The sequence below is a fragment of the Diadema setosum genome, chromosome 14 (assembly GCF_964275005.1).
Source record: "Diadema setosum chromosome 14, eeDiaSeto1, whole genome shotgun sequence".
Taxonomy (NCBI): Eukaryota; Metazoa; Echinodermata; class Echinoidea; order Diadematoida; family Diadematidae; genus Diadema; species Diadema setosum.
This window is the reverse complement of record NC_092698.1, coordinates 13936514-14008602: the sequence shown is the minus strand read 5'-3', so window position 1 is coordinate 14008602 and position 72089 is coordinate 13936514. Positions and strand designations below refer to the sequence as shown.

At 38.9% G+C, this 72089-nt stretch overlaps 4 protein-coding genes and 1 non-coding gene across 5 annotated transcripts in view; 1 reads left to right on the top strand and 4 right to left on the bottom strand.

Moving 5' to 3' along the window:
* The window catches only part of LOC140238086 (cathepsin L-like), a 9816-nt gene extending 6865 nt beyond the window's left edge, over positions 1–2951 (bottom strand). Inside the window, exons 1-2 of the mRNA XM_072318012.1 lie at positions 2777–2951; positions 1024–1303 (exon numbers count right to left, since the gene is read on the bottom strand). Of these exons, the coding sequence (XP_072174113.1) occupies positions 1024–1284 (261 nt within the window). The 5' untranslated portion in view covers positions 1285–1303; positions 2777–2951. The remainder of the gene's footprint in view (positions 1–1023; positions 1304–2776) is intronic.
* An 18542-nt stretch (positions 2952–21493) lies between these two features.
* LOC140238026 (uncharacterized protein HI_0077-like) lies at positions 21494–34845 on the bottom strand. The gene is made up of 12 exons (XM_072317953.1): positions 34721–34845; positions 31963–32051; positions 30708–30823; positions 29749–29866; positions 28656–28771; positions 28068–28217; positions 26511–26678; positions 25414–25483; positions 24628–24706; positions 23310–23513; positions 22624–22684; positions 21494–21833 (listed from the first exon to the last, which is right to left on the bottom strand). Exons 1-12 carry the CDS (start codon positions 34843–34845, stop codon positions 21783–21785), a joined length of 1347 nt encoding a protein of 448 aa, XP_072174054.1. The 3' UTR covers positions 21494–21782.
* Positions 34846–35080: 235 nt separating this feature from the next.
* LOC140238123 (STE20-related kinase adapter protein alpha-like) lies at positions 35081–49284 on the top strand. The gene is made up of 10 exons (XM_072318057.1): positions 35081–35149; positions 37543–37603; positions 38304–38422; positions 39751–39859; positions 40355–40478; positions 41402–41576; positions 42597–42701; positions 44176–44393; positions 45680–45813; positions 47162–49284. Exons 2-10 carry the CDS (start codon positions 37546–37548, stop codon positions 47242–47244), a joined length of 1125 nt encoding a protein of 374 aa, XP_072174158.1. The 5' UTR covers positions 35081–35149; positions 37543–37545; the 3' UTR covers positions 47245–49284.
* Positions 49285–52629: 3345 nt separating this feature from the next.
* LOC140237949 (uncharacterized) lies at positions 52630–70804 on the bottom strand. Its single transcript, XM_072317879.1, has 17 exons — positions 70375–70804; positions 68832–68993; positions 68049–68273; positions 66927–67121; positions 66342–66587; positions 65667–65799; positions 64428–64791; positions 63108–63320; positions 61609–61861; positions 60893–61083; positions 60077–60232; positions 59192–59427; positions 57939–58114; positions 56702–56859; positions 54938–55044; positions 53646–53856; positions 52630–52893 (listed from the first exon to the last, which is right to left on the bottom strand). The coding sequence occupies exons 1-17, from the start codon at positions 70802–70804 to the stop codon at positions 52630–52632; spliced, it is 3720 nt and encodes a 1239-aa protein (XP_072173980.1).
* On the bottom strand, positions 58352–58424 carry Trnat-ugu (transfer RNA threonine (anticodon UGU)). Its single transcript has one exon. It is a non-coding gene; the product is annotated as a tRNA-Thr (tRNA).
* Positions 70805–72089: the final 1285 nt, after the last annotated feature.

Below are 72089 nucleotides of genomic sequence, written 5' to 3'. Positions count from 1 at the left end.
CATTGTATTTCCACCCACCTTTGTTAGCACAAAGGGTGTGTACAGCTGTACCAGATGAATTACTCACCACTGGTAAGAATGTAAAGTTCAAGAGAAATAATGCTGGTAGTGTTCAAAGGTTCAGTCATGCTTAAAAAAAACAAACAAACAAACAAACCCAAATTTTGTTCTTGAATCTCGTAACAGTCTACATGTGACAAAACATGATATGGAAACTTACAGCTTGTATACTCTCTGCACATATCTATGCACTGTGCACTAGTAGTACATCACTGAGCAGGATGTTCACATCCAAGTTTACAAAATCATGTCCATGGTGATGATCAAACTTCAGTTTTATCAAACTGTCAATATCTAACCTTGCACAGACACAGTTCCCCTGTTTTCACCTTTTCTGAAGAGACAAGGCTGTTAGAGTCCAACAATTTTTTCTTGACTTTTGTATCAGGACTATTAAACCCACTGGCACATCAGAGAGGAAAAAAGAGACTCATCCATGACTGCACTTGTATTTCTAATTATGACCATTGCTACTGGCAACATTCTTTTGAATTTCTAGTCAAAGTCTCAGTTTCACCCCCTCTAAAAAGAAAAAACAAAAGGACACAAAATGGGACATAAAGTCAGCCTTCGACCTCCCATACATTGAATAATCGCCCAAGTCGAAGGTCTTTTAAAGTCCTCTTCTCTTTATATTCTATTGATTTTAATCCCTCATAAGTCAAATTTTTTCCAAGTCAAAGCTATTTTTTTCAGTCCAAATACGCCCGCCACACACTATACAACTTTCGGTAGCACAACCAAATTAAGCGACTTTATATCTGAAATAAACAAGCATGTTTATTCTGGAACTATCAGGATTGTGATTTGATCTCGGATCCAAAGTCTGTCAGTCATGTGACCGAAAGTTGTATAGTGTGTGGTGGCCTTTAGGCAAGGTTAGAGTAGGTTGATGTAATTGTATGAAGAAAATTATAAACAAAAACATTTAGGGCCTATTAGTGGCTGATATGATCCACTCACCAAGTCTCCATATTTGTTCATGCCGAGGGTGAAGCTTCGCTTTCCAATACTGTGGTCAAGGTTATGGAAGGTGATTTTCTTGATATTTTCTTCCCACACAAGCCGCCTCTCCAGCTCATGTGCACTATCTGTGTATACCTTCTTGTGTGCTGCTTTCCACTCTTCCCATTTCGGATCGAGCTCAACTCTGGTTGGCATGACAATGGCAGCGCTAGCAATGGCAGCCAGGCCAAGGGTGATCAGAATGGCCAGTCTTGACATCTTTGGCTGATAATGATATCTAGGGGTGGAAAGACAATGAGTACATACAAAGGGTATACATACATTCAAAATCATTTTGCAATAACAGCATAGGCTAGAGATCACCCAACAATACACAGATTCTAGTTTCAGTTTGGAAATTGTATACTGTACGAGCTGAAATTTTCGCGTACAGATATTTTCGCGAATTGCTACTCGGAGGACATTTTCGCGTGTTGTTAATTTCGCGGTTGCGAGGGTCTAACTGAACTTAGTTATTTGCGCGTTGTTATTTTCACGTGTTGTTATTTTCGCGTTTCAAAGGCGATTCGCGAAATTCGCGAAAATAAAACCACTGTCCACTGTCCACTTTCGAGCAATACTGTAACTTCAGTTTACGCTTTAAAGACAGATAGGGTCTAGCACAGGTAGGCTAATGCTCGAATCCAAAAAGTGGGTCCAGTACAAACTAAAGTAAATTTATTAGAAGTAAATGTTTTCCTTGCATGAGGTAAGTGGTATGCAGAAGCCTGTCTCGTGGCATAATTATGAATTTGATTATTTTTCGTAAATAATTTGGCCAAAGCCATACGTTAGGCAGAACACCTGAATTAAGATTGTTAGACTCAATGAACCCAATTGCACATAATAAACGTCTTCTGATTTTAAGATTTGTCATAAAAAAAGAGGATTGGTATGAGCGCGAAAATTTGTATTAAATTTTACATATTATTCTTATGACTCTTTTTTGAACCACAATTTGCCCAGTTGAGTTTTATGAGATTTGCCCCATGCAAGATAGGGCCTAAGGCTAAGGCAAAATTAAAGTTGAGTAACGTTAAAGGGTGTGTACAGTTCTGGTCGAGGTGAAGATTTAGCTTTTAACGTTTTGTGAGATATTCAGAAGCCACTGTATGAGATGTCAAAGAGCATGCAGTTCTAAGGGGTATCAAAAGTTTATTCGATGAAAATCGGTTTTGAAATGGCTGAGATATCCAAAAACAAGGTGAAACAAAGAGATACTAATAAAGTTGGGGCATGTCGCCTTTTATTATTAGGGCCTAGCACTTTTTTGGATATCTTCTCAGCCATTTGAAAACCAATTTTCATCAATTAAACGTTGAATCCTCCTTAAAATTACATGCTCTTTCATATTTCATTAGAGGCTTTTCATTATCTCACTTCGGAATGTTCAAAACATGAATCCCTACCTCAACGAGTACTGTACAGTCCCTTTATGGCCCTAACGTTATAACCAAGATAAAATAAATAGGCATACGCTTTGAGGTAAAACCGATTTACGATTTTAACTTACGGATAACACCAGTATTCTTTGCTAACAATTAATACTACTACTTAGTAATACTAGACCAGACAATTATAGTCTAGGCCCCTATATCAGTAGTATACTATAGAATTTGTGAATAGATCCCGTCCATCTAGAAAATATTTAAAGAGTAGCCTAACCCGTTAGAATCTAAGTCCGAAACTGCTGAGATACAAATTAACTCACCAACGTGGTGCTTCTGCTGAGCTGAAGAGCGGATCTAAGTTACAATGTCTTCACCGAAAACGTTTCTATCGTCAACTACAACTAGCCGCTGGGCAGCTTGTCGTTTATATACAGGCAAAACACAAGGTTAGATAGTCTCGTGACACCACAAGCGACAAGTTCCTGGTATTTAGATCGTAATTGTACGGAAATCGGCGACGCAAATCATGCAGGTGCTCACACTAAACAAGTTTGATAGGCTACACACAACAACAGTCAGTGTCAATACGTTGGGATTGGCCCACCACCACCCGCGCGTTCCTCAGACAATCAGTCGATCTCGTGACTTCGTAAAAGCATGTGATCAAAAGGTGACGTCATCCGACTGACACATGTGATGCAATGAGAATGCTATACTAGTCTTGTAAGCAAACGTGCTTATTCACTGTACTAGTATGTCGTCAAAGCACCCTTGTTCTTCTCAAAAAGTGGCTAAAATGTAGTGATCATTGTGTATATATGTCTTTGTATGAAAGAAGAAGGGGGGGGGGGATTTCCATGATCTTGTCATTGCATTTTGTAGGCAACGAATCCCGATCCCCTCTCCCTCTCTCCCTATCTCTCTCAGTGCTGTGCTATATGCATTGCCTATTCAGCCTATCCGACATCCTGTTGCAATATGCAAAAAGGCCTCTAATGTGTTTACTGAGTACTGTAGTAGTACCTACTCAGTACCTGTTTTGCCTTATAAATGTTATGAATTTATGCTAACATAATGTTCCGGGAGGTGTTTTTATTTGTGATGAAAATGTCAACTTCACATAAATGAAATACAGCGGGATGCATGTAAAGCACGATCTGTAACCTAGTTGATTCAAAATGATGGTAGGCTTGTTGAAAATTCAAGCCTGCTGTCCAGACTATTCCTAACACTTGCAAGTGGTTATACGTAAAAAGTTCACTGATGGGTATATAAATTTTTGAGGGCAACATGACTGGATATGGGTTTTACAACGAGTTGATGGGTTACCAGATTTTAACTTGGTAACTCAGGGATATCCACGCAGTTATGATAATCATTATCAAGTACAGTCGATCTTCAAGGTTAAAAGAATGTGCGACTGTATTTTTGCGCATGCAGCTGAAATGTATTGAGTTTTTACTCCACACTAATAATGTCATACAAGTCCAGTTTAATCGTATAAAAATATGAACAAAAGGAAGTACGTTGCACTTTCCACTTGTTTCGTTATCATCCCTTTGTGTTATAATCGAAATGACTCGATGCCAATATTTGGTTTACAAAGCTACATCCTTTTCATTGTGTGACATCAAAGTCATGTGCAATGTTCAGATGTAGATCTTTTGTGCTAGCGTGCAATATTGAAATGTACAAAGAAAATCTTGTCAATGCTATATAAGAAAAAAAAAAGTTTGTCTTCCTTCAAGAATGGAAATTATTTTAGTTTGTCACTCATTGTTTATAGACAATGATTTTGTGAATCTGAATGAGAAAGGAAAAAGACACATTCGGTAGAATTCGACAGATGGCATATCATGGAAAACATCGATGAGAAAAACAACTAATGCCGGAGAATGTTATCTTTATCTGTCTGTTGACCATACGAAGCTTGTTAAGAGTAACCTGGTTTTATTTTAATGATGACTCAGTTGAAATCACTCTACTCTGCAGCTAGTAACACAAAACACAATCATGCACTCTAAAAACGCAAATGTGAATCAACATGTAAACGGGCCGAGGAGTGACAGCATTTTTTGAAGTGTTGCATCCAACTTTTAAAATAACATTTTATATGTTGAATCTAGCAGGAAAACCAACACTTTCAAAATGTTGTCACTCCTCGGCCCTTTTAAATGCTAATTCAACATTTGTGTTTTTAGAGTGTGACTGAGCTGCATGCTTTTACATGATAAAAAAAAAAATGCTTTCTCTTGGTATCCACAAATAAGCTACGGCCTATACAGAGACATACGGTCATGACGGTTGAAAGAGATAACACCTCTAAGTTCCGCACAATAAGACCTCCCTTTCCTTTGTAAGAATTAGAGAGTTTTTCACACACCATGCCCTGCTTCTCTAGAAGGATGTCCTGTTCATCAGTGTCACAGGCCTATATTGGAACATACCGAATATATAAAGCACTCTTGAGCATACGTCTATTTTTATAGATGCCCAACACTGGATATTGACTTTCCGCATGTTTTCATTATCTTTTTAATTTGAATGTTTCTCCTCCTCCCTCCTCCTCCTTCTTCTAATACTGCTACTACTACTAATTACTTCTTTATCTTATTTTTTTCCGGTTTATATCAGACAATGAAGTGGCCTGCATGTTTATATTCTTCCACTATATACACCCTTACCATTGAAAAACAAATTAATGTGGTATGTTGCGTTATAGCCTTCTTATCCAGTTTGACGTCACATGGATTGAACCAACACTGTAAACATTCTTAACTCTTGACCAATTGTCCGATCTTTCTACATCTGCACTGATCAATGTGTCTTACATAGAAGGATTCCTTCATGAGGGGGAATCCACATGGGGGATTTGGGTTATTTCCCTTTCAACCCGCTATAGGACACAGTCATGTGACTGATGCCGATAAACAAACTATGTCTGTGATCGTGTTGTTAAAACAACAAAAATGTCGTCCAGGCCTTTACCACTGTTGTCTTTAAATAGTTATACTTTGTCTCTAGCCTCTGATACATAATGTCACGATATAATTATGTTTTGCTTTCAGTCGGACATTAATTTGTTTGACAAGAATCGGGACTGAGGTGGGTAAGCTTGATTTGTCATGGAGATGCATCTGGGCCGATTCTGGGGGATATTATACATGCGATCTTAATTCACAATTAAAATGCATAACATCAATAGTGTCACAGTGCCAAGTGAGAAACCTATCACTGCATGCCTTTTGTTACATCGGATTTGATGGGTTTATCAGGTTACAGGAACTGACTGCACCAACAAGCTCACATCCTGGTTGAGATAACTTTCACTTCGTCCATCGGGACCACGAATAATTCTGTCAGCTGTCGTGACCATTATCTGACCGTACCTTCTTTCGGACGAGGTATATGATGGAAGTGTATCGAGGTGACCTTGGATACCAGTGTCTATACTGATTTTGATCAGGATCAAACGGCTACATGTATATGATTCTTCATATGCCTATTGGTAATGAACAACTTCAACGAATTATAGCTACATGACTATTACAAAATACTGTCCCCTCGATCGCTGCTGGTATATACGTGATTACACAACATTTTTAATATGAATTCAGTAAGGATATTATGTAAAAAATCAACTGAGGCATGTAAGACCATATAACAGTCGTCACAATATTCACATTACATATAGCAATACAACTATTTCGTAATTATGAACTATAAAATTCCGTAACTTTTTCATGATAATATTCCTTATTCTGTTCCGATGACTTTTGTTAGAGCCAAGTCGGACGTACGTGTATATGCACTGTATAAAAGGCATCGTACTGTTGTCATAGTACAAGCTTTTGTCATGACTACAGTGTATTCATCCTCATCTCTCAACAGACTTGAAATAATAACTCATACATGGGCATATTAAAAAAAATCTTATTTTCAAAGAATAAGAGCAATACATGAATACTACATCAACATGCAAGAATTCAACCATGTGCATCTTCTCTCACAGTCTCAGCCCGAGTACATTGGCATTTAGTGTTAGATGTATCAGTTTAGCTCGCCTCCCCATAAACAAAGCCGTTTTATTTGATCAAATAAAAGGTTAATCATGTTCAAGATATTTTAAGGTAACAATATATATATATATATATATATATATATATATATATATATATATATATATATATAAAACAAAATACAGAAATGAAACGTACACTTTGATACGAACCAACTATTCGTTGTGTGTAAATTGTATATCAGAAGGCACGTTGAATTCAGAGTCCACATCACGTGGTGAAGAGTGATATCTTTGTGTCAACAACGTGGACGCAAACACTCATCAACAAATACACTTTTAAAGGCTACTGTGTATACATTTGAGCTGCATAATCTTATAGTGGGAATGTAAAAGGGTCATAATACTAAAAATACCTACACTCGACAGCCATTGCAAGGCCACCATGCCCTGCAGGGGCATGGCAGGTGCAATCTTATACGAACCTACAAGAGAATCAAAGATGATACCAGACAACCAAGTTAATATCAGTCTGGAAGACAACAATTAAGGAAAGAGACATGAGAGAACAAAATGATGATGAGAGGTATTGTGAGTTATCATGGGATTAAGAGACTTTTCTTTTTCTTTTTAATCTGATTTATGATTTTGCCATCTATGTGAAAGAATCATTTACTATGCGCAATTTCATGGTCTTAATGATGTGTAAGAGATGCATAGACAATCCAAATATCAAAGATTGACCAAACGCACTGCAGCTCAGTCGTGACTACATGATGGTCTCTGGAAACGTCACAATGATCGAAACACACACAGGAACAACAAACAATAAATATTGCTTTGAAGAGTATCTTTTTTTGTATGTATACCACCCTCACATTGCGGAGGATGAGCTTCTTCTTTTTTCTTTTTTTTTTCTTTTTTTATTGGTGGTGGGGGGGGGGGGGGGTGACACGACTCTGCTCCTGCGACTTATTGCTCCGGTCTCATTTTCTCCAAGGACTAAAAGGGTTTGGATTAGGAATGTGGTACAGTTTCAAGTTTACTTTGATGTGAGGATTAGGGTTAGGGTTGTGTTTGTGGGTAGAATTTATGTTTGTGTGCAGAAGATGTTTACTGGGAGCACTAAGTAGTCGCACAGGAGCAAATGTCGTGGAAACATTTTGGGGGTGGGGGTGAGGAGGCTCTCTCTCTCTCTCTCTCTCTCTCTCCATCTCTTCCCCCCTCTCTCTCTCTCTCTCTCAACAACAACGACGACGGTAACAACAGCAACAAAAGAATTTCAAAATTGGTAGGTGTAAGTTGGAATAAACCTCAACGTAGCATTCGTTTAGGATGAGACTGCATTTGTGCACAACCACAATATACTGTTGCCAAGATCTGTAATTATTGATATTACTATCACTTCCCGTTTCACTGCGAGGTCATTAAAGGGGCATTCCAGATTATCTTCGTACTATTCATAAATCGACAGCTCCATATATCGATTTGTGAAATTTCTTGTGGTCCTTGCGCAGAGAAACCAATCCTCTGAAAATCTGAAACAAATTACACTGGATGTGTAATGTGTTGTGTTGATGTGTGCTGATGACATATAGGAGCCTCACATTTTTTAATTATTTCAGAAATGTAGCAGTGTACTTATACCGCTTGCTTAACAAATTCACCTGTATGAAATCTATGTGCATGTCTTCTTCTTTCGTTCTGCTTCCTTGAGCCCCCACTTATATGCATTCTTATATGGTGAGGCTGCCATGTCATCATCCTTGTTCATTGCAATTCGTTATAAATTTTGATAACATTCAGTTATTCCTCACCGCAATCACTATAAATTCTAAAAATCTGTACTCGGTAGAACTAATTTATTGTTCAAATGTAAAAGTCTGAATATCACCCGGAGGTCTCCTTTTATATTGCTTGTTCGTCCTGTTTTCACTGTACAGGGAATGTTAACTTGTACTCAATGCGATGCCATTTATTCGAGTCACATGGTGTGTGTTAGGTGTCGTTTTCACTTTTTTCTGTTATCAAAACTCACGAGAAACGAGGGATTCTTTTTCTGCCTGGTATAGCCTGGCAGCATGGCCCTGATGTTTCCTTTCAACAATGTTCAAGTTCCTGTCGAATACAATAGCCTGTCCGCGGCTTACCGCATAATATTATGAGAATGAAACCCCATGCGTGTGTGTGTGTGTGTGTGTGTGTGTGTGTGTGTGTGTGTGTGTGTGTGTGTGTTTGTGTGTTCTTGTTGTTGTTTAATGTACAAAATCAGGTTTCAACACTAAACGATATGCCATCTATAACCTGATCACATGAGAACAGAATAACAATGTGACATACACGTAATATTGACATTATCTGACAAAAGACAAGGTAGGAGTAATAATTATGGTTAGCGCTCGTGACACTGTGTTACTGACTAATACGTAATGTCCAAACACCCCATTGTTATAGGGCCTCGACGAAGTTATCAGTTTTATGACATCGAAGTGATAATTCTTGATAACATTCACTTTATAAATATATCTTCTTGAAGTGGGTTTGAGCACAGTCACGTGTAAGTGCATTCGCGGGGGTGTTATGTTTCCAAGGGGTGCGTATGGTTGGTGTGTGTGTGTGTGGGGGGGGGGGAGGGTTGGATGAGATGTGATGAGATGGGTGTGGAGGGGAAAAGAATGGGTTGACTTATGTTGCCGACTGAAATATCATTAATATTCAGTACTTTGTCCGTGAATTTATGGTAAAGTTTTAGCGTATTTCGGTGTTCATTGAATCACATCCTACGAGACTAACTGTTGTATAGTGTATTGTGTACTGAGTAACATGCATGTACCAGGTGCAAATCAAATACAACTGGCATCATCATTAACGCCCTATACTCCCTCCCCCTCACTCTCTCTCCGACACCCACACACACTGACACACACACACACACACACACACACACACACACACACACACACACACACACACAAACACAAACTCACACACACGCACACACACACACAAACAAGCACACAAAGATGCCCCCGGAGTAAAAAAAAAAATTAATAATAATAATAATAATAATAATAATAATAATAATAATAATAATAATAATAATAATAATAATAATAATAATAATAATAATAATAATAATAATAATAATAATAATAACCACGATAATACACTTCTGAAAACTGGTATAATTATGTTATCCTTACAGCTAGGCTATAAGAAAGAAAGGCGTGATTCAGACTTGTAGTTAGTAAGTCCTATAAGAATTTAAAACTAAAAAAACAACAAAAACAACAACAACAACAACAACAAAACAAATTAAAGGCTACTCCCGGCCGTTATAAAAAAAGTCCTCGGGACCGGCAATTTTCTTTCGTTAATATCGAAATTTCGCATTTGCCGAAAGATTATTATACAAATGATGATATTGGAACATGAATTTTGCTTCATTGTAACGAGTATTTCGTTATAATGGAATGCACTATAATTGCTGCTTGAAGAAAGATAGACTATCGCGTCTCCTCGATCCTTTAATGCCAGCTACAACAACAACAACAACTACCACTACTACTACTACTATACTACTAGTACTACTACTACTACTACTACTACTACTACTACTACTACTACTACTACTACTACTACTACTACTACCACTACTATTATAATTGAAGGGAAAACATGGCTTCATTGTTTCGTAAATTAAGTGCCTGGTGACATTTAAGTACACTTTATGTTGTATATAAATACACTCCTCCCACGTTTAGAGAATGATCTGCAAAATGTCCAATTTATATGGCGCACACAATATCAGCGTGGTAACGGGTTGAATGTCGCTGAATGATTTTACTTTACTTTCCTGTAAGAAGTATCTTGCCATCTTTCAATGTCCTCGTAACGGATTTATCAAAGGCAAATGTGTTTTCTCCAATTTTTAGGCGTGGAAGCTGACTCTTTCATTTCAAGTTATACTATTTCATACATCTATAGACAATCACATCGATTATTTTCTGTGGCAAATTCTGCTGGATCTAAACGTTTTCAAAAGGAGAGAGAGAAAAAAGATATGAAAAGAAAGAAGAGAAGAAGAAGAGATAGGAGGCGGAGAAGGAGAGAACAAGAAAAAGAAGGAGGAGGAGGCGATGGCGGTCGGGATGACGAAAGACGAAGGAAATTAAATGTTGTCATAACCATTATTGTTGTTGAAGGGTTGAAGTATCACCTAGTACATCGCGAGCAGGCAAAGTGAAGGAGCACGTTCAATAACACTGGCCGGTTCTTGAACAAGAGATGGCGCTCTGTTGTTTCAGCAGATGTCACTTTCCTGAATCCTGGACAGTTCAATGTACAGCACAGCACGTACCTGAAAAGTGAGTCCTATTATAAATATACTAAGTACATTGATACACGATAATGAACGTGTTGTGATAATGCTTGTTTAATTAATTCTGTGCCAGGGACTTTGGACAGTGTTTACAGCGCTGTAGGGTTTTCTGCGTCAATGCAGTTTTCCTGTACAACATAGGGCCTATACTTTAATATAATAATTATATACAGCATGAAATATTCATAATCATAATTATACAGCATCAAAGCGAAACATTACGATTTCCCAATAAATCAGTGTCACATAATTTCTAGTTATTTATTTGTTTAAAACCGCACTTGGCTATACGTACAAAGAAAATAATTACTCTTAAACGTATGGTATGTTATGTCGGATTTTGAGCATAATCATCATGTTTCAGAGCTGCTTTAGCAATGACCTCTCTTATACACATTGGATTATTCCTTGATGCAATCAGGTCCATGATGCAATAGAGATGTTATTGTGAATCAAACCGCCGAAAAAGCATGAACCTTCTGGTCTTACTAAAAAAATGGCACAGTACAAAGAGTGCTCAAGACATCATTACATCTTTGTTCCGCTCCTGGCGAACAACTATCTTTATAATTTATTATGTAGGTCCTTTGCATAAATCTCTCGCCTGTATGATCTTAATGTAGTGTTGAACCATACTAACATCACTGACAGTAAATCGATCCCATAAATTCATTAAAATGATAATCACTATGAGTGGTTTGTGTGTATGTGTGTGTGTTTTGTGTGTAAGTGTCTCAGATATCACTTTACAGCCTTGCCTTAACCCCTATATTACACATTGCTAAACAAGGTAAGTGCCAGAATGTGTCTCGCCCATTCGCATAGAAGAAATTAATGTTTTTCTAAATCCTGGAAGTTCATTGACCCCGCCTATGACCTTTGACCTTGAGGTGACCTTCAATTCCCCAAGGGACATTTACCAGCCAAGTTTGGTCACAAACGGACATTTACATCAAAAGTTATGAGCCATATTAATCGAAACGCACCGTAAAAACTTAGCATTGGGCCCTTAAAAGTTCGTTGACCCCTGTCTGTGACCTTTGACCTTGTGGTACCTTCAACTCCTTAAGGGACATCTACCATCCAAGTTTGGTAACAAACTGATACATACATCTAAAGTTAATGAGCCATAATCGAAACGCGCCGTAGAAACTTAACATTGGGCCCTAAAGTTCATTGACCCCTGCCTATGACCTTTGACCTTGAGATGACCTTCATGCTTGGTAAAATGTGTAACGTTGTATAACCACTCTTCCCTCCAAGTTTGATAGCAATCAAAGTCCTCAGTGGAGAGTTATTCAAGTTTTTGTAGCGTTACGGACAGACGCCGCAGGCGATCCCTTTAGCCTCCCCGCACCTCCGGTTGGCTCGACAAAAATTCTTTGATGAGATGTTGTGACTCAGTGGATAAGACTACGGACCATCAATCACAAGGTCCCGGATTCGAGTCTCATGACTCGGCGGTTGTGCCCCTATAGATTAAGGTTATCCTCATTGCCTGATGCTTCGATCGTGGGGATCTTCGGTATACCGCGGTTACTTGCTTATAAACATTAATTGCTTCCTCAGGGGTAACGGAAAACAATGCAAAAACTCAAAATATCAAAATAAACTAAACCTGACCTACAGAGTAGATCTCTCCGTAGAACCATGTTTGCAAACATCTATTGTGTGTCCATGGAAATCACCATGATGAGTCCAATCGGCATTTCGTGCGCTTTATAAATTTCACGCGTGCAGATGCAGTGGCGGGTTGGGGGGGGGGCGCACCGGCCCCCTTTGATTTTGTGGAAAATAAAAGAAATAAAAAGAAATAAACCGCAAGGGGCACGTAAGCCCCTCTTTGATTTTTTATTTTTTATTTATTTATTTTTTTTTTAAGACCGTAAGTGAGGAAAAATTGCACGGCGACCTTTTTTTTTTTCTTCTTGTCAACTGATTAAAACCCGGAAGTGGAACCAGAAATATTTTTGCGCCCCTCTCCCCTTTACGGAATTCCTGGATCCGCCACTGAGATGTTACAGCATTTTGTAAGATATTACGTTATCATTATACTTATTTTCTCATCCTACGTGAAATCGACTGAAAATTGCCCGGACGGTGTAATTATCAGTCATAGTAATCTATTGTTTATCATTATTGTAGATATTGTGGCTATTAGCAGTTTCATTACAATGCTAGTAGGCCCTTCATAATAATCATCGTCATCATCTACAGAGGGAGCACAGTGAAGAAGATGCGTGATTTTTCAGCTTTCTAGCCAGGTGTATAAATGGGCCCCATGCAACGTTGTAGTGTAATAACAATAAAACGGTCCTAAGGCAGCAGTATACAAGGAAAAGTCTACCCTGGATAAATAAGACCATATCATTACTATTATCAAGACCGTGTGCATCCGTTATTGCTTTTACCATGACCAGTATGATAATCTATATCATTTTTCCTTGATACAATCACATTTATCACCACCATCATTACTGCTTTATAAAATCAACGACTACTCCTACTCCCTGCATCGTTTTGCTTCTTTAATCAAAAGCTCAAGAACCCTTCGATGCTTAACATATATAGTCAAATTTGCCTTTGGAAAGTATATAGAATAGATCTAATCATTATATGCGTTATTTCTTGAAGATTTCAGCAACATTAATTGTGTCATGTTCGCCTCTTTGCCTAAGGTAGTGACATTTTGTCAGGTCCTTGGAAAGCAGGGAAAGGTCAATAGCCTTTGCCTCGGTTTTCCACGGGTAATTCCTGTTAGCTTGCTTGTCGACACCAGTACCTGAGCTGGACATATCACCTTTACCTCCATGGCTCTCTGCGTCCCCATCGCTCGTGCCAGCCTGGTCTGTTCGACGGAGACTCGCATGATGACTTTGATCAGAGCGGTCTTTCGCCTGCCAGGCTGGTCTTCGCGGTCGTAATCGGAGTACGCGTCCGCCCGGCAGATGATAACGACCGGTCAGTGGGTTTGGCGATTGTACACCCATAGCGTTTGTCCACGCTTTCGACGCGGAAGATTCTTCCGGTGGCTTGGGGTTCTTGCCATTATTCATCGATATTATTCCTGTTGCTGCAACTTTGAATGATGGTTTATACACAGCTTTTCCGATGGATACTTGAGATACTTTGATTTCTGTTGCTGCTGGGATCACCCCTCTGGACTTATGGCCGGTGTTTGGCCTGGATATTGTTCTTGTTGACGACTGCGGACGGCCATTTCCCTGACGACCATTACGTGGAGTAGAGCGTCCACTGAGCCGACTTGATGAGCGCGAAGATTCCATTATCATGCTACTCATTGAGTGAAACTCTTGAAGGGATTTCGGCTGCAAAAGGTAGTCCATTTCATCGTCGGTCAGCTCCTTCAACTGAGTCGTGCTCCGCGGTGTCCGTTGCGGAATGGTGAGGCGAAGGTGTTCCGGCGAAAGAGTGACTATTGCGCTTCTGTGTGCAGAAAGTTGCGACTTAGCCCGTCCGCGTGGCAAGGCAAGTTCTTCAATCCGACTGAGACTTCCGGAACGCCCTGGTCTCGATTTCTCACTCCTGGGCCTCTTCGCTTCGCGATTCACACTAGGAACGTTGGAACATGACTTAGACCGTTCTCTCTCCACAACCGCGAGAGGTAGAATTTCAACGTCAAGGTTTGACTCGTTTCCCTTATCACAGTCCGATTCATCTTCATCCTTCGCTGAAAAATTATATTTCTTTCTTAGGGCTATCACCTTGTCTTGGAGACGAAGCTTCTCTCTCTTGATCAATTCTTGAGCGAGGGAATTGTCAAGGAAACGGACCCGTTTAGTCTTTTTGCCGAGACTGGCACTCCCGCTGCCGTCGTCCATTGACAATCGTCGTGTTTTTACCATTATCGAGTTCATTTTGTTGAAGTCACCATTGTTACAACCGTTCAAACGAGCCATGATTAGCACGCTGGTGGAAATGTAGTTATTATTTTGGTTTAAAACCACAGCTCGTGGCAGGCCCCATGCACGGCAGATGATATGCCTTGAGCAAAATATCGGAATCAGAACAACTTACACCATATCTGATTGTCCACAGTTCTGATCACATTTCCGCAGCATGTCCATGAGCTTGTATATAAGCAAAATGCCAATGCTCGGAAGAAATAACATAATTCTCACATTTGGTACAAGCAGAATTTCTCCCCTCACATTATCATTTGCTCATATATCGCAGAAGTATATGAAGTATATCACTGGATGTCTCCATACCGAAATTTTGAACAGGTAACCTGAACTCCTAAGGATGTGAAAAAACCGCTTTACACAACCGTTTGATCGCATGATTCGGATGTTTCGCTGGTACAGCAGTCCTTCTCTAGAATTGTTTGAACAAATGTAAATATTCTACATGGGACTGCCCCACGCCACTCTGACACGAAGTCTAAACCAACTCTGTCATGGTATCAGAAATGCTGAAGTCCAAAGTGTGAAACTCGTGGCAAATGAAGATTATGATTGGGAGGGGGTTGATTACGTGCCCCCAAACATGTAAGTGCGTCCTGGATTACCTTTCCACAATTCAAGGCATCCCTCTCCGATTGGACATTGTGTCTTTTGATGCTCTATTGAAAGATCTTATCAGTCCATCCAAATTAAAATACAAAGTCCTACATCACGATCCAAGTTGCACCCAATTAGATGACTATTCAGATATTCTCACTGCATGAATCACGGATAACGGTCGGCGTTATTTCCGAAGTTCCACATCCGTCGAAGCTCCTGCCATCTTATCCGTTTCGAGATCCCATACAGTGATAAATTTAAAGTCACAAACTCAAATCCTTCATCTGCGCTAACATTGTTGTTGTTGTTGGGTTTTTTATCGGAGCCATGGACAATATCCTTCATCTTCTTCCTCTTCTTTCTTCCCTCTTAGTATTCTCGCGCTCCATGAGTGAGATAAATAATCCGTTGGCACTGTTAATAACACACATCTTGCCCACCGATTAAAGCCTCCCTTTGCAAGATGCATATCTTACAAGCACGCACGAGACGTTTCGCCTTAGGCAACATTCATTTGCCAAATCCTTCCGTAAGTCAGCATCTGTTTTGCCCACAGAACGTCTTCTTTTTGTAGCGATGGTAGTTATTGTTATCGAGGAACAAACAAACTCCAAAGTCTACACTGTAGACGATGTTTTTTTTTACATGTTTCTCAGGATGTTCACAAACTGCACATGGGATTTTCCAAGGTTATCATGTCTAAAGTCGGCAGCTACACCTAATCTAGGATGTTGGTTTCATGAGGTTGCCCGCGCTCTAGAGGTGCTAACTTCCTTGGTAAGATCAGGTCCAATCACATGGAGATCAAGACCATCTTGACATGGCAACATGGAGCAGTGTCGAGTAGATTATATCAGCATCAGATGCACAACATTCAGATCGCAAGCCACACTTCTTGACTAATTATAATCGGAAGTCATATCCGTGCCGTGCGTCCGTTTCAAGCTGAATCTTATTATAGTGGTGTCTATTCTTGAGAAGACATGAAATTACATGGTGTCAGTCTATTGCTGATGTGGTTTAGAATGGTACAAATCAGGCGTACTAAAATCTCGCCTTGTGACTCGATGTACTGAAAATCCAACGTGAAAAAGTTTTGTTCCTATTCTTTATTTCGTTCGCTCCATCTCTTTCTCTCACACACACACACACACATCTATTTACTCTGTTCTTTCTTTCCAAAATCTCTCTCTCCCTCTCTCTCTCTCTCTCTCTATTTGTTTCTCAGGCTTCTTTCACGATAGTTTTTGTAAATGAACATGTCGCTGCAAGCATCTTCGTCGCAATAAAGCCCAAATGTACACAACCCATCTCATTTGTGAAAGCGTCGGTATTACGGGTATGACGCGGTAAATAGTGAAATCCTCCACTATATTAGCTTCATGGCAAGATATAATGGCAGTCTTGTGGGGCCACCTTAGCCGGTAAATCAAACATGATTGATTCTGTTTGCAAACAGCTCTCACCTGGCGACCAGTAGGGCAACCGGCAATGTAGTGAGTGGATTCGATGAAGGAATTAGCGGTTCAATCCTAAGACGTTTGCAATGAGTCTAAATCCTTACGAACGCAGCCTCGCCCGAGAAATCGATTAATCATGATGTTGTTTAAGGAATCAGTCTGCTCTTGCACTGAAAAAAAACAAGACAAAAGCAAAAACAGAAAGATAATGTGGGAAAGCACTGTGTAGGTGCTCTTTTTGAATTTGAAAGAGATACAGTACTATCAGAGCTATCCCCAAGCAGTACAATAGTGACATTACTGTCATTGTCATTCTTGATAATTGATGTTGCTCATCCAAATTTTGATGGAAACGAAACTTAGATACATCAACGCCATCATTTATTAGACAGCCCCAACCTCATCCTTGACATCCTTGTAAAAACCACACTATACACTATATATCATGTTTCCATTTTCATTTCATCATTAAAAAAAGGAGACGCATGGTAGTACATGTAGATTCAATCAGTGAAGCGCTTAAGTGGTTATAATCCTAACACGAAGATACAATACTTTGAGTGATCAATGCATACAGTCTCCTACAACAGATGCTGTGCAGTTCACATCTCCGCCACGAAGGGGAGGTTAGACACTCCTGTCTAAGCCGGTGTTTTTTGTTTGTTTATTCGTTTATCAGGAAATTTATGTAAAAAACAAACAAACAAACAAGCAAACAAACAAACAAAACAATATAAAACAGAAAACCAGGAGAGGATCTGAACCATATTTGCAGGAAAGTTAAAAAAATGAACCAAAACAAAAATTGTTTTCTGGCTGTGGTCAAATCCCGGTCTATATCGAGGATTTAAAAAAAAAAAACCCAAAAACACACACACTGTGAGATGGAAGATGTTTCAATATAAACCAACATCCCCCCAACAAAAAAAGAATACCTGGGATACTTGATGGAAATTGCTATTCTATTTGATGGGATCTCGCACATAAATGTGCTCACTGCACACACAGGGGTTTAGAATGCAAAGCTACAAGACAGAGCAAGCACCAACTACAAGTTATGTTATCAGGGCCTGTTGTATACCAGGGCCCTGTTGCATAAAAAAGAAGGTGCAATCAAACATAAGTCAAAAAATCAAACACAAGTCAGGTATCAGCCAATCAGAACTGAGTATTCAGAGATCTATGTTTGATTTTCTGACTTACGTTTGATCTGAACTTTAATGCAACATGGCCCAGGTATGCCAACCTCGTAAATAGCATTGCAGAATATTCTGAAGGCCTAAACGATCATCTTGTATGTGTGTGTGTGTGTGTGTTTTTTTGTTTGTTTGTTTGTTTTTGGTTTTTACAACAACAAAAGACATTTTCACCTTTCCTGCAAGAGACATGAATAGTACAATATAATACAAAACAGTACAAAATACAGCCCCCCCCCAAAAAAAAAAAAAAAAAAAAAAAACACACACACCACACATTGGCATCTCTGTTTACCAATCATACACTGACTACAGGTATAACTGAGCTACAATGTATATCTTACAACAAATCAAGGATGTTCAAATTAAAGAATTCTGGCATTTAGCTGTCTTTATTGCAATTGATTGGCAAACTGCTCTACACTGATGTAAATAAGCACCGATTACTCAGTGTTTTAGCAGTAGTCATGATAAAATCATGGGCATACATACTCAGGTTGGACTCGAACCAACAATTTCCTGATGACCTGACAGGCATTGCATCTGCTAGACTACCAAGCTTTCTCCAGACAGCTAGTGATGGTTCTTATCCTTTATACCAACTAATACTGTGTATCTGCTTAAATTAATGGATTCTTGTGTCATTTTTTTTCTTTTTTTTTAGCAACATGTTGACAAGTTTCGCTATAGACATAAATAAACATCCATTATTCAGTAAGGCAGTCAGAATTCATTAACTCATAAATTGATTCATACACATGCTATCAAGTGCCCAATATTGGTAATAAGAATGTAACTGACTTTCTACAAAATTCAGCAGTACTGTTTCATCTTATTTATGTTGCTTTATTTCATTCCCCCCCCCCTTTTTTTTTTTCCAAATGCTTGCACACAATAAATGTGAGTAACTTCACACCCTCAAAAACTAAATAACTTTAATCAAAGGCCAATTTATATGCTGGTGAAAATATTTCTGTCTGCCCCCTTCACTAATGCAGGATTAATGTCAACCAAAACAGCATGAATGCTTATCACAGTTCAATAAGATTTGCATTCATCCATATTTATGGCAGTGGTGTTGTGCAAGTACAAGTGGCAGCTTCAAAATCATTCCTTTTCTACCGGAGGACCCCACCATTACTATCCATGGCATTTCCATGTAACCATACACTCCTGGTTCAAGAGGGACGCAGTGGCTAAACCCTGTTTTTCAAGTATGTATACATTGAGCAAGATTTGAACCAATGACCTCTTCTTTCAGAGTCTAGACCCTCATGCACTATACTACAGTAACCAAAAAAAGATGATGACAAGCACATACATTTCTGGGGTGCATTACATTGTCTTGAACTCTGCATGCAACATACTTTTTATTTTTCCTTAAAAAAAAAAGATCAATATGTAACATCATTTCAAAGCCTACCTTGCAAGGCTACATCAAAGTGATATAAGACTTCATCCTATGCACTGTGAGATGCATTGAGTAGAGACTGGAGAGAAGCTTTATGTGAAGCAACTCTAACTAATAAGTCAAAATGACAGTGAGTAAAAACACTAAAAATAACTGAACAAAATTTGACAGTCCTTTCACTTCTCTTCTCTTGAAATGGAATAAATATGTGAAATGTGTTACAATGCATGACACAATAAACATTAAAGTAATTACAACACTCAAACCTAAAGCAAGAACATTAACAGAAACATCTGAATGTAAAGTATGACTATTACTGACCTATAGTCAGGAACCAGAGGTTTGTAGCATAGGCCTACTAGTAAAGTACTGAACCACACAAAACTCATAACTCAGTCAAGAGGTACTAAGCATAAAACAAAACAAATCCTGTCATAACCATTCCTGTCTGATTAATTTCTTTTTCTTTTAAAGTTTAACACTTTTTTTTCTGCGGTTTGGCAGCAAACTCATGCAAAGTAACATCAAGCAGTATCAGGAAATCTTCTTTGCTCAATAAAGCCTATCTTTAATATATACTTATATACTCAAGTACACCATAGTGGAAAATCATCAGATTGCACAGGTATATGGTAAGCTGCAACAACTTAGCAATAATGACTTGTCAAAGGAGACATAGTATTTCTACAAGGGCCAGTGGATTAAAAGAATTATTTAATATTATTCACTGGTAAAAAATTTTAAAACAGTAAAAGAAGAGTTGTGTAACAATGACATTGCCTTCACATATGTAACTGTTAACAACATCAAGTTTATGAAAACACTGAAATTCAAATTCCATAACTTCCTTGTACTTTGTGCAATATGACTGAATCTGTTTTGTATACTTGACTATACTCTTTTTATTACTGTCCACCTCAACACACACACACACAAAAAGGGTTTCCCTTTACACTGTACTCATGTAGATCTTGCTGAAGACAGACACCTGCCAATTTTCCTGTTAAAGGAAGTCCCTGAGACCATGACGTACAGGAAGGATACTAATAACTTTGATAAGTGAGAGTGATTCTTTTTTTCTTTTTTTTTATGGCTAGCACTGGACCTGATCATGACAGATTCATCACAAGCAGGACTGACTCAATTGAAGTCTAAACATAATGCATATACCAGGCATAAGAGGTTCTGGTTAAAACTATGTGCATGAGGTGACTTCAATAGCACAATTTTCTGAGGGGTACGGCTCCAAAGAAAATAGTGTTATTGAAGTCACTGAAGGCATATAGTTTAAGAAGAACCTCCAAAAATGGCTTGGTATATTTGCTTTATATCCCTGTGATGTCTCATACACTAAAATACGTACTTGTGACAAGGATGGTGCACATGTCCTCGGCAAATATTCCCTTGGCAGCAGGATGTACATTTTTTTTAATGATTTCGACAGGGAAATAGTTGAATCAGGATATTCATAGTGGAAATATGGTTTGTCACTTTCATTGCACTTGACAAATCAAGAACAAGAAATGATTTGTGAGGGATATAATAATAAACACTGGTTCACGACAATGGAGTTTCTCTGACACATTGCAGGAATGGGATGGTTCCTCTGGGAAATACAGTGTACTCCCATTGTAACGAACACAGTTACAACAAAATTCCGGTTACAATGAAATAAAAATTCAGGCCGCAACATTATCCTCTCTTTGCTTTTTTCATTGTTTATTTGTTTGGCTATAACAAAATTTCAATATAAGGAAAGAAAACTGCCAGTCCCGAGGACTTTGTTATAACGGGAATCCACTGTATGCAGTGGTTGATCCAGGTGGGGGCGCACCGGGCGTGTGCCCCCCTTTATTCTTTTTGTTGAAACAAAAGAAATAAAAAGAAAAAATGGTGGGGGGCATGCGCCCTCCCTCCTTCTAATTTTGTTACGGCGCCTCCCCTTTATGAAATTCCTGGATACGCCCCTGGTATGATATATGCACATCTCCAAATCACTGACAAGTACTGGCACAATGCATCCATTTTGTCAAGAAAAGGATGAGCTGCTGAGACTATGCCGGATGTCCATTTTCTCACCAAAAACCTGTCAAACAGACTCAAATATCTTACATAAGATAGTGCCTGGATACATCCTCTATCATCACGCACAGATGTCATGACCACAAGAAAAGTCTGCTGACCACATTTTACTACAGCACTAATATTGCACATGTCCAGTGTAGATTTTCATCATGACGTCTCTTCCTAAATGTGCTATACAATGTACTGAAGGCAGGCAAGTCCACGAGGATTCTAATTTATGCGAGAAAGTGAAAACTGGCCTGTTCATCATCAAGTCATGGTATTACTGTCAGTTCTTGATTTAACCAGAGGCAGATACCACTGTAAATGAAGATGGAAGAGATCAAAATGAAAACCATCAATATTAGACAAATGTCTACCACAACCCCCCCCCAAAAAAAAAACAATAACGTAACAAAAGAAATACTCCCCTCAATATATCATTCAAATGCTACGTGCCTCATATAATTATTAATTCATATTTATTGCATATCACTGTACAGTATGTGTGCACACAGGTACACATGTATGTGAGTATGCAAGTTGGTATGTATACATAAAAATTCATGACAACATAACAGGTATTCAATGGTGTAAACTGGTTATATACTGGTGCTGCTTCTTGACAGACTTACAAATCTAATAAGACAGTGATGTGAGAGTATTCTGAGGTCTCAGCAGAGAAGATAATTGCATGATAGTGGGCAGAATATTCATAAATGTTCCTTCCTGAAACTTGAGACTTGTAATCCACCTCAGTAGTATTTCAAACCCTCCAGATAAGATATTCTGTATGTACCCTCCACAGCAAGTAAGCATACTGTACATTGACTGAGTGATTATTCATGAATAAAGAATGCAACTTTTTGCTATCTGTGACAATCATAAGTAAACTCTTGTTGTGGCTGGCTGATTATACTCATGTGGAGTGGCAAATACTTAGAGAATGGTGCATTGCAATCACAACTGCAGTGCTACATATCCCAAGTAAGCAAAAGTAATTAAGTCAGTGATTTTCAATGACAGATTCCTCTAAAATACATCACTCATTCAATTGTGAATATATCTGCCAATTATTGACCACACAGGGTAAGAAAATGCTAGTCTTTACCTCTCTGGTCATGCCGGCAGTTTCACGCCCTTTCTCATTGAACGGCGGTTTGAGGTGGCCTCTGCAAAGAAAGACAGTGATATGGCAGCAATGAATGATTACTGGTAGTCACAAACATGAACACTACATACAATGCCTTTCAATTCTACAATAACGATTATCAAATTTTCATGTCATTAACGCTGCTCGCAGCAATGACATTACTGTTGTCATCATCATAATTATTAGAAGTAGTAAAATTCTTAATAGTAATGGTAATAAGAGCAATACTATTTCCATCTGGAATGGCTTTCAAAACAGAATGAATGGGAGTGAAATTTCATCCTCTTCCTCCAAACAAAGGACAAAGAAGACAAAGAAAACTAATTACAAAGTGACAAAGCATTTAGTTATATTGAATGAAGAAATACAAACAAAAGATACATGCACAACACCCCCTCCTCCATTATAAAGTGCAGCCATGTCTTTGCATTCAGGAACAGAAAAAAAATGCAACATAAATGCCAAACTGGTAAATAGCAACTGTCTGACATGTAATAGGGAACTGAGAAACATATCTCTGCATTTACATGCTGAATATTGCAACACTCGCTACACTATTTTAAACAGTTCCAGCACACATTGCCAAAATCAAGTACAGATTGTGGCATTATCAAAATGCAGTTCATGGTTAACATGACACCCACCTGAAGTGAGCTCGAACCAATTCATGGAACTTAGGGATGCAGTCGATGGGAGGGTTACTGTGCCTGCACACGTAGGTAAACCACTTCAACCCAGCAGCAACGTGTGTGATCTCATCAGTGTAGATAACTTCCAGGATGTCAACAGACTCCCTGTCTCCCTGACGTGCAAAGCGCTCTTGGGTCTTAGGATGGACATCTAGACCCCTGCAAGTTTTACAAAAAACAAACAAATGTATTTTGCACATTACACACAGCTTTGCTATATGTTATATTGCTATCTAAAGCAGAATATTCTTGAGTTGTTACTTTGTGTATTCTGAATTGATTGTTGCATTTTGTTATTCTGTTGCAGGACCCCCACGAATAACATTGTATAAACTACTGATGGGGCTACCCTGGTTAAAGAATAATGAATGAGTGAATGAATGAATGAATGAATGAACAAATGAATGAACGAACGAACGAGCGAACGAACGAGCGAACGAACGAACGAACGAACGAACAAATAAATTGGCAAACAAACTAGAGGACAGAGTCTTTCCTGGCATCCTTGCAAAAAAATGAACTTGTGTCTTTCTGTCACCAAACATGAGTTGTCCGGTATAAAACTGGAAGAGGAAAACTGACAGACTAATTACGTTTCTGCATTTGTTTATTCTCATTAAGCGCTATCATGATCAATCTTCCTGATTGCTACATCTTTCAAATGTCTTTGCCTGTGTGTACAGAACATACCTAAATTGGGGTGTTCCTCTCTCATTTTGTTTAGTCTTTTGAACACTGATGGTACAGTGTTGACTTACTGTTTCACCAAAATTTATTATTAGCATTGATTTTGCACACACTTTTGTTGTTTTTTAAACATCTTCAAGCAAAGCGGAGAAGAATAAGAACAATCTGTGGCAATATAAACTGATAGAGTGAATACACTCTAGCCCATGAAATGACTGTTACATTTTAGCCTTTCATCCGAAGATTTCCCTGCACACATTTGGATGCCACATCAGTCAGTAGTCAAGACTATCAAGACTATTACAAACACGGATCAGCGAGAAGCCTAAATGGATTAGACATTATGCACACAGGGAAATATCAATGCAAATCTCATGCATGGAGTCAACATAATAGTTTACTCAGTAGAACTTGCTTATCTCAAAAGGTGACAATTCTAACAGTTACTATGAGCACAGAGAAGCTCTTTTCAGTATCACTGATGCTTTGACAATACTACTAAGTGTTTAAACAAGTCAAAACATTATTGATCGTTGAACATGATAAGGACTGGAATGAACTATATTTTGCAACTTTGTTGATTTACCTTGCTTCATGCACCATGTGTACTACAGCCAGCCGGGCGAGTAGATCATCATTAGTCTCACTTGCAGACTGCCAAAGCCCTGCAAGTTGAACAAAAACATCAAGGTTGGATTTGAATCAACTTTCATATAAATCAGTCTTTTTAGAGCATATTCTCCTTTTAAGGACACTTATCAGAAATATTAAGCTACTTATTCTAGTCTGAATCTATTCTTCTATTAAGGCTCATTCTACCACGCTAAGAATGCATGAATATTTTCTATAAAGTGGTGAAATACAGGCACAAGTCAATGTTTAAAAAAAGGAATAGAAAAAGTTTTAGTTCTTTTATTTCCCAAGATACAACTTACTTAATCTACAATGGTTGCCTATTGGCACTGTAAATAGGGGTCTTTTTAGTGACTTTGATATCAATCAAGACATGCAAAAGTACTTCACTATTTCTTTGGACTGAACATTTCATTACGCTCTCTGCACAACGTATTTAAGGAACAATATGCTACAATATGTTTGCAAAGGTATCTTCTGCGGAGAAAATATCCAATATCTTGGGTATCCCCATGCTTTATCAAAATATGTCACCTAATCACAATTATAACATTACAACTTACTTCACATAAACACGAAGAACAAATATCAAAATTTGTTACTTGTATCAGTTTTGGTAAATCTGAGGGAATGAAATAACCCTGGAATGTCCATTTCAGCTTCATCAACAAGCTACTAAGCAGAGAGCACATAGTAATGAAATCGCAGAAACAACAAACAAACAAACAAACAAACTTACCATTGTGAACTGGCAGGGCTCCAAAATGACTTCCAAGGGCTTGTAATCTCTCACTCAGGATGGTATAATGCTGACAAGAAAGTTAAATTGCCTTTATGTCATTTAATATTGACAAAGAATATGTCTCAGAGTTCAAAGGCAAGAATATTCATCTTCATCACAATTATTTTGGGGGCAAATACCTCAACACCTGAGTTCATTGATATTCCTGAACTCTGAACATGGTCTGCTTGCCAGTACCACTTTTAGTGAAACGTGAAGTCGTGTCATTTCTCTTCGTAACTGTATGCGCTTTTAGTGACTTGCCTCAAATACACACTATTCCTGATGGAAATATACGGTATATAAAAAAAAAAACAACAACAACAACAACAACAATCAGATTTCTACATCGATAACTTTCAATATGATTGAACTGTCTGAATGCTATTTCAGGGTCTAAAAATATATCATCTTAACAATATTTTGTGAAGAACCCCATTCTTCACTTTGGTTAAGTGGTCACAGAGACATGTGGATCATAGTAAAGCATGTCATTGGTCTGTTTCTTCCAAGTTCAGCACTTGGATGCTCTTGGACCTGAATATCAATGTGTAAACACAATGGACAGAACTTGGAGGGAAGGGGTTCCTGACATGCACTACAAAGATCCTCATTTCTCTTTGACCGCTGAAGTAAATCAGATGGGGTTGTCTGTACGATGTGGGTAATGAGTTATAGTTTCATACCCTGAAATTGTATTTGAAATAATTCACTATTTTTAAAATTATCGTTGCAGAGGGTCCCATTGTGTTTTTTTTTTTTGTTTTTTGTTTTTTTTTGGGGGGGGGGAACATACAGTGTATCTTGAAACTCATAAACAGCTGTAGAGAAATAACTAAACAGCATCATTAAAGCAATTTTTAACTTAGTCTCATTGAGCATTTGGAGACTTGGTGTCAATTAATCAGAGACACACACATTCACTAAACTCCAGTTTCTACAAATGTGATGACATGTACAAATTACTGTTGTGGTTAGTACATAGCCAGCGCAGAAATAAACTGCTACAATATACCATGATAGGAAATCCAACAGTGTTTCATGAGCACAAGTACCTTGGCCTCTTCTTCCGCCACCCTGATAAAGTCTGTGAAGAATTCCCGAGGAAGTCTGGATCCATCACCAAGGACGAAGGTAGAAAATCTCGCCACAATGTCCCACGCCAGGTCAATGGCCCACTGTTCAATGTTGGCTAGTGAGTGCAGAACGGCTATCCTGCTTTGCTGACAGTTTGAAGATGAAATAAGAGAGAAAGGTCTTTGAGGTAACAAAAATGGTATAAAATTGGCAGTCAAAACCTTACACGTTCTGAAGACATTGGAGAGACAAGGTACCAGTATGCAGTCTGGCAATAAAGACCAAATCCTGCTATCTATCCCATAGGATTCTTACTTATACAGGAGACAAATCCTTGGCTACCGCTCCACGCCTATGGAATCAGCTCCCCCAGAGTATCCGGGAATCACCGTCTATGGCAGTTTTCCAAAAGTCTTTAAAGACTTTTCTTTTCAATAATTGATGAATCAATTACGTACATTTTGTACTTTTCATCTATTATTTTTCCTACTCCTTTAATGTAAGTTTGATATCATTTTGTAAAGCACTGTGAAACAAGTTATTTGTTGTATGAGTGCAATAAAAGTGCATGTACCAATATTGCATTGTAACAATGAGATCAAACTAGCATGTCCTAATGTTCAATACATGCATAAAGATTTTGAAATACGTAGGAATACATGTCATATATTTCGCAGGCTTGTTATCTTTGTGAATTGTGCAAATCAAGTGCTACTTTGCAAATTTCAGAACATGCAAAAATATTGACTCTGATCATGACATGAATGCGACGCACACAGCACACACATACTGGTATGCAGTACACAGTAGACGCGCAATAATACTGTATTCCACATAACCATTCGAAAAATTGTTGAAAAGCCCCCGATTTTTGTGAGAAATTAGACTTGCTAAAAATAAGATGCATACAGTAGCATGTAAATCTTCATTATATTGGTAATAATGATGATGATGATGATGATGATAACAATAATAAATACACTAATACCACTTGGAATAATGAAAAAAAAAAAAAGAAATCAAACTTCAATGATAGCAGTCAAAATCTAGAACTTACAAGTCGAAAGTTTTACCCCGATATTCCATCTGAGAAGTTTGACATCTGACACAAACACAATATATTATACACAGAGCACTTTTTATTGTACTGTTTTACAAACTATTTTGCTTTGACAAAGTATGGAACTCCTAGTTACTATGTCTGGAGAGCTCATAACCCACATATTTATAATGATATCCTCCAGACATTTCATACTTTACAAAGTTTCCATGCAGGAACAAAAAAAGAGAGAGAGAGAGAGAGAGAGAGAGAGAGAGACTAAAGCTAATGCAAATATCTGTGCTCCTGTGCATCGCTCATTCACAAACTTGGTTTGGTAGTCTGACAATACACTGCATTGAATGCCAGATGCAATTTGTGAAAGGTTCATCCAATCATGTCATGAAAAAGACCATTGGCACCAATTTGCGAAAGTTTCAAGCCACAAATGTTTCTGGTTTTACGGCATGTGGGTGATAAAAGATGGCATACTCACCAGTGTTCCTCCTCTCCCTCTCTTGATCTTGCCTGGTTGTAGGATTTGCAGCTTTTCATCCCGAGATGGCTGAGAGGGTGGTGTGCACTCGCCAACATCGCTGATTTCTCCTCCCAGCCACTTCTGCTGTACATCTCTTGTGATTTGCACCTGAATTTCATTGGACAAAACAGTGCAGTGAAGATGAACTGTTGCTTTCAGGCAATTCTACCACTAAGACAGCCCAATTCACCTGAAACTAGCTACCTATTCAGTGTAATAGTATGCTGGTGAATCATTAAACATTTCTAAGAAACATACATGTGCATTGCTTCATTATTGCATAATCCCCAATTGGCTCATGATTTGGATATGATATCTACCAAAAAAAAAAAAAAAAAAAAAAAAAGACACCAAAGGACATTTATATAATAATCTTGCTATACCATATGATACAGCATATTACATGATCTCCAAGCTTGTAATATAAAATGTAAGGCTTGAATTTCTGCTGTATTAAAACAGGTAGTCATCTTAAGTTTCATTGGACTGCAGAAAATTCAGTAGTGGATGACGGACAGAATCTGAATCTTTTTGTTGGAAAATCACCTTCTTCATTGGATCTGCCTCTTGGAGGATCCTTACAGCCCACTCACATAGGCTCCCATGGTCTAATGCTTCTTCAGATACAAGCCTTGTGTCTGGTGCCTTGTCTCCTGGTACTCCTGAGGAACAAACAATACAAAACAAACAACTTATAAAGACAACAAAACAACACGATACAAGGTGCAGGAACTCATTATAATATGTGGTACTGGGGGTTGGATAAGAAGCAAATCTGGGGTCACTGTGGCTGAAAATGACAATTTTGTGGTGTGAATACAACAGCACTTGATTCAGGGAGACTGAAAAAGAAGTATGTGATTTCCTATGCATTGAGGCAAGTGAAAGACTCTGCATGTTTCTAATTGCAATGACAGGAAGATCAAATTCTACTCTTAATCCCCTAAGCTCAATGCACAGTTTAAAGTAGTATGAGCTGAAATTTATCCCCTATCTTGGCAGGGGGGGGGGGGGGATTCTAGTTGAGGGATACAAACCTTTAATAAGATCAAACTATGTTTCTTTCTTTGGGTTGTTTTTGTTTTTTCCCCTTTTTTGGTGGTGGTTGTCTTATCCAATCCCTGCTTAAGATACAAAGCATCTTACATTAAAACATAGAGCAAATGCTGACACAAGTCTATGAAATGAGCAATACATTACATACACAATCACTTATACACTCTTCAGTTGACAAAATACCAGACCATGTCTTCACATCATTCATCAATGACAAATATAATGGGCATTTCATACACATTTGAATTTACCAAAAATTTACACTCCCTGCCCACTATATCATGGCTTGGTTGTATTTCAGCATTTGTGTAGAAACATTGTGCCCCCTATACAATGCCCTCTTATACAAATTCTACATTAAAATACCTAAAGAATATGACTGACAACTTTACTTTACACTTCCATTACACTTCCTATATCTCAACTACCTTTCATCTGTTGTATTTCAAGTGCATATGGTTAACCTCCTAAATGTCTAATACAAGTCACTATAAATGTGTCAAAGTAACAATTATTTGTCCAAGGTCTTGACTGTTCAGCTTTATAGATATGAAGTACCACATAAGTCACTTCAGGATATTACCGACAGATAATGAATCCCTGCAGTCATCGACCATTGCATCACTTCTTGGAACTATCAACTCAGATCTGGTGTAAACAAACACAGATCCTTCAACCACCTTGACCTCATAAACTGGTTGCTGTGGACACAGGAAATGGAAAATCCAGAACACACAATAAGCAGAGAGCATCTTTACATCCCGATGAAATGAATGGCTGAAAGCTGACATATATTTGCTTCACACATACTTATAAACGATAAGTCAGAATGATCTGCCATCAGTAACTGACTATAAATTGATCACAGATGAATATTACCTACAAAATAAAAAGCACCATGTACACTTCAATCAAAAGTTATAGCATTCATCTGTGATGCAAGATAGTCAAATTATCATTGCAAATGATGGTCTCATTCTAGAATAACTGGCTTAGATCTGTTAGATGACTAAGCATTTACTTGCCAACATAGCAGAGGTTATAGTATACCTAATTTAGGAGTGATAGTTGATTGTCGAGGTAAAAAAGCCTGACTGACTTCAGAAATGTTCTCATGAGTAACCAACGACATTATTGGGAAAAAAAAATTGAAAATAACAGCCATTATGCAATTCAAAGTATTTCCTGATAAGCACTGCATATCAGTACAAAAGCAGCCTTCCAGAGAAGTCCATCATACCCAAGCTTCACAACTCATGTTTGTGTTTCACATGTATATCAGCTCCTAACTGATCTATTGCTTATAGCATAACAAATTTTCCCTTTAAATAAATCAAAGTTTATTTTTCACCATTAGAAACAGCGTAAGAAAATATGCCCTTTTTTAAGTAACATTTTGGAAAAAGCATGCTGCTGATGATGATAAAAGAATTAGACTAACATTTTCCTACCACACTTTTATTTATTCTGAATACATAATTACCTTACAGTGAAAGCAGTATATAGTGTAAGAGCCTGTACAGGTAAGTCTCATCTTCTCACCTTAAGTCCTGAAGTAGATTCTCCATTGTCAAGTCTGAAGTCATAGTCATGCCAAGGACAGACCAAGCAGGAGTGACCTTCAATCTCCTCAATGTCACCCATATCAAGGGGACCACCTAAAACCAGACAATAAGATAGAGCATATGAAAATCATGCAATGAATAGCTGTAATTTACTTTTTCCAATATGTAAGGAATATAAAATACCCTAGAAAAATTCATCTTCCCTTTTAAACAATGAGACCAATTTGGATCTGAAATGCCAAATACCCCTTGCCAATGGTTAAACTGTAAAACTGAAGAAATACTTGCAGTTTTTAGGACTTAAATCTCTATGAATGGCTCTACAGAATTCTAGCATTGGTACTTGGGTTTTGATAAAATCTCATGAAGACAATTAGTATCACCTTACTTCAGGGAAGACTTCTTTTCAGTACTAGTACTACAAGAACAGAATGCAAATCTGCTCTAGCCACTATGTTATACATGTGTATAAATGCCAAATCAACAATTACATTGTACTATTCAAAGTCATCCTTCAATATCACTTGCTACACAAGGCCATCTACCAGGAATTGTTATCTCTCATTATATAATAGTCATTATTTTTTATTTATTTATTTATTTTTTTTTTTTGCTAAACACTGATTTCCCACATATCTCAACTTACACATAGTCTGTAACACCTCATGGAACCAGGAATTTAAATGAAAACAGACACAGCACAGCCCCCATCAATTTTAATGAAATCAAATTTCAAATATTAATGACGCTCATTACATGGAATGGCCGACAAGATTTACCATGAATCACATTCATTCATTCACTTCAATCTTTTGCTGCTAAGTTTTTGCATCTCTACCTGTCTAAAACATGATTTGAGATGTTTTATGGACCCTGGATTTACACACATATGAAAGCTGAAACAGTGAAACAGTAAAGCCCTTGCACAGATGAAAATGAAATTTCAAAAGAAAAACCTGATATCTAATAATGGCTGCTCAACTTCAACAAATGAATACAAACACTAATCAAATTTTGCACAAAGTCATATCTAATAATCATAAATGGCTGCTCAACTTCAACAAATGAATACAAACACTATATCAAATTTTGCACAAAGTCATATCTAATAATCATAAATGACTGCTCAAGTTCCACAAATGAATATAAACACTAAATCACACTTTGTACTAAGTCAACATGAAATCAAAAAGAATCTACTTCAATGAAACACAACACCCTTGGAAGGATACCTGCATGAGGGCAGCTTGCATCCATGGCAAAGAAATGGTCAGGGGGTATGTGAACCAGCACAATGTCTTCTCCATCTTCTGACATAATCCTGCATGAATGGTTGGAAAAAAAAAAGAATTGCGGCCATATTAAAGGGATGGTAAAGTATTGGTGGAGATGAGACTTGGGCTTTTAACTTTTTGCGACATACCAAGAAAACACTTATGATATAGTACAGAGCATACCATTTTAAGAGGAATTCAAAGTTTATTTGATGAAAATCGGGTTTGGAGTGACTGAAACATCCAATAACAAAGTAAAACAAAGCGATCGTAATAAAGTGTGGGTCCCACACTTTATCAGAATCGCTCTTTTTTGGATATCTCAGCCATTTCAAAACCAATTTTCATCAAATAAACGTTGAATTCCTCATAGAATTACATGCTCTTTCATATTTCATAAGAGGTTTCTCATTATCTCACCAAAAAATGTTAGAAACCTGAAATTAGGTCTCAACCAAAACTATATGATCCCTTTAAACTGATACGGATACTAAATGGCAAGTTTTACAGATCTCCTAAAAAACACCAAAAAACAACCTCTGATTACAGCACTTTAGTAAAGGAGACTTCCTTAACAGTTTCTGAAATGAAGAAGTTCTATTCTCTTTATAAATCAAATCATTGGTAGTGAGAGTCTGACAGGCGCTGCCCCAGGATCAGCTCTGTTGTTGAAGCTGCTTCCAAGGTTCCTGCTATTTTTCACTCTAGCAATATGAGCCTACCTAGTGATTCTACTGAACTGTTAGCAAGAAGAAGGGGTGCACCTCTTTTCTTGCAATTTGGCAGTAAAATTAAACTATATGTTGGTATGAGCATAGTCCCAGAGTAGGCAATCATCTTTAGCTGTGTTTTACCTGTGTTCCTTTCATGTGCAACCAACCTCGACCTCCAATACTAAATTCATGCAGAATGCCAAACACATCGAGAGAAAGGAATGGGCGTAGAATATACAGAAAACTGGCATATTTATATAGCACCACGCACAAACTGTGAGAGAAGGAAACCAAAATATTGGCCAGAGAGGGGATGATTCACAATCACAGAACCCAAGCTGTGTCATCCTAAGGAATACCATGAAACACAGAGGGCGCAGAAAGCCCTATTAACACATTGAGACGAGTCCCGAGTATACTCAGGCAAGTGTCTAGATGGGAAATGCATGTTGTAGCAAAATCAGCCCATCCTCAACAGGTTAAGCCTAAATTGCGGAATTTGTGTTTTGAACGGAACAAGACACTGACTTGTCATTGTCGTTCTTGATCATATTCATATGACCCATTAAGGCAAGAGTTCCATATGTACCCCTCATAAAACTGAAAAAAGTGATACATATAATATTTAAGTAAAATGATTAAATTTAGGTGGCTTTAGGGTTAGGGTTATTAGTGAGAGTTTAGGGTTGGGTTAGGGTTCGGGTTCGGGTTAGGGTAACATTGATGATTGATCTGTGTGTCCTGTGTGTCCTGAAGTCAGTCCTACTCAAAGGGTAACACAGACCCTGGAGTCCTAGGTTATGGGGGGGGGGGGGTTACATATGGAACTCTTTCCCATATTAATGATAGATATAAGTTGCTCTATTCTTGTGTCTTGAAATATTCTTTATTTCAAACTGAACTGTCCAATATGATTTACAGGTCTACCACTGCATTGGCAGGGCACTGGCTACTAGTGAATTACCTGAATTACCTATATGATGATCCATGATGCCCAGTAAGTTGAAGACTTGTAGATAGAGGGCCATTCAAAGGATTCAATCCCGGACTGGATCCCGAGCTTGATCGGAGTTCCAGATGATGTAAATTACTACTAGAACTACTGGTAAAATTTTACTGTATTTATACAAGTACAAGCAATGGCATTTTGAACTTACTAGAAAAGCACTCTGAGAGTGCAGACCTCTGCCAAGCAGCTACTTTCCACTGATGATCTTGCTCTTCCCAAAGATATTTTTCTCCTCTCCACGTCTGGGGAAAAGCTCTTTAATTCGGGCTCTTCCCTAATATAGAGAGCAGTGATTTCCACCCATAGGTATATATGCTGAAAAATTGCCTGATTTCCCAATATACATGTAGGTCTAGAAGCCTTTGTTACATCATAAACCCTCAGCTGCGCGGCACACCTCGCCCTAGCAGAAAGTGGAGCACGCACTTTAGTGTGTGTATGAAAACCTCAAAAATGCGCAGCTTGAACTCCCAAGTTCATTGACCCTACCTGCCAAAATATCAAAAATCCATCATAAATTCCTCAAAAATTCTCGGATCACTACCAAAATTTAATCATCTGTTACTTGAGTCATTCTCAACCTTTCCTGTAAGTTCCATCCAAATCCGTTCACTACTTTTTTGAGTTATTTTGCACACGGACAAACAAACAAACCAACAAACCAACGGTAACAAAAACATAATAAATTTTAACCTCCTCCCTTGGCGGAGGTACAGAGTGTAATTACAGTAAATTTAAATGGTCTTGCTTGAGAGGGATTCTGGCATGAAACTGAACTGGGAACTGTGTGGTACTGACTGTACTGACACCTATACTCACAGATGCTCTAGGGACAGATGATATACTATTCAGTATTATATCAACAATTAAATTACCCCGGATCATGATAATATGTTGATACCTCACTCCTCAACATGTAGCAGGAGGTGTGGCAGTGTGCCTGTGCAATGCTGTGACCTGTGTGAGTGTGTTCGTATACCTCAACTCAATTTACCTTGTGCACGTTCTCCTTTGCAGGTCATCTGCAGTCCCAACTCGTTGCCATCGGCAATTTTCAACCACGTCTCTGAGCTCGTTGACCAGCTCTTGATCAAATTCATTTGAAGAAGAATGAGCCATCTTAGCAGAGTTTTAAATTGAGGACACTGTGTTCAATGGTGTTGCTGTTGTTACCACGGAAAGGCAGGAGTGAGGGAGGGCAGCGCGCGGCGAGCGACGGCGACACAACAGTGAGCAGTGCAGTGCATGCATTGTAGCTTGAGGGCTAGGGGAAGCACCGAAGTCGATCATTCGCTATCGCACCCTCACCGATTAAGTATCGATATCGATCGACGTGCTTGTGTACAATTCCACGAATAGCAAATCTCATTCGTGTCGAGTCTTTTGGAGGTATAGAATTGAGATCCTGAGCAGCTCGTGCATTGTGAGTGTTTATTATTTACGTAACGTTACAGGTAGTCGTACGTTGGAATACTGTATTATTTTTATGTGACAGAAAAGGAAGGACTCCCCCACTTAGTAAGCCGGTGCGGTGAACAGGACTGGATTTATTGTTGATTGAGCACACTAACACACAATACAATACATGGGACTACCGTTATATAATTGGGGGGGGGGGGGTCATTTTCGATGGTTCAGTGTTTTTATTGTGTGTTTTTTGTTTGTTTTTTGTAGATTGAATAATTAGCACAGGATTAGGGTGACGGAACTCACCGCATGTGTACCATACACCATACTTTGCACTAGACAAAAAGTTAAATATATTAATGTGTCTAATTAAAACTAGCCTCTAAAGTTAGATCTGAAAGCCGGGCAGAAGGACAGGGAGGTAGGGTCCTAAAGGTTTCTAGATCTATGGTAGATCTAGTCAGAGATGATATTGAATGATGGATGGCTTTTTTGACTGTCACTATTAAACATTGGTAACAAGCTGACTGACTTGCATCTCGCAATTCAGAAGGAAGATCAAGGAACCTCAAATGCACCCTCTTCTTCAAAGTGGTTGGGGGTGGGGGGGGGGGGGGTGGTGCCTGCTCTCCCAACTTAAAATTTTGTTCAACCTATAAAATCTAGACGATGTATTTGTGCCAAGCAATTTACATACTGCTGTAAATTACCATAGATTAAACAACCTGACAAGTGACAGATATATCTAAGTGCTTTAACCATATAATAACCCCTGTGCGGGTAGCCTGACCAGACACTGTGAACAGGGTCTGACATGTGTTAGTGTTTCAACGTTGTAACCGACCGTCACTATTGACGGCAAAATCACATAAAATACCTTTTATTTTGTATGATTTTAAGAGTAATATAATTGCAACACTTACCTACAGCATATTTTCCTGATTGTTGAGTTGAATTCGGCGTTTTGTTGGTATCCAGACCTTATTGTTGAATTTTTCGGAGTATAGATCGTGCGGTGGCATCTTTTCCTTCGAGAGCTTCAAAAAATCAACAAACTACCACGCATGCGCATTCAGAAGTGGTTGCTTTTTACCTACGCCCGTGCGCCCGTGCGTTTCATGTGTTACGTAAAACTTGTAGTAGATCCGCGCGTGCTGCACCGGCAATGATTTGACCTTTTTGAGTCGGGGTCATCCGACTATCTCCGACTACCTACGTTGTAGTATACGAGAGTGAATGCTATTCATATAACACGCAGATGAGGAGTGAAGCAGTAAGGACGTTTACAGACCTGATTTCAGCCATAGATTTCGGTAAGTCTTAGACGTAATTAAACAAAAAATCGCATACCGGTTATTGAATGATGATCATAGATTACGATAGTTCCTTATATTTTAGTTTTCCACTATTAATAAAGATATTCATGAAGGAAACAGTGAACGATATAAGCGCGATAACAACGTCCGCGAAGGAAAAGGGGTGCAGCGCTGTCGCGATTCGCGACAGCGCTGCGTGTAGTTACTGTGCGGGGTACTGTAACTAGTACGTGTTGGGGTCGCTGGTGCGGTTAACCATATAAGAGCACAAACAGAACAATTTAGGAACTCATTCTTCCCATCTACCGTCTGGCGTCATCGAGTGGAACCACCTGAGTGATGCCACTATCAACTCGCCATCATCAGGATCAGCTGATCATAGACTCATTCAAAAAGGCCATCAATAGAACTTTCTAATTATCCCCGCACCCACCCTCTCTCATCGGATGCAGATCCAGACTGCACCGGCCCGCCCTGGCCCGGCACCTTGCCTCGGAAAGAAAGAATCCTATCTAGCTTAGGGTCCCAATTTAATTAATGGGTGTTTACAAGAAGTCAGATTCTTTGCCAGTGCTATGTAGATACAGAGAAGTTCCAAACAGATTGCCATCATGTGGGAAGCAACATCCTCTGGGTACCTGTGGTATGCTGTTCTGTTTGTTTACAACCACTTTTAAAAGGCTTGCGCATAAATAAGGTTTGGCCTTCCCTGCAAGGTTCGACCATGCGCAAAAGCATGTTTAGGTTTCTACATGTAGCGGGCGGTCAAATTTTGAGCGGCGTTTTGGTCAAATTATGGGCAGCTTGCATTAATGGCATTATCTTTATGATTATTCTTCTGTCATTTGTTGTGTATCTTTCAGAGTCTGAAGATCAATCATACTGCAGAGTGATGCATGCACATTAATCAAACCATGAGCACAGAGTGTTACACAGTATCATGGAAATCCAGTCTTAGCATGCACCAAGCAATGTGGCCAGATATTGCAGGCATTTTATAAAGATACAAAGCTTCCTGAGATGATTATTTGCACTACTTCATTTTGAATAGTGTTTATCAATCTTCCTGCTTCTTTTCTATACACTACTGCAGAAAATGACTGATCAGAAGTTTGAAGGGGATTCCAGGCATTACACTCTCCTAACTCTAATAGGTTTGTACTCTTGTTGAAATGTTGAATGAATGTTGAACCAGTAGAAACAATTCCAGTCAACTCAGCATGATTATACAATAATAAGTTCATCTTGATGGGACTGAAGAATAATACATTGACTTTGGCGATATTCAACTTCTGCATGTACAGAGACAACATACATGTGGCTATGAATGTCAGTTTTGACCTTTTTATTTTCATTGACTTAGCCAAACTGTATCATCAAGAACTTTCACCTCTGAGCTATAAAGGACATACAAAGCAAACTAGGTTGATTACTCTATAAAAGACAACAACAAGTTTAGATCAAATCAAGGCAGCAGTGCACAGAAAACTTGATGAATAGTGTTAGTCAGAAATGTTAGATATCGTGAATGCCTTGTAACATCTGATGCAACATTCTCTTGGACCCTCTTGGTGTACTATGGACATGAAATTTTTTTGTGTTTATTTTTTTTAGCCTGGTGATAACTCTGTGATTTGAAGTAGACATACTAGTCAATAGATAATACTTGTAATACTTTTGTGACTTGTTTTGAATATGAAGTTTGTTTGTTTGTTTCTTTTTCAGCATGTAGTGCAGTCACTGTTGTGACATCTATGTATATTTCCATGACACTAGCAGCTTGTCTGTACTGCGTTTTCTGTTAATTCAGTGTGTTGTATAAATGTTTCCTCCTATTTCTTTTCTTTTGATCAGGTCGCAATTTTGAAGGCAATGCTGTAGTACATATTGCTAGACACGGGCCTTCTGGAGACCTCGTGGCAATAAGAAGAATAAACCTTGAGAAGATGAGAGATGGTTTTGTGGGGCTAAATGTGAGTCAGTGCCTTTACTTTATAATGTCTTAAGCCTGTCAGTACAGTTTGGTGTATCCTGTCAGTGGACCCATTCTGTTACTGAATGCAGTTGGTTAAATTATCATTGGCACAGAGATTGATAGAGGAAACATACCATTGCAGTCATACACGGCTCTATGATCTCAAGGTTTGATATGGCAGTCGTAGATGACCATGTCATTCTGCACCAAATAAAACAATCATCTATGGCAATGTGTTGTCTGTGTTGTCATGGCAAAAACTCAAGTCTCTTTTGCTTACAGAAATTTTTGTACATGATATCAAACATTAAGTGTCATGTCTAATTGTTTCACAAAAGCTTGTAGGTTGCTCATGGTTTAAAAACAAACAAACAAACAAACAAACATATCAGGAAGAGGGACATGTATATGCTACCTGATCTATTTTGTGCTTTTGCATTTTCATCTCTATCAAGTTTGAGACAGTCCTTCACAATCTAAAAGATTCATTTCAGTTTTCTCTGTAATAAAAAAAACTTAGTCACAGATCTTTTCACACTAGATTCATGTGTGATGTTACTTGGGTTACGGAATGTAGTCTGAGACATATTTTCAGTGCATTACGTAGAAACTGATGAGAATCACACTTCTATTGATTAACAGATTTCTGCTCACTCTCTGCAAAGAGATGAAAATGGGGTGTTTGTTCAGCCTTTCCTCCATCCAAGATTATGTATAGTGTATACTTCATAAGTGTGATATTTATGTAAATAAGATTAAATTAGAGAAATGTAATTTTGTAAATATGTATGCTATTTCTGTTGGTTTATTGTGCTTTTTCATTTTATATACAACATTGCCCTTCATGCAATCTTTATTACCCTGAATGCCGTCATTCTTTTATAGTGATTGCTCTTTGATGTGAATCTTCTTTCAAATGCGTGATCAGTGTTTTAGAGATCACTTGTAGGGCATGCAATACATTTTGTTTTTTCAAATGATAAGTATTCCCATAAGAGCCTTTATGCAGGACCTTAATTCATGGCAGTGGTAGTGGCAGCGGCTGACTGGTTGTATTATTTAGTATAAGATCTTGGGATCCAGCAGGGCCCCAAAGAAAAACTTAGCTCTCGTTCATTTTCTTCTATTCACATACTGTACATATTTGGTAAAATTTACCAGGAACCTCCTTTGTGGCTAGGCAAAGGGTACATGTGGTCCTGATGGGAGCATAAGTGGCATCATCAAGGTTGACCCACTCCCACCTCACCCCAATTTAGGCTCTTACATTGTACCCCTGATGTTGCTGCTATATCTTACTGTAATCAATCATTGATTTCCATACAGCAAGCATGTCAGTTCTCCAAGCTGATGCAGCATGAACACATCATGTCGTTCCATACATCATTTGTCCATGGTAATGAGCTCTGGGTAGTCATGCCTCTCATGGAACATGGTAAGTCACTTGTACCTCATTCCTTTTCTTTTTTCTTCTTCTTTCTCAACAAACAATTTGTTCATGGCAGAGCAGAAGATGCTCTCTTGAATGTTCTATGTATTATGATTTCCTAAATAAATATGAGTTGGTAACTCTATAAGCAAATAAGCAATCAGTATTTCCTCACAGCTTATATTTTACTAGTACCTAGCTGTGCACTTGTGCAATCATATTGGTGTATAAAGTTGCCATGGTTGAGAATACCTTTCACTTATTTATAGATATATATTTGTCAGTAAACCTTAGTGTTCCTCTTCCTCATACCACAGTCTAAGAGAAACATGTTTCAAATTTCACAATATAGAAGTTAATGTTGTTTGGATGAAGGGCATTTTTGACATGCATTGTGCTCTCTGTTTGTCAGCTTGTATGATATTGTTTGTTTGTTCTTTTTCTGTTCCCATGAATACCATGGTCAATTAATCCTGTCTTCTTTTACTAATTCTGCTGCAGGTTCAGTCAGAGACTTACTGGACAGAAACTGTCCCGATGGTCTGAAGGAGAATGTAATAGCCCAGATCATGAGGGATGTTGTGCTGGCCATTGACTACATTCATAAAATGGGCTTTATCCACAGGTACAGTCAAAATTTCTTTGCAGAATTGCATGCATTAAAATACTCAGTTTCAAGTCATTGGTGTATGCTTATTGTTCAAAGAGGGAGGGGTGTGAATTACACACAAGAAGCGTAGAGATGCAAAACATAAAAAGGTCAGCATTAATTGGGGAGGGGCATTGTTTGATAAAGATGAAGATAGTGTGAAAACCTGTGGAACAGTAATACACATAGCAGAAAATGTTTGCATCATATCTTGATCTGAATAGAAGTCTTCCATGTGATGATGATCGTTATGTATGGACCCCTCAAATTTCATGTGTAGCTACATATCAGTCGGTAATCCCAAGCTTCTTAAATTGGTGAATCAGTGTGAAATCTTCTGGAGTTGAAGCTGATCGTGATAACAATGTACACTTGACACATTGTAAGTTATTTGAAGTCTTCTCGACTGCATGCCTCATTTGATGGAATTATTCCTCGCTGTGTGTCATAATTGTGAATAACGATGAGATTATTTTTCATCTATCTTGTTAATGTCTTTATAGCCCCAGTGTGTGGTTTATTCATAGACTGCATTGGAATGATCAGCAAATGTTCACAAATGTAATTTTCCACTGTGAAATTTGGCTACATTTACATGTCTATACTGCCAAGACCAGTGGAAAGAGTAACTTGACCATTTTGTCAGTTGATGTCCTTGACTATTTTTTCTCTTATGTCTCTCTCTGGCTCCTTCTCTGTCTTTCTTTGTATATCTGTCAGGATGTAATTGTGATTGTCCATCTTGTGTTAATAGTACTGTGTGCTATAGCAGTTTTTATCGATTTATATGCAGGATGTATTCAATTGTGTAAATCCATATCCTGTTTTGTTCAGTAACTCTACAAAGATGTCAATCCACCTTTAAGATCAAATAACTTCATTTCTTCTGTGGCTTGCAGGAGTATAAAAGCCAGTCACATCTTGCTCACAAGGTCTGGTGGTATTCACCTGGCTGGGTTGCGAACTGCCGTCAGCATGATTGAGGATGGCAAGCGCCTCAAGGCAGTCTTTGATTTTCCATCCACAAACACTGTGAGAAATCTGCCCTGGCTGGCTCCAGAGGTCTTGGAACAGGTGAGCAGTGCAATTCTGTGTCCACGTTTCTTACTTTTTGTCAGTGAAAGAGTCAATTTTAGTTTGGCTTGTTTGTTTTCCTGCCAAGTGGGCACTTTTCGTCATGCCTTGCTGAAGTATTTACCCATAATATGTGATGATGGTGCTAGACTTCACAAGTGTCAGATCAAGACAAACTTAAAAATCAAATTATAAATGTCATTCTGTAGTAGTAACAGAGGTTTCTATAATGTCACTTGATATTTCTTTTCAACCATATGTTGCATATGTTAGATCAGTATGGCAACTCTTTCATGTAGATTTTTGCTGTAACTGATAATGAGAAAGATGAAGGTATGATTTTTCACTTTCACAAAGACCACTGCTATACTGCCAATTTTATTATAGAATGTAGCTTGAAATAATGATAAAGAATACTGAGTAAATAATACAGCAATCTTAAGTAGGAAGGCAATTCTAGATATATCATAGTTGAGTCATAAAGGATATAATTTTGATGACAAGGAGCTGTTGTGGTTTAGTGGATATGACCAGGGACTATCAGTCATGAGGTCCCTGGTTCAAGTCCCTTGGTACCAATGGTTTGTACCCCTGGGCAGTGCATGTAATCCTCATTGCATCATGGAATCAGTCACACTTTCACTTAGTTACAAGCATTTATTTATTTCATTTTTTTGTTGTTTTTTGCTAAAGGTGCAAAATAAAAAACTCATAAATTGATGTAATTTACTTCGTTTGAAACGTGAAATGAATGAAATTGCATTGTATAACAACTGAGGAGTACATACTCTACCCTAGCACTTTTTTTGTTGTTGTTATTGCTGTTGTTGTTGTAAAGTAGCAATAATTGCTGTGTTAAGGTTACTTTCTTTCCCTTCTATTCCAAAAAGTGATTTTTTTTTATGTCTGTGTGTGCATGTATAGACTGTATGTGTGTGTGTGTGTGTATGTATGTGTGCTTTAATTATTACAAGATGAACTCTTATTTGAGATCATACCCTCTTCACATTCCCTGCACAGAATCTCCTGGGATATGATGCCAAATCTGACATGTATAGTGTGGGAATAACAGCCTGTGAGCTGGCCAATGGATGTGTTCCTTTCTCAGACATGGTGCCCATGAAGGTAAGCATTGATAGAGAATTAATTGTCTTGTGCATTAACTGGTTGTTTGAAGTGCTGGCATTGAGCTACATATTGAATGAAGAGAGATAGAGAACTAGACCAGCCCTTTATGTTGCTCCACTGAATCTATACAGTGGTTGATTGTCCTGACTCAGAAGTTACTGTACAAGCTGAAATTTTCGCGGTGGTTTTATTTTCGCGAATTTGAACCGCGAAAATAACAACGCGTGAATAACTAAGTTCAGTTAGACCCTCGCAACCGCGAAATTAACAACTCGCAAAAATGTCCTCCAAGTAGCAATTCGCGAAAATATCTGTACGCGAAAATTTCAGCTCGTACAGTACTGCATACACTGTATATCTTGCAAGTATCCTTACAGGTGGTGGAATTGGTGATCAAGAAATGTATTGATGAAATGAGAAATGACTATTATCTCTCTTTAGAAAAAAACAAAAAACAACAACAACAACAACAAGAAAAGAAGGTTTGCATTTTCCCGCTTTGGAGATGATGTACAATGCATTTGAGTTATGAGATGCGATATCTCGCAAATATCACTTGTCTCATGAAATTCACAAAAATGAAACCACTGCAAAATACTTTACACTGCATGTACAGTAGGCCTATAGATCATGTGTTATATCAGCACTGTTGGTTTTAATGGGGAAGTGCATGCACAGGTATTTGCATGATGGTTCATGGTCATCGAAGCTGTGAAAGACTATATGTCCTGAGTGTGAACTGTGTCTCAAATATGTGATAGAGTAGGGAGTAAAAGAAAAGACATAAAGAACAAGAAACTAGAAGTATCATCAGAATATATGGCATGTACTGTATTTCATTGATCAACTTTAAATTATGGCTACTGTAACTATTGTAAGACCAGAAATGTATGCTTGCATGAAACACTAATTTCACAAGGAGGCCACGATTTATGAAAGTTTTAGTCCAGACAATGTAGTGTATCCATAATCTTTACGTAGTTGGCAATTCATGAAAGTTTCATGCCATGGATGTTTCTGGTTTAACAGTTTTGTGCATCAGAGCTGTGGTTTATGTGAGCTGTTGTAAGTATATCACATGTTTTCAGCTTTAATTTGTCAGAGCATCTACTCCCATTCAGTTTGTATTTTACATACTGCATGGTTAGTTATTTTTTTAAAATGGTGATTTGATTAGGAGTCTGATTCATGTTAGTCCCTCATGGTTACTGGAGATTACATGTATATTTAGTGTTCTATTTGAAGCTTTATTCAAATTCTTGAAATTCTTCCGTCGAGATGTATTTGAAGCTTGTTAAGAGGATAGGAGGGTAAAGGTTTCTCATCATCATGAGCTGTTACAAAAGTTTGATAATCCTGGCAGTAAGTTACTGTATTTTGTAGGATAAATCAACAGCCAATGCTCATTTACAAGCCATTGCTGCATTGGAACTACTAACCTGTGCACATTATTAAATGCATTATTCTCAAGATGCTGCTGGAAAAAATAAATGGCACCACACCCAAACTGCTGGACAGCTCCACACTATGCGAAGATGAGAACACGGCCCAGACAGAGGAGGCGAGAGTGGACAGTGGCATTGGGGGCAGCAGGGGGTTGGCCAACATCCCCAACCCGTACGAGAGGCGGTTCTCATCCCACTTCCATGATTTCATTGAAGTCTGCCTCAGGAGAGAGCCCAGTGAAAGGTGTGGTACAAGCTCGTCATTTCTTTGATTGATATAAACAGTGAGTGCTGGTATTGCTGTCAAGCCTGCACAAAAACAAACAACAAAACACAGCAAAACAACATTGAAACAAACACAAGAACAAACAGCAACAACAAATGTTCTGCTGTCATCTCATGTGACTGAGAATCAATTTTGTAAGGTAAAGGTCACCTTGTGAACTGAGAATTTGAATTGATGATGTTTGTGTCATATCTAAGATACATGTATGTATTGTCTTCTTTTGGTCATCCATCATGAGAAATATGATATGAAGTTACCTATCATATTCCATGCACTGCATTCCTTAGTTCAGGACCAATAGTTTCCAAAGGAAATTTAAGGTTAACAAGGGATGGCATAGTTTTTCAGACGGTAGATTCAGATTTTAACTTTTGCGAGAGAAACAACTTTTTAATGTAATATTAAGGAGGATACAAATCTAAGCAAATTCAAAGTTTATTTGATGAAAATTGGTTTTGAAATGGCTGAGATATCCAAAAACAATGTAAAACAAAGTGGTCCTAGTAAACGGTGGGTGCCAACTTATATTAAGACCTAACTAAACCATCCCTTTAAAAGGATAATGTGCTGTATGCTGATGATACGAGGTCAGTGGTCGAATTTCTCATGTGCATCTTTATACATTATATTTCAAATAACATGCAGCACGTACTAGGGCTCATGGGCCAAGTATTAATTTTAAGCTCCATGTCCATTCTTGACAAAAGCATGCACATAATCTGATTACATCAAGGGTGGTTAGGCAGGTCAAAGAGATTTGATGAAAACAGAGCAGAATGTTGGGTTTGGTTTTTTTTATATGAATATTTGTTTTTGGGTCAGTTTTAAATCATTTCCAAGCTCCATATTGCCAAGAACTCACATTCCTTGGAAACCTCCAGTTTGTACAAACTTTAGCTTTTTGTAGGTTTTGTTCATGTTTCTCTCTTTTTCTGCTCTTTTGCATCTGCAATATCAACATAATGACTATCGATGCACAGTGTTTATCTTTGTGGGATGTGTTTTGTTCACGCTGTGTATTTTGTGTTTCCACAAAGTATTGTTTATTTATTTTAGTAATATGAAAGCAAACTAAACTGGAAACTGAAAGAGGCCATTGCATGACTGTGATCATTGCAGTGTGGAATTGTCTATATATGTCAACCCACGTAAAAGGCCAATGTGAAGTTCTACTAGAGTGGCGAAATGTGCCTCAATTTATTATTCATTTTTCATTGTCACTTTTTCTTTTTTTTTAAATTCAGGCCCAGTGCCCACCAGCTGCTTGGCCATCCGTTTTTGAAGCAGGCCCGCAAGTTGTCCAGTGATGTCCTCAGTCCCCTGCTGCAGGCTGTCCACCCACTGTCCCAACTAACTGAAGGCAAGGTGGACGAGCAGAGTAAGTTTACAGTGCTGTATACAATATGATACAATCAGATCATTTATATAGCACTCTTACACAGTCAATGACTGGTTTCACAGCACTTCACAACAAAATTTAGTCACAGATTAGCATTAAAAAGAAAAGTCTTCAGATTCTTCTTGAAGACATCAAGGGATGGGGAAATGTGGACGAACCGTGGTAGATTGTTCCACAATCATGGTGCAGCCGTCACAAAAGCATTTTGTCCCCTGCTCTACTGTTGGTTTTGGGTACATGGAGTAAGGTGCTATCTGCACTTGAACGTAGTCCAGGTCGAGCAGAATAGTATGGGATGATTAGAGATCTAAGATAAGTAGGAGCTTTACCTTGCAGACACTTGTACACAATTGTCAAGATCTTGAAAGCAATGCACTCTGCGACTGGAAGCCAATGTAGCTGCTTCAGCAAGGAGGTGACATGGTCACGCCTACGGCACATGAAGATGAGTTTTGCCGCATGATTCTGTGTCCTGTGTATCATACAGGTCATCACAGAATAACTTGTATCACTGCAGATGTTGTGTTCTACTCCTACACATTCCATTTCTCATTATCATCACATTACATCGTACATCAAAAAACAAACAAACACAAATTTTTAACACCACCCCTCTACAATTACATGTATTAAGGGCAGAAATTGGCAGTGTTCATATTTTGTTTCTGTGCTGCATGCTCTCGTTTACTTTTTATTTTAGGGGTCTTTCTTTGCAGGGAATAGAGATACGATTACAATTCGTTAAAGAAGGTCAAAAGAAGATCATCCGGATTTTGTTTCCTGTATATAGAAATTATGAATTCTGATGTCCTCTTGTAAACTGGCAAAAGTGAACTTGGATTACTTGCAGGGCTCCATAGTGTATCACTGTGGGGTATCTCATTCTGTCATTTCAAGGATTATTTTGATACAAGACAAACTCTCAAATGGGAAATACATTCGATGACTGTGTTTTATTTGACAAAACACATGCAATCATGTATCCAAACTGCAGAAATGTTTGACTGTACAGCTGGACATGTGTGTGAAAATAATAATGATATTGTTCTTGAATTTTGATGTAGAAATCATTCTCTGTAACAAATACGTAACATATTTTCAACCCATGTATATGCATTTTTTTTCCTTCCTTGTATCAAGAAATATATGTTAATTTCATTGAAGTAGTTTGCCTCCTATCAAAATTGTCCTTGCATTAACAAATTGATAGTTTATATATGTATAATGTACGAATGTTTCCCACAATGTTATTGAATTGAAATTTTGATAAACTTGTAAGAGAGCATCAAATGATTTGATATCTATCGCTCTATTTTTGTATGTTCAGACAACTCTGAAGTCGGGAACATAGCAGATGCCGTCCAAAGACTTGAGGCTCTGGACATGGTTGATCCCTGGACATTTGACTGAGGTTTGAAATGCAATCCTGCAGGACAGTATCATGCAATCATCCTTGAGAGTGCACAAAACTGTGTGCACCACGTCGAGATTGCATGCACTGTGTCCCTTGATTTCCCAAGGGAACCAAGCTCCGCTGAGGAAAGGTAAAATATTGACCTGGGATTTACCAGACCATCTTCCCTTATGCAGGGTACCAATGTTCAGTCTTCAAACGATGACACCATTTGCACCGATTGTGTAGGTTACTCTGTGATGTATGAGATCACAGACGAATTGCCCATTTCCTTATGTCATGGACATTCATTGTCAAAAACATTGTCTTATGCTGGTGATGTCACTAGCCCAGTACATGTATCGTGAAATTAGCATTTGGGAGGTTCATTCGTAAGGTATCATCAGTTTCTGTCGAGCCCACCGGAGGTGTGGGGAGACTAGGGGATCGCCTGGGACGTCTGTCTGTCCATTGTCTGTCTGTCTGTCTGTAACGCTACAAAAACTTGAATAACTCTCTACTGAGGACTTCAATTTCAGTCAAACTTGGAGGGAAGAGTGCTTATACAAAGTTACACATTTTACCAAACATGAAGATCACCGCAAGGTCAACGGTCACAGGCAGAGGTCAATGAACTTTAGGGCCCAATGTTCAGTTTTTACGGCGCATTGCGATTATGGCTCATAACTTTTGACGTATACATGTATGTCACCACAAGGTCAAAGGTCATAGGCGGGTCAATGAGCTTTGGGGAGCTAAAAAAACATTAATTTCTTCTACGCGAATGGGTGAGACACAATTTGGTACTTGCCTTGTTTACAGAATTGTGCCATTCTACCTTGAAGAGATACCTATTACTTGATGTCCTTGTCTGGCCACTGTGCATAGACTAGGACCCGAGCAAACTTGAACGGCAAAGTTGATCTTGAAACTGATGATTATTAAAGGTCACTGACCTGCAGTGTAACCCTTTACCCTCAAAGATTTTCGAAACGTTTGAAAAACCTATCCTGAAGCAGTCATCAGGAATTAGTGCACTTCATGTTCCATCCACTTTCGTGTTTGAAATATATTATGAGTATGACAGAAATGTTCAAAAAGCATGTTGTAGATAAATGTAATAAGACTGCCATAAAACCAGAGATATTAAAGGCATTAAATTTTTGCTAATTTGAGTTGACAGCCTTTTTTGAGGCATGAAATTTTTGCAAATTGCCATTGGCAATCAATGCATGTATAATGTATGCATGAACTTTTGCATGCATTTTAATTTTGCGAATCTTTGCTCCTTGCAAAATTCACAAAAATTTCATGCAAGTGAAATTTTCTGGTTCTACAGTAAATTCTATTGAATATGTACACCTATGACTGTATTATACCCTGATCATCTCAGTAAAAAGTAAAATTATGATGAATTTTAGATCCTTTCCTTGTTGATCCTGATGTAGAAACGTATACTGGAAAGGACCAGTCAACATGTATTTTGCGTTTGTGTATTGTATAGACTAGCATAGGGCTGCTCTCATGTCTATCTAGTTGAGTAAGAATGAAAAAATGGTATGCCATAGCTCATTCAGTTTACAGGAATTTAACCCATTCTCCATGGTAATCTGATTGGTCATGTGCAATGTCTGCAGCATTTTGAGAGTCTTGCAGGGGATGGGTTACCTACTGCTGCACTGACTTTGAATCAGATTCTCCTTAGTACCACAGTCAGCAGAAACCACACTTTTGTAGTTTGGTGAGCATCTTTGATTATGTGTACTACCTAGTGTTACCGTTTCGTCAGGGAGAGAAGAAAAATTCCCCTTTCATTTCAGGCATCTGCTCTTCACATTATCATTGCAACAATACAAGCAGAGACTCGCATTGTTAATACTTGTAGCTGTGATACCAGTCTTATGACAGTGCACGCCAAAAGCATATAATTATATGTCCTGTGTACTTTGTACAGTAGGTCTGTGCTGACACTTGAGGGAGATCAGTTACAGGCATTTGTTGTTGTCTTTGCACAGCTTAACAATAAATACACACAATATTTGTGTACAGAAAAATGATATTTATGCCTCTGTTTGTTATTCTCTCAGTGCAGATGGACAGGACTTCAGGATTAAGAGAATAAAGGTACCATAGGGTCTGTTAAGAGTAAAAGACATTCATCACTTTTTGAACTCAAGAAATGGAAGATCAAAGGAATAATATCCTGAGGACTAATTTTGTGAGATAAAAAGAGTATTTATGAGTAAGAACTTGAGAAAAAAGAAATATTCTTTTGCTGTAAAACAGTTCTTGAACACAACAATGAAGAGTATAAACAAGGAGAGAAAAGGTGTATTTTCTCATGTATATTGATTCCAAGTGGAAGTTATGTCTTCAAAGAGATAGCGGAGATGAGTGGAGAGTGGAGAGATGAAATGTTTATTCTTTTGCTGTTATGTATCAGTTTTTAGTGAAACTAATTTGTTCAGAAAATGCAAGTGAGTGGAAGGTCGAAGAAAAAACAGATTCCTGCTGTGAATTAGTTCCCAACGGAATTAGCATCTTCAAAGGGGTAAAAAAGTAAAGATGAGTGGAAAGTTGAAAAAAGGGGTATTATTTTGCTGTGAATTAGTTGCGAGATTTTCCATGTAACTAATATCGTGAAGGAGATGAAAGAGGATAGATGAATAGAAAGGAGTATTCATGTGCTGCAAGTCGATTCAAACTTCAAATTAATATCTTGAAAGAGCTGATACGTAATGAATGAGTGGACAGCCAAGTTCAAAGGCTATTCTTTTGCTGTATGTTAGTCTAGAACAAAACTAATATCTTCAAAAAGATGAAAGAGTACAGAAGTACTTGAGTTAAGTAGAGAAGAAGAGTTTTCTTTTGCTGTGAATTACTGCCAAAACTAATATCTTGAAGAAGATGAAAGAGGACAGATTTTTCAATTTCAATTTCAATTTATTTTCATATTTCTCACAAATAGCACAAATAGCACAGATGAGTGGAAAGCTGAGTAAAAATGTATTCTTGTGCTATTGAACTGTTGAACCTTGAGCCCTGACACACAGGCCCTCCTTCCTGCCCCCCCCCCCCCACACACACACATACATACACACGCACACACACACACACACACACACACACAGAGAAATGGTACACATGGGTTCCACTAGATGGAGTTTACTAGTGCTGTCAAGTTCACAGACATTTCTGGTATTCTGGTCGATGCTTGATAATGAACTTTATATTTCTTAACATCCTATGGCATCTTCAATTCTTTCCTTTCTCTTAGACTATAGTCTCGTCTCTCCTTGACTAACCTCTTTCCTTTCTGTTTTATTTCCTCCTTTGGTTGTTTTGATTCCACCTTCCATGGTCAGCATCACTCACGGACATCGTTTCTCCCCCTTCGTTTCATGAAACATCTGTCATAATTTCACATCTACTTCACTTCTCTATCTTATCTTCATGATTTTCTGACCTTCAGCTTCTCCCTCTCCTTCCTCCTCTTTGCTTCATCTTTCTCCTCCCAATGACTTCCAAACCTTTTACTTGATTTTCACTTTATTCTTCCTTACAACTCTCTCTGTCCCCTATTCTCCCGTCTCCACTAGTGCAACTTCAACTTCCAGCTCCAGATGATACCAAATCGTGATTTACTCTTCATAGTTGTTTTTATTTGTTCTTCTTTTTCTTCTTTGCTTTTTTTTTTTAATGTGGCAATGGTCTTTGAAATACACTGTACACGTAAAACCCAAAAGGAACATGCATTACCTAGCATGCACTATACCATGCCTATGCATTGCAGTTCAAAGATACATGCTCCTAAATTAGTATTCATGCCACACTGCAGCTATTCAAAAGATATGACTGTAGTGCACAGTCGACACACAGGAGATTGACAAATATTTGTAACGAAGGGCTGACTACAGCTTGGGCATTCAATTTCAGGACCGTTTGTCTTTGATATTTCCGCACACTTTGATAGCACATGATATGGAAGATAGACAAACGGTCGATGAGCAGATCTACAGTATTTGATGAAATTTTTGTGGAAAGAGATTGTATATTAGACATCATTAATACTGTTTTTTTGGTATGTAAAAATAAAAATAAATACAAGATAGGAAATGGAAAACGAGAAATACGAGAAAAATCCTAAAATACGACATTTGAAATGACCAAAAGCTTGAAAATCTTAAAGAATTGAAGAGTTTGTTCGCAAAAACCGATAAGTCCATATTTGCCAAATGGAGATATTTGCGATTAAAGGTCAAGAAAAATAAAGAGAATAATAAGAAAATTTTTGCTTCTTTTGACCATAACTTAAAAAATGTACCTTTATATGTAGTGACCAATATACCATTTAAAAGGTACTATTTTGTACTTTATGACAGAGACCGTACTTCAAAATCTTCAAAAATGGACTTATCGGTTTTTGCGAACAAACTCTTCAGATATTTCCATAACATTGCCATTGTTAGTCTTTGCGACAGGTTTCTTGTGCACATCAAATAATAAATGTAATTTTTTTTTATAAAGGAAATTCAACAAAAATTCACTTTTCTAGCGTTATGAGAGAGCACTTGACTAACCGCTCTCAGAAAGCTGGGGGAATAATTGCTACCCTTAACATATGTCAGTATCAAGTTGATGGAATTTGTAATTTTCATGAAAAATTATTTTTTGTGGAATTCTCTTTGTATTTTCTTTATATTGTTGTCCACTCAAGCGTCATAACCTCTAGTAGTCTCCTCATCCAGCAAATTTAAAAATTTATAACTTTTGCATCGATTGTCCGATTTTCTTCAAACTTTCACTGAAGAGTTCTACTAATGTTGCTGCTTTCACTCAATCCACATTGCTCTTTGGGTTTACCTTCCCTTTGATATAGGCAATTGGTATCGAGCTACCTCTTACCGACGATAGATATAAACATACAAATAAGCCACGTTGAAAACACTGTGCGTTCATGTGGCTACTCTTATTTTAGCTGCCTGTTATACTCCCAGTAATACTCAATGTTTTCAGTATGGTCAATTAAAAATACCTGACATCGCCATAAGATTTCGATCAACCCAGTGGGATTTACTGAAGAGGTAGGTATTAGGTGATGCATTACGGCATCGTGAAGACTGTTATGACTGATTAAGAGAGATGAGCCGGTAAAACATGTATCATTTCATTTGATAACAGTGTGCTTCTATATAAACATTTTTTGATATAAAAATAATGCAGACCATGCGATCACCACCTTTTGTTAATTCTTGCGACGTTTTTCTTGTGTGTAAATCGGCCAAAATGACCAACTGTCATCAAGCTTCTTGTTTTTTATTCTTTCTTGTATTGTTCATCTTATTGTTCACATTTCTGTGCTCCCGCAACGAATTCAACCTTAAAACAAGGATGGGATGTCATCACGTTGATTCGTATATAAAGAGCAAAGTACTGGCCAGCCCAGTGCCGGGCTCCAGATCTGTAGTATCCAAGGTATTAATGTACTCTGCAGCCGCTTCTTGTTTCTCTGAGTCCACTTTGGACATGATGGACTGGCAGAACGATGACCAGCGGGTCGTCACGGGCTCCAGTGTGTACCAAGTTGTGTCCACCAGGTTGGCGCCTGGGACTGCGCTCGGGTCAATGGCTTGGCTGCAGATGTTGTACACATTCCTCGCCCACTCCTGAAGGAATGGATCGAGACAATGACAATAATTATAATTATGATCTTATTCATTCAGGGTAGAGCAGTGTTGTCATTGTTGTCCTTATAAGGCCCTACTATCACCATTACACTATTATTCCCAGTTGATCAGATTCATTCATATTCGAGGTTAAGAAGGGAATAGTAGAAACACGAGCTTGACAAGGACGTACGCATATAAAAAGGATTCAAATTAGGGATCTCTTGTGAAAGTGTCCAGATCCTCCCCCTCGATCCCACATAATTATACCATACTGCCCCCACCCCATTGTGACTGTTGTGTCGACATGCACTTACGTTTGGGGACAACTACTTTCTGAGGGTGTGGTTACTGTTGGTTACTAAACAGTGTTCACGATGGAGAAGCACCACAGTTTATTTAGGTACAGCGAGATCAATGGTAAGAAACGGAAACTGGTGTGGATGCTGGGAAATTTGGTAGAGGTAACAAGGGCTACAGCTGATAAGAATAATTATTATGGGAGTTCAAGCCAGACAGAGATACAGACAGAAGAAAATCGGCTGATAATAGAATTACAACGAGATGGAGAAAGAACGAGTGAGGATAAAAGGAGGAAAAGAAGATGATGAAGAAGAAAAGATCGATTGGTAGAGAGACGGACAATTTGTGTATCAATGACAACAACACAAACCAGAGACGGTAGCTAACTAAAATCATATGTATCAAGGTGTGTGATACTATACTGTCATCGTGTCGATTTCACTTTATACCTGGTCCATGTATAGATGGGACACGGAGGTGATCGGAATAAGTTGGATACCAACGATGCAGGCGTGACGCTGGGGAAACTGGTCCGGCTCACAGGGCCAATTTAGCGTGTAGTAGTAGATGCCGTCCTCCTGGAACTGGCCGATAACACCCGACTCCTGAATGATGGACGGGAAGAGGTCGCGGTTGTTCTCTCGCACATGCCAATAGTGCCTGTAATCAAAGGATTGTGAAATAGAGGTGGGTGTGCATACCAGTAAAATGTGATTCTGCGGCAATGGTTCATGACTCAATTGGATTGCTTTGTACCAACAATGCCGTCTGATGGCCACTTGGTATAGACAGACGTAGAGTTACAAGTTGAAGATATCGACCCATCATTGTCGATGTGATTTCTTCAAGGTTACCTTTTCTTGAAGGAACTTTCAATTGCTCTATACGATGCAATGATTACATGATACAAAGACAGAAAGAAAATTATTGCATGGTGTATGATGCTCACAGTTAACTTCAAGTTTCCTCGCTTTTTGACAGCTCCTACGATGCAGAAAGGTCCTTCATGAAACATGAAAGGTCAGGCGTCGTGTGCGTGGATGTTTGTGCGTATGTGTGTGTGTGTGTGAAGAGTCCACACTGCAGAGGGTTGACCATTTCCATTTCTCCTATAGGCCTATCTAGTGGTTTGTCTACTGTTTTGTTGTTGTTGTTGTTGTTGTTTTTTAAGGTATAATAGTCCCAAATTCACAAAAGAAGTAATGCAGTAGACCTCAATCTCTTGCTCAGATTGCTTTGATCTTGATGGAGGCCTCACTATTGAACGCGGCAATGTATTATATTAGTATTAACACAATATAGCCCATAATTAAGAAGGGGAAAGAGTACATTGCAGGTGTGGAGTAGATTATCACAGCATGAACATAATCTTATGTGTCTGTGTATGATTGTAGTTCATGTAAGCACGCACATGTGCATGAAAAAGCTGCTTTTCCTTACGCTAAATTGTAATTGACGGTGTGGTGTTATTTCCTTATAGGTTAGGAATCGACTCCCAGTTGTTTTATAACGGATGGAGTTACCTTCTCGGCAAGCTCAATGTAGGAGTTCGTTGCGTAATATCTCGCGATGTACTTTTTTTTTTTAATGGCAATATCTTGTATCACAACCACGCCTTGTGGCTTGTACGTATCAATATTCTTTGTAGGTTGGACGTGATGTATGAAAATGTAAGCCACAGGCTTCGTCTGCGCAGGCCTGAGTACATGTGTTTCTTCCTATCTTTCGACCGATGACTTACCTTGTGGATCGTATTTCTGTGGCGGTCATCAACTGACCAGTGCCTTGGAGAACGGGATCATTTAGGGCGTGACCTAAGGCAGCCAAGGCGTGATAACAGGTGATACCCTGAGAAACGAAAAGAAAAGAAAACCACGGGAGTGTGAGTGTGTGTGTGTGTGTGGGGGGGGGGGGGAGGGGGTCATCCCAGGAGACCCACGAGTCGGCCTAACATGAGTCATACAGCACACGAGTCCGACAGTTAGCAAACAAGGCCCATGAGTCCGACACTAAGCAAAAAAAAAAAAAAAAAACGGCCCAACGAAATCGACATTACATCACAGGGCTTAATGTGTGGTTCTCATGGAGTTCCCCCCCCCCCCCCTTAGTGGCGAACTCGTGGACCTTGTTTGTTAAGCGTCGGACTCATGGGCCTTACTTGCTTAAAGGGTCGAGCTCATGGGCTGTAATAAATGACTCGTTGGCTGTATGACTCGTGGGTGTCGAACTCGTGATGTGCACCCGTGTGTGTGTACATTTGCGTGTATGGGGGTGGAGATAGGATAATTGCAAACTGATGTGTTCTGCATAAAAAGAACGCATCATCTTATTACTTGAAAACGACTGTTAATGTCTTTACAAACTGAATTCAATCGGAGAAGATAATAATAATTATATATTGTATTGTTTCTACAATCGTCTTTGGCGCCGAACTGCGCTACTATAGATATTCATAATTTTCTGGCATTGACAATGCAAAGAACGACTAAATATTTGGTTGGATTGAGATTCAATTCCTCCAGCCAGGATAAAAGATTCTGTTTTACAAGTGTGAGATTTCTAACCCACAACTTCAAATTGCATTTCACTCTACTCGTTTGAGTAACACGCGTCCTTTGCGTGCCATATCAAACACAACAGATAGTGGTTTGAATTTACGAAATTACATTTTGCTCGAGGGGGATAAATAACCCAACAGAATTCACAAATTTAGGTGCTGCATAATACTTGTGATAAGCTTCGCATTGCAGTTGAGGGACTTTATGTATTTGTTTTGACGTAGATCAAAATACACAAGCATAACAAAAACACACAAAAAGGAAGATTCCGTACAAACACAAAAGGTGATACGCCGTTAGCGTATCACCTAACAAAACAAATCCGGGCAGCTACCCCTTGAGCCAAGGGCGCTGGAAGCGGGGGGTGGGCAGAGGACGCAGTTGCCCCCCCCCCTAATAAAATGTTTGGGGGGAGCAAAACGAGTTTTTGCTCCCCCCACACACCCCCTACACACACACACCTTCCACACCTTCCACACACCCCCTACACCCCCCCCCCCCATCCCCGCTCGGTCGCTTCGCTCCGTCGCCAAGGATCTCACATCGTCGTTTTATCCTTTAATGTGCCCCCGTCGAGATTTTGCCCCCCCCCCCGCCAAAAAAAAAAAAAACCAAAACAAAACAAAACAAATAAAAAACAAATAACCCAGAAGTGTTCCGGCGCGCTTGCCTTGAGCAACTACCCTCCGGATAACTACGACCCGGATAATTACCCCCCCCCCCCCCCCCGGGGCTATTCTCCCCTAGGGCAACTACCCCCGGACAACTAACCTCCTAGGGCAATTGCCCCGTAGGATAACTATCCCCGGACAACTACCCTCCTAGGGCAATTGCCCCGTAGGATAACTATCCCCAGACAACTACCCTCCTTGGGCATTTTTCCTCCAGGGCAATTACCCGCTAGGTTAACTACCCCCGGACAACAGCACTACCCTTCTAGGACCTACCTCGCTGGATGACTCCTCTTGTCGACCTCCTCCTCCAATACCAGTGGCCCAGGAGAAGCCAAGGTACCAGTCCTTGTGTCTCATTGTCGGGAAATACGGGTCCTTCTTGCTTGGACTTCCTACGTCTCTGGCAAGTGCCATTAGGCGGTTGTAGTTGTCTGTGACAATACAGGATGTGAAGTTTATTCTTTGAAGGTTTTCAAGGTGTTAACTCGGGGTCGTGAAACGTGTGGTAGTGGGTGGTTTCACGGTACACTTTATTCTTTCATGTATGTGAGTGTTTTTTGTTTGTTTGTTTGTTTGTTTGTTTTTTTTAGAAAGAACCCATAGGGCTAATTCTATACTTTCTGAAGACGGCAAGATCATGCTTATCGAAACCCCGAGATTGAGTAAGTCATTTTCAGGACCCACTCACATCCAAGATTATGAAAAAACACATGGTGCCTTTGAAACCATCATGCAGTAAGATATGAAGCGTCATATTTCTATATATTATATTATACAAACTATACGCGAATAGAATTATCACGTGTACATGTATTGCAACTACCACATCAAAGAATGCAAAAAGAGAGTATCCGAATATATCCTCTACTTAGGAAAAAATAGATGAGGCCAAAAATTTGAGTCGAAAAACTTTAGCATCTTTATGCTTAAGTGGCCGAGATACATGGTGATCATTCTTATATGCAGAATAGTCTTCCGTGTCTGTCATTGGGTGGTGAAATTGAAGTGAACCCAACACAGCAACATGACTTAGCTTTTACTAATGAGAATGCATCTCTGAAGACAAATATTTGATACCATGTTCTATTTCAAACATTTCCTGAGTGAAGATTTTCAAATATACATCTAAGTGTGCACCAAAACGTTGAATTTCAATTCTAAGAAGGCTCCCTCGTGGGGAGGAAACTTACACTCTTCCTACCCCACCCCCCCCCCCCCTCCCCGGACTCGGTCGCTATCATACCTTGCTAGCGCGTTTCCAACAATTAAGAGTAAACATATTTTTGCCTCCCCCCCCCCCCCCAAAAAAAAAAAAAAAAGGAGAAGAAGCTAATAAATAGATAAATACTTTATAGGACCATGTCCCTTCCAGACCCCACCCCACATGGTCACACACTTCCTCAGAGAGATCTACTATTTTCAATTTTGACCCCTCCCCAAAGGCTCAGTTATAGGCCTGTAATCATTTCAAATGAACCCCTCCCCGCCCCCATCTGACCACTGAATATACCTTCTTCCAGAGCCCATGACTGATGGTATTCCGCATAATACGCCGCTGCGTATATCCAGAGGCCAAAATGGAAGTGGTGATCGTTGTAGCTGACGAAGCCATAGTTGGTCCAGGGATAGATGGGCTCGTCGGGCCCCGCTCCCCGCATCCAGAGACCTCCCCACACCGTGTCATATCTATCGCAAGTAAGAACAATTATCAAAGCAACGATGATATGCAGTAATGACATCAGGAATGTGTAAGGGAATACCAACCTGTCATGCAGTAACGAAATTGTATAAATAGCTATTACTGTTCAAATTCATGAAATTCTTTCGTCGAGGTGTTTTCATCATTGCCCTACATCGACGTTAATAAGCACTGAATTGATCAGTGTTTTAGTAGTAACCTTGATAAAAAAATCATGGGCGTACATACTCGAGCAGGATTCGAACCTACGACCTCCTGATCACAAGACAGGCGTCATCTCCACTAGACCACCGAGCTTTCGCCCGACAGCAAGTGTTGGTTCTAATCCTTATAGCATTCAGCGGGTACTGCGTGATTATTCAAATTCATGAAATTTCTTGAATCGTATGCATCATCATGAATTTCCAAAAAGTGCTGTTTGTGTCGATACATGTGTTGATAACACAATGAAATTAGTACAAACAGAATGAGACAGAAAAGTAACGATCAAGATAGTTGAACAAGCTAGGTATAGTTATATAGATGGGGGGGGGGGGTTGAGGGAGACAGAGATAGAAGACCAAAGAGCAGGAAAGTTAAGGCATTACTTCTGTGAACAAAGTCCTCGGGACCGGCAATTTTCTTTCGTTGTATCGAAATTTCGTTATGACCGAACAAATAAACAGTAAAAGACATAGAGCGGAAAATGTTAGGGCCTGAATTTTTACTTCGTTTGAACTTGAATTTTGTTATAACCGTGTTCGTTGTAACGGGAATGCATTGTATTTATCATTAGAGTGTCAAAACATACACATGTAGAAGCAGTAAGATTTATCTCGTACTCTCCCATTCATCAAACCGTGTGTACATCTGACTACCGGTGCTAGCAACTCTTTGATTCAGCTTTCGTAAATTTGGAATGAAATACCAGGAGAAAAAAAACACACATTTATCAAATTGATAAGAACACAACAATAATCAACAAAAGTTAGTTTCAATTAGTTCTAGACTCACGCTCCCATCACACTACGCCCCACACAAAAGAATGAGTCAACTTCGCCCTCTCATCACTGTGCTCATTTTACTTTAATTCATTGTCTTCGGCGATCCCGTCGACGATGCCGAGCCAGAGGTCGAGGCAGAGCCGAAGCGTCTCTTCCAACTCGACGTAGTGATCGGTGCCGAAGGCGCGGGAAATGCTGGCGAGACGGGCCACCATGGCGATACTCTTGCCTGCTTCGTAGCTGTGAATGAAGGATGTGGTGCAGTCATACTCGAGCGTCTGTTGAGCCGAATCTTTCTCAATCGCCGCCAAAATTTCCTGTTACATTTGGGGGAGGAGAGGAGATTTGAATTTGTCACGTCATCATAAGCCCAAAATACGAATTCCTAGCTTCTTCTAGTTCAGTGTTCAACAGACATCTTCCCCCTGATTATCGACTGCTTGACTTGTCTAAACACTGACAGAGCGAGGATCAGTGTTGAATATTTTTTCGCCTCACGCTTAACGTCAAGTTCTTTTCGCCGTTCTAAAGGGATTTACTGTTTAACCACGTCTTGTATAGGTCCTATATTATTCTCCATTTTGTAGCTGCAAAGGGGATATGATTCGATATTGATCCTTGTCACATTTCGTATCAGGCTTCAAATAATACTGAAAATAATTAGTGAATGAATAAATGAACTAACACAATCACACACACACACACACACACACACACACACACACACACACACACACACACACACACACAAAATATCTACCGATGTAACATTCTATTACTTTGATAAGTTCGTATCTCCTTCTCTTTCTCCTTGTACTCCTGGTTGTTGGTTGCTTTTTTTTTCGTAGTTGTTGTTTCCATTTAGTTTCACGCGATTCTTTAATGATAATCCTTCCTACTCATCGCAACACGTCATTAACATGAACGATGTCTTAAGACCAACGTCTATACTAATGTAATAATCACCGAGAGCCTGTCGTCATTGCCTTTGATTCTATCAACGGCCGCTGGGTCGGGCTCCATGGAAGCTGCCGGTAGCTCCTCTCTCATTACCCACCAGTCTCCGACGTAACCCCGGTAGCCGAACGGGGTGTCGACAAAGTCGTCATCGAGAAGTGATTCCTACAACATGAGCCAGCAGCAAGTGGTTTTTTTTTTATGTTACCCCTATTTTTGTGCAGAATATGCTTATCTGAAAATCAAATTCTATCGCTTTCATATGACATGAACATGGAGCAGTTGTTTCCGTATACACATAGTATGCATACAAATATGTTGAAGATACACTCGTGTCAACCGTACGCTCTGTACTGGAAGAAAATAAGGCTCACAACCATTTTACTCATATCAAACGTTATTCATAAGCTGATCGGAAAGTGAAAAAGATCGGTTTTTTGTTTGGTTTGATTTTGATTTAACATGTAAAAATAGCTGTGAAACACAACGAGTGAATTCATGCAAGAAACTGATAATCCGACTTCCTGTATGAATTGTAAAATGTAGGCTTAGCAGGGCCTACCAATGTATGTTAGTGAGAAAAAGGACTGGTATCTGGTGAATAATGGATCTGTGAAATTTTTCATGTTTAAGGATAAGTATCTTAACTTTTCTCTTAACCTTTTTCCAAATGATTATGACGATGACAATGTTTTAATTATCTGGAATATACATTTTAACATATAATATTTTTATGTACATTGAAAGATCCTACATTATGCACGCACACACACACACATACACACACGTGTCACATCACATGACAGGAAGAAAGACCTATCAGACCTGGTGAGGCACGGCCACAGTCAGAATATTTCCATCTGGGTTAGTACCGAGGAAATCTGAGCCCTGCTTGTTCCAGTCGAAACTGATGTATCCAAAATCATCTTCCACGCAGAACCTGGTCTTTGGGTTGTAAGCGTAGAATCCAGTGTATTCTGACAACGTGTCGACCCACTGGTAGTTTCCAGGTTCTCCTAGAAAACACATAAATTTGTTTGAATACAAAAGGCCGCTTTAACATTTTTTGATGTATTCAGACGTATGGACCCCAAGACCTATCAACAACCTATTAAATCCACTCCTTCAATGTGAATACAATTCAACGGTTTAAATATTCGCCATGAGCACAAGCAGCGTTATACAAAGCCGTAAAATGTGGGGTCGATTGAACGTCACATGAGCGTGGAATCAAACCCCAAATGCAGGGTTTGACTCTCTACTTGCCCAGATAACACAGGAATTCTGTGAACAAAATTATTGAGGGTAGCATAGCAGCACGAAAGGCTAGTAATTTGATCTGAGTTTTGCGTAAGATTTTAATTCATGTAATTCGGAAACTCCCTTATTCTTCTATTTATTCTTAATGCATGACGTTGGAATCCGGTCTGCATACATCAACGTTGTTGAGTTAGGCTTCATCGGTAGAGCATTCTGGTTGTCATAACAACCCCTATACTACTAAGGTGTGAAAAAAAAAAACAAAGCCTAGACCTGCTCACCGGTGCCCGCGAAGGCCAGCTGCATCACACCCGTGAAGCGAGAAGGCAGGAGTCCGCCGCTGCCGTCCGACGGCTCGAACACCGCTCCGCTCCCCTCATACGTCATTGTCATCTCCTGCGAAAAGAAGACGGCGTACTTTCGCGTTGTGTTCTGTCCAGTCGGGAGGGGCTCGGATAGCTCGAAGACGAATGTGTTGTCAGTGATGGTCAGCGGAATGGGGCCAGGCTCGGGTTCGGCATCCGGGCAGTAGATCTGCGAGAAATGGAGGGAAATGGACTTTATAAGTGCGCTTTCTTGCCACGTACAAGCTGATTGTTAACAAGAAGAGTAAAATCAGGCATTCAAAATCGTAGAGATCTCATCAAAATCAGACGTAAAGATAAGAAATTTATGGAGATTTAAAGTTTTACATGTTTTCAAGATCAGTGATGCACATATATCAGTCACATCCACGTATGCAAATTTGTGGAGGTGAGGTTATCATTACTTAAGTCTGACAAGAAGTGACTTCAACACAGATCTTTAAAAAACTTCCCGCTTCAGACTTGAGATCTTTAACATGAATTGTATAACTTCGCTCACAGGTTACTCCAGTTTTCTATCAACCCAGCAGCAACTCCTCTTATGGGACTTGATTTGATTTGATTTGATTTATGTATCTATTATTTTCATTAGTATTGTTATTATTATGATAATATTTCTGGGATAGTATAGTTGCTGTAATACTGACCGAGCAGTTTTTTGTTTATATTATGTTTGTGTGTAACCAAACTGAAAAGCTGTAAGGTGTTAAACATCATTGCCTGTTCTAGTCTTTATGTGTGGTTGTCACAAATATTTCTATTCGGTAAAAACATGAAATATTTTCAATATCTCGTAACTTTCTCAGTTTATGGCCGATTCTGATGAAACCTCTAACATCTGTGCGTGTGATATAATTCTCTCCCATGCACAAGTTGGCGCTGTTTGAGAGTTTACCAGGGCTAACTTTAAGACACCCACTAGGTCATTATGTTTTCCTCCAATACATCTGTTTAAACATCTGAATTTCTTTGATATTGATATCATTTTAACTAGGACCTCATGATAACAACTGCACCATTTTAACTTTTCTAATCGCGTACGCAATAATGATGTATTGATCAATGCTAAATGTAGGCTAATTCAAGTCAAAGGGTCACAGTTCTGCAAGACCATTATGAAGTGAGGTCTAAGTCTGGAAGATATAGTGCTACTTTAGGTGATTTTCAAATCTTTCGAAGCAATCAGTTACAAAAGCAATGAATCGACGTATTTGAATAGAATTCTGGCCGTGCATTTACATGTTATCTGAATAAAAAAAAAAAATGGTGGAAAATTGAGCAAAGAAATGGGATTTTATCGGCATTCGAACCCGAAACCTCCGGATGCTAGCCCGGTGCTCTATCGACTGAGCTAGAAACCCTTAATTCTCAATGCTCGTATTTTCTTTTAAATGATTTATACTGCCAGAACGTACTCTCTCCGGCTGACGTTGCCAGTTGAATGGAACCGGTTCGGTCACGTATTGACCAATGACATTAGCGGCGAAGAAGACGTTTGAATGGGTGACGGGGGTTGTTATGACAATCGTGGTGCCGCCATCTTGAAAAACGCAGTGGTCCTCGTTGCACGTTGTCCAGGGCAGACCCGATGCCATGCCCTCTACACTATCGGTGGTGATGTATTGAATCTGTTGATCAGTGTGATTAGATCCAAAGTATTTATCCATCTCTTATTATTCATTCATTTATCTATCTCTCTGCCTAATCACCTATAGATATGCTATCAAAGTAAAGATTGATTTTTAAATGACCTGACAGTATCCTTCCTGGACGTTCTACGACAACGAATTTATGGTTATGATGATGATGCAATATGCTGACTGATAACAGAGACATAAATAATCATTTGCATGTATATAAATCATTCATTTCACATTTAATATCAGATTCGGCATTACGGAAATTACACAGTAAAGAAAATGCGGGGTGTGCAGAATCGGAAATGTGTTGGAACTTGAAAGGTGAAAATACAGGTATAACAAAGCTGCAGTCAGCCGCATGTTAATGTATGATTTATTTTTCAATGGATCAAAGATTGTGTGGAAATATGAAAATACGAAAGGACTTTAGACGTTTTCTTTTCTTTTCTTCACTGTTGCCTATTAAGGCATCTACTTCAACGTAAAATATATAAAAAAAAAATAATTCTTCTTTGAAGTCATCCTTTCATGAAGTATTGTCTAGATATAACAAGACAAAAGATGCGGTAGATTTGTCTTCTCCACGTTTATTTAAAACACAGGACTTTAGACATAAAATACATGTAAATGTTTATAGTCAGAATTGACGGTAGGATACACTGCATACTTTTCATTCATTCCGAGCAGAGAAGTGAAAGGCAGAGTCTTTTTGAATGAAATTCAGTTATTGTGACTGTCTTTTTATCATCACAGTATAACCATTCTACACACACATGAAGTCACCTGTCTTTATAGCGTGATTTGATGATATAACAACAGGGCCCTGTTTAATGAAGAGTTAAAATCGATTATATAGTTGATTTCAACTGTAAGTCTATGGCAGCCTGTGTGGTGAGGAAATTTAACATGGATTTTATCTTTTGATAAAACGGGGCCCAGATGTGTGATTTTGATAAAAGCGATTCCACTTTGTTCTTGCTGTCTCACACTGTTACGGTTCGGCAAGACGCAGGCTTTGAACAATAACTGCATAAGCGTACGAATACGAGTAGTCAGTAAAAGACCAATCGAGAGGGAAAAATGACAGTTTGTTACCTCATAGAACTTTGTCGCTGGATTAGTCAAAGTAAGAGTCACCGTAACCACGGTCTCTCCGGAAGTTTCGTCCAGAGCACAGCCCGAAGACTCGATGCTTGCACTGCCGTAGAACCACGACGGCATTTGTTCGCCTTTGGTCGTGGTCACATCTGCCGTGTGCGTACACGAGATCTTCACGGGGTTCGTGAACCAGTTGATTACGTAGTCCTGCTTGGGAACCACGTATTTGCCGAGGATGTTGATAGCGAAACTCATATTGGATGTTGCGCCATTAAGGTCGATTCTCACCGTTTTGCCATCTGGAGACATTAGGCAGCACGTGTCATCGCAGGTCTGAAACCCACCGCTATCGAACTCAAATCTATATAAGATGAAAGAAAAACAAGCAGTACCGGTAACCTTCCAGAAGGACCATATTGTTATCGTGTTTTTTTTTTCTACATTATAACTGTAAAAGTGGACATAATAAATGATTAATGGTTATCTTCATCATCTTCATCATTCCTAGTATCGTAATAAGTACTGTACTAATCTCTTCCCTCCCTCCCTTTCCCTCACTCCCTCTTTCATGTCTTTCCCTACATGTATCTCTCTCCCTTATATCTCTCTCCATATCTATCTATCTATCTATCTATCTATCTATCTATCTATCTATCTATCTATCTATCTATCTCTGGACGTCCGTCTTGTCATCCTCGGAAAGTTATAAGTTTGCTGTTGATGGAAACAATAGTAGCTGTAGAGACCCATTTTGGAATCACATTTAATCCGGAGGATCCAATGTTATCATATCATGTTGTCATGGCTAATGGGAAATCTCTCTCAGGAACATGTGCACTTTTCGGCAAAGTCCAAATGTTCTGTTCGTAATTATTTTGCTCTGTGCTCTTCTACGTGTTAATGCGTCCTTTTTATGTGAGGGTATGGAGGTAACAGTGCAATGCAGGGCAAATTGTTATTAGACATATAGTTATTATTATCATTGTTATTATCATTATCATCATCATTTCTTTTCAAGGGACAATAGAAGTGAATGATAAAAAACAAGCGTAATACAACAAAAGTATTGAAAATATAAAAATGCACTCGTATACCAACAAAGGACATGACATTCAGTCTCTATACTACCTGATATATAGAACTTTTGTTTGTGTATTCTACAATTTCATTGTCAGCAAGAATCGGGATTGAAGCAGAAGAGAACCCCAAAGAAACGAAGTCCCATCGATTGCTTACTCAGTTGACTCGCTGGCCACCCACTGAACTTCGCTGACATGCTGAATAGGTTTGGTTAGATGTAGCACAAGCGTTACCTCCTCAGAGGTGGAATTGCATGAGGACTCCACGTAGCCGCTTCCAGCGTCTTCAACTATGTTGACAAAGAATGATTATCACAACCAGGGATCGTTAATAAGAATTGTCAACTTAAAGTTGCGAGACTCCAAGGCAGTAGATTTTGCATTGAGTCAAGAAGCAAAGTGCACATATCGTCAAAACCATAAATGTAGTAAGGCTATTACCACATATAATTTAACACAAAATCCCTCGCAATTTTCTGTGTTCTCCTACGAGAGGAAACTGTAGAAGTTATTGCTTGTCTTATCATATTATGATAAAGTAGTCTCAAAGAGCAGTTAGGTGTATTTTGTATAGGTCGCGTAAAACAATAAAAGCTTAAGATTAGACAATTTCCTGATCACACACACACACACACACACACACACACACACACACACACACACACACACACAAAATGTAATGAAAGCTCCGTCAACCAGATACTCGTTAATAGATACCTACAGAAATGCAAATCAAACATTTAAGATATGACGGTTCACAAAGGTAGCAAACTGGCGTCAATTACATGTAGTTTGTTTCTCTGTCTACTGGAGTACGGTGTACAAGTTGTACCTGATGGCTCCTCGGGGCAAGCCGATGTGGCCGTTTGGCCGTTGATGGCGTTCAGACAGTATGGCGTCAGGACGGGCGTCGCGTCGTTGAAGATGTGCGTTAACAAGGCCGTCCCTCGCACTATGGGAAGTTCCATGGTCCCACCACGACTGTCCGTGTACTGGAAATTAGCGTACATTTCTCCAAAGTCCGTCATAATTGGATCGTCCTCATTGCCTGCGATCCCAACCCGAATTCCGGTCGCACCTGATCCAAGAAATTGAGTCAGGAACGATTATACTTCATCAAGTAAATCAGATAGATGGGTGCATGCACCTTGGTGGAAGTGAGGGGGGGGGGGGGGACTTGGGGTGGTATTTAAAATATTGTTCGTTTTCTTGCTCAGTGTAGGATAAAGGAAAAAAATATTGACTCAGCTATCTGATCAACGTTTCTTTAAACACTTAAGGAGGAATGAAGTGTAATGAAAACTTATTCCATAAATATCATCGAACAGCGTTTGAAATTGAAGTTAGGGTGATATACCTTTTTATTGACAAAACGATTATCAAAAAAAAAATCATAATGGTAGATAAATGATCTTACCAGAGAAGATCGACAAAGGCATGCTGTCTGGGGCGGACACCATTTGCTTCATCCCAGCTCCGAACCATTCCATCTTCTCCCATGGGGCTTCCTCCCGGCCGGGGGTCAGCTGATAACTGGGATCCTGGCGGATTGGATCAGTCCAGCGACCTAAAGTGTACGCCTCGTAAGTCACACCCTCTGCATCCATGGTCGCTGGTTTAAAGACAAGGAGAACTTTATGTTAAGTTGACGAACATTCTATTCTTTGTTAGCTTATACCCGTAGATTAATATTGAGAAAGAAGATGACATGACAACGAACCGGTTGACATCACAAACGCGTCATAAAATTGCATCGGAAGCAGGCCAAGATTGATGACGCCATGAAGGAGAGCTTGCGATTCACGTCGTACTAAACTATCGCGCTTGCTTATGACTATGAATAGGTGTCTTGATTCTCATCGAAAATTACAACATGTTGGAATCTCCGGAACCACCAAATCGTTGGACATCGCAACTGAGGAAGCATACGCCTTTTGCATCTTCTGTTATGATGTCATCCGATTTAGTTCCTTTACGAATCGGGAGATGCTTGAACCTCTTCAAAATATACGCAGAACCTTTCTTTTTCTTCCTGCGGTCACAGTGGACGTCTTCTCTCTCTCTCTCACACACACACAAATATTCATAATCACCGTTTAATATTTCATTATCAATACAGATGAAAAACTTTCCTTTTTCCCTTTTTTTAAATGGGAATTTAAAGATTGACAGAATGAAATCAATATCAATTTCTATGGAAAAACGATATGTAAAGGTCGCATGTGGAAAGAATCCTCGCTGAAACCTCGTATCTTAAACGATTAAAATAGCTCGACAAGGGAAGCTCATTTCTGATTTTGGTGTGAAATCATGTAATGCCGGTAAGGTGATGATGTCATTTCGGAGATAGCATCACTAAAATGAGGTAAGAGTCCTACTATAACTTTTCTGCATTTTGTCCTCGATCGGATACATAGGGCGTAATTAGGAAAACAATTTAAGATGTTAGGCAAACAGTTAAATTATTGAGATATCACATCCTATTGCTCATTGCTACTCCTGGCTGCAAAGAAGTGAATGAAAAACCACTAGTATTTACCAGAATGGGGGAATTGTCGGATAGGGGTAAGGGGACCGTGGTTGATTTGGTTACAGGCAAAATGCTGCGTTGGAAGGGCGCCCTCATCGCGAAGCGTACCGACCCGGTCGTTTGGAGGCGCCACGTCCAAGAGAGTGGTGTCCACACCGAATAAATAGGATACATTCAAAGTTGAGAAGGGCGTGTCTTGAAGCTGCCGACAAGTCTTGGGTAGACCACCCGCGTCTAAAGTTGAAAAAGGCATCACCTGAGTGAAATGATAACCCACTGCTTGGAAACGGAAATGGACTCCTTGAAATTATTCGAAACGTTTGATAGATATGTCAGTATACACCAACCAAGTGTATAACGAAGTGAGTACATTAGATTTATTTTGGATGATTTGTTCGTCTTACTTCTTGGTTGTGTATTTTAATATTGTGATAAATCAGCCACATTTACGGCGTTTGACCAGGATTGAATACTTTTAGGTAAAAAGAAAAAGAAATGTTCTCGAGACTCAGTAATTTATATTATTTTCGGAATACTTGTGGTGAGGAAGGAGAAATACTTCATGGTTTGTTTGCTTTTTTAATTCTTTTTTTTTAACCATTAATAGTTTTCTACCATAAACCTTACGAGCGACGTAAGATCATGTCATTACTCCACTACTGATATTGATCAGTGCTTGCGTGTATGCATAATGAGCGTTTGTTATCGTCTGAATACTTATAGATATATACGTTCTATGTTTTTGTGAAGAATTATATATAATGAATGATTTGATAAAACTGAACAACTTACCGCCGCAAACTGAATTGCAGTCATCTTTTGAGTAAAAGTTGTTTCTATTCCCACCGCAGCCATTGTAGATAAAGTTAACACAAGCTTCTTCGTCGGCGTTGTAACCCCACCTCAAAGTGGTGTTCGGTCCGTAGCCGGGATCGAGCGAAGATGAGCACATGACTAATTCATATATGGTAACAACGAGCACGAGAACAATCATTGTGTCAATAACAATGGTGAATATTCAGTATATCATTTATTCATCATAATATACAATACGACTAAACATTCTTATACTGAGCACAGATATTATAAACAAAGTAAAGTTGTCACTTACACAATGATTCGGAATACCATTGGAATATAAAGAAGTATGATGGGACCTGCATAAAAACAAGCTTGCTTAATTGCGGGTCAAACTTAAGCCTTGATGATTTGAAAAGAAGGATCAAGACAAACACACACACACATTTATCATAGAATAACCGATGAAGGGGAAGATTAAAGATGGCATTATATATTGTATATGAGTTTACTCGTCAAAAAGAGAAAACCCATTATTTTTATAACATATTCGTAAACTGTCATATTTGGGAAGAGAGGACGTGAACATTTCACAATTGGACGGTTACTGTAATGAAATGCAATGCAACTGTTGTTGATTTATGATATACGATTCTTTGATATATTTACTACCAATATCATCGTATTTGTGAATTAGATGTTTCATGAATGCAAGTCAAAGTAAAGCCTGCTTTATCATTAGAGACGAGTGAGAAAGCAAACTTATTGGTAACACCAAGGTTTTATTCTTAAATCTTAAATCTTAAATCTTAAATAGACAGGACATCAACAACGGGAAAAAGAAAAGATGAACAGTAATTGCTTTTCCTTCTTCAGTTCTATTCATGTCTATGTTTTATTTTAACCCTCTGTAAACCTACTAAATGTAACCACTACTATCCCTAAGTACCCTACCATTATCACAGGTGATGTTTGCTATTCCAAGAGTTCGTTAATCTGAAAATGAAATAAGGTTCGTTAAGCCGAAGGTTCGTTATTCCAAAAAGCGCAAATTCCGTATACCTATAGATGTTCGTTTTGGTTTGTTTGTTCGTTTGTTTGTTTGTTTGTTTGTTCTTGAGCATGAAAACAACGTGCGACAATGAGCCCTCTTAATTACAGATCTTATTTCATTATCGGATTAACGGAGCTGCGGAACTAAGAACCTTATTTCGTTTTCGGATTAACGAATCTTGGGAATAATGAAACTTATTTCATTTTCCGAAATAACGAACATTCGGAAAAACGGACTGCAACCACTATAACGACGCAACATTATCAACTTCCCAATCATTATACCCATGGGTGAAAAGGGACATTGTGGGAAAACTGATTCATCCAAAGGATGTAAGCACCTAGCAGGATTCGACCTCAAGACATCAACTTTTGAAAGATCACAGCCTTATCCAGTACACCTCATGTATTGTAATCATAGATTACATTTTAACGTCACTATATGCCTCAAATATCACTGTATTATTTTCAGCTTTCATCCTACCTTCTTCAAGTGGTGGTATGATTAACTGCCCGTTGTCTATGCACACCTCCTCGTCCTCGTTCTGTGTGAATACGATGGACATGCTGATAACTGCTGCCGCCACTAGAAGGAAGATGATGCTGAAAGTGAAGACGTAGATTCTGGTGTCGCTCTTCTTTTTCACCTCGGTTTCCTCCGTCTCTTTGTGCCCAACGCCATTCTCTCCTCTGGTAGCCATTTCTATTGAGCTAGAAGCCTCCGTTTCCGTGTTCCCAACGCCATTCTCTCCTCTGGTCGCCATTTCTATTGAGCTAGAAGCCTCCGTCTCTCTGTTCCCGACGTCATTTTCTCCTCTGGTCGCCATTTCTATTGAGCTGGAAGCTTCTGTTTCTGTGCTCCCGGGTCCATTCTCTTCTCTGGTCGCCATTTCTATTGAACTAGAAGTGGCCATGTCGCTTGCTCTACATGTGCGTCTTTTCCCCCTGCAGTGGCGAAGGATTTCACTTTAACAGTCATATGGAACCAGAACATTTTGCCAGGAACTACCGGTATACACATTTTGATAGATTGGCAGATATATTAAAGGATTAAATCATTTTGATGTTTCTACCCGCTTTCTATATTACCCTTTAAAGGTATTAGCCCACATTTGTAAACCTGCAGCAATTGGTCTCATAGTTAGCATGGAGTTTGGGTATGATTGCAGTAACACCTGTGCAAAATTTCGTTCCAATAATGTTTAGTCCATTACTTTCATAAAAATAAATGAAAATGCACCATAATCCGTATGCATGCGTATACGCTCGCTAGCTCCGGTCCACGTACGTGTTACATGTACAATGAACGTAGCTATAGCCCGCGCTCGTAATTCGATTTTGGGTCGGGTTGACCCGGTTTGAAAATTGATTTTAAAACGATGATTTTCTCTCTTTTATCGAATGGTATAGACAAAGAGCGACAGGTGAGGTATGTTACTGTTATAACTTGTACTTGAAGTCATATTGGACCTGTTTTATGCAGTTTTGATTTTCGTGGGTTTGCAAATGTGGGCTAGTACCTTTAACAGATAGATAATTTTATAACAAATAAATCATTGTTTTGATGACAAAGCAAACACTTTCATAATTTTCTGTTTGCAAGGATGCAGTTATGTATGAATACGTGTATTAGAATTGTTTACACTAGGTTAAAGGTTTTCTTATTGTTTGAATTCTTTACTTCAGTATACAAATGTTAATGCAGATGAAACCACAGTATCAGCAATATGAAACAATTTCTGTAAACATTGGTTAAAACAAATCCGGTTCCATTGCCCGGCTTTTTGTCTATTCGTAAGCCTTGTCGTGATTACAAACAATGAAAACAAATTTAACGAATGGTACACTAAGTGTGAAATTGTGTGTGTGTGTGTGTGTGTGCGCGCGCGCGCTCGCCCGTCTTTGTGTATGCGAGTGAGTAAAATGCGTGAACTCACAACCTTAGTCAATGCCACGAATAGTCGGATTTATAATTTATCTAGATGCGACAAGAATACCGAACGACTGTAAATCACAGTAATTACATGCACTTGCTGGTCTGATCGGTTCCTACCGACTTTAACAATGACCTTGAGATACAAGGAAATGCCATTATTATTGCCTCTGATATGGAGTAAGTTAGGTATTAGTGCAAAATCATCGTTAGACTAACAAGTTCATGTACTCGACCGAATGCCCTGATTACGTTTACAACTCAGC

Bases quoted from the DNA above. Each gene is read 5' to 3' on its own strand.
- LOC140238026 (XM_072317953.1), bottom strand. From the start codon at position 34,845: ATGGCTCATTCTTCTTCAAATGAATTTGATCAAGAGCTGGTCAACGAG. The intron at 30,824-31,962 runs GTATCCTTCCAA...GTCTGGTTTTAG, and splicing joins TGCAAGCTGCCCTCATGCAG to GTGGTCCCCTTGATATGGGT. The intron at 28,218-28,655 runs GTGATTTTCCAA...AATGAAATTCAG, and splicing joins AGGCAGATCCAATGAAGAAG to GTGCAAATCACAAGAGATGT.
- LOC140238123 (XM_072318057.1), top strand. From the start codon at position 37,546: ATGACTGATCAGAAGTTTGAAGGGGATTCCAGGCATTACACTCTCCTA. The intron at 39,860-40,354 runs GTAAGTCACTTG...ATTCTGCTGCAG, and splicing joins CATGCCTCTCATGGAACATG to GTTCAGTCAGAGACTTACTG. The intron at 42,702-44,175 runs GTAAGCATTGAT...ATTATTCTCAAG, and splicing joins CAGACATGGTGCCCATGAAG to ATGCTGCTGGAAAAAATAAA.
- LOC140237949 (XM_072317879.1), bottom strand. From the start codon at position 70,804: ATGGCCACTTCTAGTTCAATAGAAATGGCGACCAGAGAAGAGAATGGA. The intron at 63,321-64,427 runs GTAACAAACTGT...ACTGATCAACAG, and splicing joins CAGCGACAAAGTTCTATGAG to ATTCAATACATCACCACCGA. The intron at 56,860-57,938 runs GTATATTCAGTG...GTATTGTCACAG, and splicing joins GTCATGGGCTCTGGAAGAAG to ACAACTACAACCGCCTAATG.